The sequence below is a fragment of the Sorex araneus genome, chromosome 3 (genome assembly GCF_027595985.1).
Source record: "Sorex araneus isolate mSorAra2 chromosome 3, mSorAra2.pri, whole genome shotgun sequence".
Classification (NCBI taxonomy): domain Eukaryota; kingdom Metazoa; phylum Chordata; class Mammalia; order Eulipotyphla; family Soricidae; genus Sorex; species Sorex araneus.
Window position 1 is genome coordinate 102692997 of NC_073304.1, and position 68764 is coordinate 102761760.

The 68764-nt window shown below is 59.0% G+C and overlaps 1 protein-coding gene across 18 annotated transcripts; it reads left to right on the plus strand.

Annotated features, from left to right (window-relative positions):
- Positions 1-15450: 15450 nt before the first annotated feature.
- Positions 15451-47494, plus strand: TLE3 (TLE family member 3, transcriptional corepressor). Of its 18 annotated transcripts, none has more exons than XM_055130676.1 (21): positions 15451-15604; positions 15880-15980; positions 16209-16272; positions 16710-16754; positions 29436-29498; positions 30568-30672; positions 36244-36448; positions 37744-37760; positions 38644-38760; positions 40474-40593; positions 40905-40955; positions 41239-41391; positions 41786-41927; positions 42256-42452; positions 42863-42963; positions 43368-43617; positions 43741-43988; positions 44198-44345; positions 44758-44908; positions 45063-45139; positions 46107-47494. In XM_055130676.1, the coding sequence occupies exons 1-21, from the start codon at positions 15581-15583 to the stop codon at positions 46212-46214; spliced, it is 2487 nt and encodes an 828-aa protein (XP_054986651.1). In that variant the 5' UTR covers positions 15451-15580; the 3' UTR covers positions 46215-47494. The 18 variants fall into 18 exon arrangements, with proteins under 18 accessions (XP_054986651.1, XP_054986653.1, XP_054986657.1 ...); XM_055130678.1 differs by having other exon boundaries at positions 42887-42963; XM_055130682.1 differs by having other exon boundaries at positions 42256-42437; positions 42887-42963.
- The last annotated feature ends 21270 nt before the right edge of the window (positions 47495-68764 follow it).

Sequence of the window (68764 nt, forward strand, 5' to 3'; positions counted from 1 at the left end):
CTGCCTCCCTCTGCAGATCCTGACTCCCATGGGACCCCCCAGGGGTTCTGGGGTTCTTTTCCACACTCTCTGAGCAGCTTGGGTGCTCCTGGAAGGCCAAAAAAGCCCCCCAAAACAAACAACACAACACGACAGAACACAGCTGTCGCTCGTCCCCGCCTGTCCTCTGGCCTAGGCGTCTTCTCAGGCTCTGGATGAGAGAGACGCGCCAGTCAACCCTCTCCATCACTCAGACTCCCCAGGACCCTGCGAGTCCCGTACCACCTGATGCTCTGCAGCCAAGAGCATTTATCATAAACAGAGCCCAGCGAGAAGGAAACTCCCTGCCCCTCCCGCCCCCTCCCCCGGCCTCAACCCTGCCCCTTGCCGGCATCTGACTCTGGCTTTGAGTTCCCAAACGCTGGAGGAGGGGTGAGAGGCAGCCATGGGCTGCTCAGATGTGGCTGGTCTCCCTGGCCTCGGCCCAGCCCCTGTCCACACACCCTTGACAGTCCCTTTTCAACAAGCCAGGCCTTACTCAAGGGTGGCCGTCCTCTCGCTCACCAATGCCCAGGAGTCCCCGTCAGTTAGTCTGCGCCCCAGCCCAGGGGAAGACGGAGACTGGGGAATCAGGTGGGGGACAAGGCCAGGCCTCTGACCCCTGGTCCCACTCTCAGAAAGGGTGGCCACTGCCAGGAGGGCGGGAGGGAGGGTCTTTGTCCCTTTATTTCTTTCATCTTCTGAACCTCTGTTTTTTTTAATATTAGAAACATAAGGAACTTTGGGGGGCTTCGGCTGGCCCAAGGCTAAGGCTTCCAAACATTAGATTTGGTTGCAGCTCAGTGATAGGGGGTCTTTCCCTCTGACTGAGAATCGGGGACCATTCCCTTCAGGCACGGCTCAGTGATGGGGGACCGTTCCCCCCGGGCAGGGCTCAGTGATGGGGGACTGTTCCCCCCGGGCAGGGCTCAGTGATGGGGGGACCGTTTCCCCCGGGCAGGGCTCAGTGATGGGGGACCGTTCCCCCTGGGCAGGGCTCAGTGATGGGGGACCGTTCCCCCTGGGCAGGGCTCAGTGATGGGGGACCGTTCCCCCTGGGCACGGCTCAGTGATGGGGGACCATTCCCTTCACAGATCCCACTACAGTCAGCCCACATGTGGGGCCAGAGAGACAGTGCAGCAGGGAGAGCACTTAACTTACACGTCGCTGACCCGGGTTTGTTTGATCCCTGGCATCACACCTGGTTACTCGAACCCTACCAGGAGTGAACCCTGAGTAGGGAGCCAGGAGTAAGCCCTGAGCACTGCTGGGCGTGGCCCTGAAGCACAAGTACTGAGAGCACAGCAGACACCAGGCTCTGCTTGAGGGAGCCAGTGAGTCGGGCAGTCCCTGGCAACGGGGTGGACATTGCAGGATGCAGCAGCGAGGCAGGCACGCAGGGGACAGGCGATGGTGGTGCGGTGGGAGATGGAGTACAGGGGTCAAGGCGCAAGGCTCACATGCGGCTGACCTGGGTTTCAAGTCCTGCGTGTGGCTGACCCACGTTGCATCCATATGGTCGCAAGCACCACCAGGCAGCCCACGTCAAACCCCCACACCACAAGTCCCCAGTAGCCCACACCCACTCAGCTGAACATTGGTAGGAGGGTCTCCTGTGCTTAGCTTAGGAGCTTAGGAGCTAAGGAACAACTCCCCCCTCCCCACCGCCACTGAAGGGTGGTAGCAAGAAGGAAAATTGGGTTAGGGGAAGAGACATGTGTGGGAGCAGGCTGGGGCCGGCCCCAGGGCAGGGCCGGGGGTGCTGAGAGGTTGGGGTTCCCATGGCACCGGGGGCCTGCTGGGCCTGGGCCTTCCAGGCGTCTGGCACAAGGAAGCGGGTCAGAGAGCCAGGCAGAGGCTCTGGGGGGCGGGCAGCCACACGGCCGGGGTGTTCTGAACTGTGGCGTGGTCACGGGTCACGGGTCACTGGGCACTGGGGGGAGGACGCTGGGAGGTGACGTGGCCATCAGGGCTGCTGCAGGGTCCCGGTGGGTGTGGTGGAGGCAGGAGGGGCCCTGAAAGCACAACCGGGAAAGCACTGGACGTCCACTTGGAAGGTGGGTGTCTCCAGGGAAACTGAGGCTCCCTTGGAAGGTCTGGGAGAGGCTGGCCCGGTCCTCCAGAGCGGGGCTTTCCCAGTGGGCCGTGACGCCGGGGGTCCCCAGCAGCGGAAAGCACCCCCGCCTGCCTCCCCGTTCCCACTCCGGTGCAGGCCCCTCTCCCAGTTCCCCTTGGGGTTACCCTCGACGGCACCACGAGTGCCTCCTCCTGCAGGGTGGCCTCCCTGTCACCCGCCCACACAGCAGCTCTGTCAGAGGAAGCAGGCAGCACGGGAAGTGGGACCCCGGGGCCTGCAGCGCTCCCCACCCGCCCCTCGAGAGGCTGCCTGCAGAGGTGGGCTTCCCATGTTTGCCACCCCGCCAGGTCGTGCTGGAGTCACGAGCAAGCCACACAGCAGTGGCAGGACACAGTTCCGAGTTTGGCACAGGGACTGGACAGCCTTGAGCACCCTGACCCTAGGCACACCTAGGTCCCTTGCAGGCCTCTATCGTGTCATCTTTAAAATGGGGCCAGTACCAAAACCAAAAGAAAAAAAAGTCGGGGTGGGGGGTGAGGCTGGAGAGACAGCAGCTGACCCTGGGTCCGTCCTGACACCCCTACCAAGAGTGACCCTGGAGCCCAGAGTCGGGAGGAAGCACCAGTGCGGCCCCAAACCAAAAGAACTAAATTTGTACATCAGGGACCGCGCTGTCCAGGTGGGAGTCACCACCCACCCCCTGAGAACGTGCGTGACTCCAGGGCCTGGGAGAGGAGGCCTGGAGGTGTGGGAGGGACGGCACCCACACAGCCCAGACTAGCGGGGGCCACCAGAAGTGGGGGGGGGCCTGGAAGAGCTGGGGACTCAGAGAGCCAGAGGGTCCAGCTGCGCTCAGGCCAAGTGTGGCGTCCAGCGCGTGGCCACAGGGAGCACCGGCAGGATTCGGGCAGGGGCCTGGCAGGCCGGGCTTGCCCTAGGAGGTCGCGGCAGCTCCTAAGCAGGGGGAGAGTGGAGGAGTGGAGGGTGGGGCGCAGCTGAGCCAGGGCCGCAGCCAGCTGCTCCCCCGCAGAGGAGAGGCGGGAGGGGGCCGCGCCCCCCAGCCCCTGGGAGCCTGGAGGCGGGTTTGTTTTCCTTGCGAAGGGGAGCCCTACCCTTTCAGCGGGGCTGCCGGTGAGGCCGCCTGGATTTCCAGCTATTGACACAGACTCTGACAATGAAAGCAAAGGCCAAGAGTGGCAGAGAGGAGGTGGCTGATTAAAATGTTCTTCCCTGGGGTGGCTCAGCCCTGCCCCGGAAGGCTGGCTGGAAAACCCGGGGCGGCTGTGGGCCAGGCGGGGAGAAAGGCCAGGAGTGGCCAGAGAAAGTCCAGCAGGGCGGTGCTTGCCATGCTCTCAGCAGCCAACCCGGCCCCAGCCCTGGTGCCCTGAGCATTGCCCGGCGTGGCTCCAAGCCACAAAATAAAGCAGAGAATAAAAAGCAAAAAATAAAAGGAAGAAAAAGAAGAAGAGAAAATGGTCGCAGGAATTTCTGCTCCCTATAAGCTTCAATAACCTCCCCACCTCTCCACCCCCCAAATTAAAACAAACAAAGCAGCAGCTCCCCCTCCTCCTGGGTAACCGGGCACTGGCAGAACTGCCTTGAAGCTCACTTATGCTTTGAAAAGCAAGGAAAGAGCAAGTGGTCCCCGTGTGGAGGGGTGTTGGAGCAGGCAGGGGGAATTCAGCCAATGGCCAGAGTCCTGGTCCCCAGCAGGGGCCCATGTCCCAAGAGAGAGACCCGCTTGTAGACAATCACCTGCTGTTATTCTGAAAGTCACACTGGAGTTTATTTGCTGAGTCTGACAGCCATGGGCTGGTCCATACACAGCCGGGTGGGACAGGAGAAGGGGCTGGGGGGAGGCACTGGAAGGCCTGGCAGGGCCTGGAGCTGGCCTGCCTGTGACCCAATGGGCCCTTTCCGTGCTGATGTCCCCTCCCTGCCCCCTGCACACACACCCTAGCACTGGGTTCTGACCTGCCCTCAGGGGCGTGAGCTGGAGAAAGGGGGTTCTCCTAAGGCAGGGTGATTCCAGAAAGGGGGACCCCACTTAGCCCCTGCCCTTCCTCGTCTGCCATGGGGCGACCCCACTGAGCCCCCCTCCCCCTCTCCACGCGGCCAGGCCAAAGGGGAGGGCGTGGAGCGGGCTGTTCTGTCAACAGCCCTGCGGGAGCCCGGCCCCACTTTCAGAGACTGAAGCCCTTCCCCTCCCCCAGCTCGGTGAACAATAGGTCACTGAACCTTCCAGGCCATAAACCACGGGTCCCAGTGAGCCGCTCCTGCTGGGTGATTTGGGCAGTCAAGGGTTTAGCACCTGGAGGGGGGGCGGTGGCCGCAGTCGCAGCTGGGCTGTGTCCTGTGGACTCCCCGTGCATGTGGGGCAGAGCAGGCACCCCTGTGGCCTGTGGGGTTACAATCCCCCGCAGAATGGGGGGCTGTGTGGAGGCCTCTCTCCAGGCCGCTCACCCCACCTTACTCTGGGGTCTGCTCGGGCAGTTGCAGGGGCCGGACATGCTCCCCGGTCGCTGAGGGCGGCAGCCTGGCTCTGACGCCTGAGTCTCTGGGTTCACCCTCCGGGAGAAGCCGAGGGCGCTGGCAGCTGGGAAGTCCAGGGCAGGTTCCTGCTGGCTCTGCAGGCAAGGGCCCCCCTGCGCCCCTCCTAGCACTCTCCCTTCTCAGAGGCCCCCACGGCCCTGTCCAGACGATCCACATTCACCGCTGGCATGTGGGCCGCTGATCTTCCATTTCCTTTGGCAACATGTCCAGGGGCAGAGTCTGAAGGTGAAGGGGGCTGAACGCGGGGAGACATAGGCGTTGATGTCACTCCTCCCCCCCACCCCCTCCCTCCCAGTGCAGGTCTGCTGCTAGCCCGAGCTCCCATCAAGTCTCAGAAGGCAAGAATGGTGTCTCCATTTTACAGATGAACAAACTGAGGCTTAGCCACACACAAAAGGGGGTGGCAGGAGAATCAGAATCCCCCTGCCAACATCTGTCCCGCCAACAGCGCATGGGCACCGGATGTGAAGGCATGCGCCCCCGACGTCCGAGGGGTAAGGATTTGTCTGCTTCTGCTCTGCCTTCATGGCAGTGAGTTGTTGTGTTTTCAATACCACTCTTCTGAGACAGGCAAGCAGGACGGAGAGAGCAGCCTCCCGAAAAGCTCGCGTCAGGCTGCGCTGTGCTGGAAGAAGTGGGGTGAACGGGGCTACAGAGGGGTGCAGAGAGCGGCAGCCGTTGGCTGTGGTGGGGGAGAGGAGAGGAGCACAGGACCCCTGCCTGGCACTCGGAGGGCCCCTCTCACAGCCTGAAACTCTCAGTGCCTGGTTCACTGTGTTCATGCCGCTCACACAGCAAAAGGACCTTGCCAACATTTGCATCTTGCAAAACCCAGAGCCAGAGCCATTGAGCACCACTGACCTCTCGTTTCCCCTCCTGGGGCCCTGGCACCCTCTCCGCCTTCTGTTCCCCACCCTGACCGTGTTCCTCTCCTCCCCCTCCCATCAGGGGAAGCCACAGTTCCTGACCCACTCAGCAAATGTCCTCAAGGTGCCACAGTCCTTCCTTCCTTCCTTCCTTCCTTCCTTCCTTCCTTCCTTCCTTCCTTCCTTCCTTCCTTCCTTCCTTCCTTCCTTCCTTCCTTCCTTCCTTCCTTCCTTCCTTCCTTCCTTCCTTCCTTCCTTCCTTCCTTCCTTCCTTCCCCTCCCTCCACCTCCCTCCCTCCCCCCTTCCCTCCCTCCATTCCATCCTTCCTTTCCAAAGTTTCTGGGTCAGACCCAGTGATGCTCAGGGCTTACTCCTGACTCTGCACTCAGGAATTTCTTGCATTGTTGCTTAGGGAATATACAGAGTGTCAGGGAGTGACCCGAGTCCAGCCCCCATAAGGTAAGTGCCTTACCTGCCGTGCAATCTCTCCAGCTCCTACCTGTCCTTCTCTTTGTGCATAAACATTAGACTTTCTTAGCTCTTGGCAGTGAGAAGAGATTTGGGCAGCCTCTACCCCGCTTTGGGGGAGCAATAAACACTCTGGGAAAGTGTAATCATGCAATGAGGTTGCAACTAACATGCAAAGTATAAGCAATCAACATGCAACCAACTCCAGACTCCTGTCTCCACCTTTAGGAGGCTCTAGCTGGAGGGGAAGGGCAGGACCTCTCAGAATCCTGTTAACCTTGGGGGAAGCACCTGCCCTCAGTATTTTATGAGTGGACACACCACTCTGTTCTTCTGCAGCGCTGGACGCTGGACGGCCCTTGCTCCCTCACAGCCTAAGGGTGGGTTCCCTTCCTTCCTTTCTCTTTTTCATTTGTGACCATCTGAATGGGCAGGAGGTGACGCCTCCCTGCAGCCTGAGGGCCGCTCTGGATGGCGAGCATCTTGTGTGTGTTTGTTGATCGAAGGCTCTTAGAAGACAGGAGATTCTGTGTCCAGTCAAGTGTCCAGTCAAGTCCTTAGTTTCCTTAGTCCCTTATTCAAGCCAGTTATTTGCTTTTCTGGGGTGGAGTTAGAGGTATTCTTCATACGCCCTCGCTATTAATCCACATCCCCCCCTACACACACACACACACACACACACACACACACACAAATTTGATTTGCAAATATTTTCTTGACTCTCTCGGTGGCCATTTTCACTCCGTTGTTGGGTTCCGCTGACATGCCTTCAGAGTCGGAGGCAGTAGGTCATTCCAAGGCCCATAGCATGCAGCTCTCCCCCTCTTTTCTGTTGGGAGGGTTGGGGAGAGGTTGCCTCTGGGGCACACACTCGATGATGGGGGTACAGTCACCTCTAGACTCTCCAACTTCCTGCCTGCGATCACTGAGGTCCAGGAATTGCACTGCCTACCCCGCATCCTGACTCTGGCCTGGCATCAAGCTGGTGATGAGACCCTAGAACACGGGCGCAGACGCCCACCCACTCCCCAACCACGTCTCCCACTGGCACGCTCTGGAGTCCTCCCGGGAGGGACCTGGGGCACTGCTGTTTCGGTCTTGCCTGCCGGCCTCTGACTGGGAGCTGCATTTCCACCCAGGGCTCCTCTGCCAGGGAACAAGTTGGTGCTATTTCAGAAAGTGCCAGGCCCCTGCTCCGCAGTGTTACCCACAGGGCGACTTGCCAGGCCTGGAGGCGGGTGGGCGAGCAGAGCGGCCCTGGAGAACCTGGCGCAAGGGCTCAGGCGCACCCTTTGCCCCTGGACGGGGCTGGAGCCCAACCTCTCTGGGCGTGAGTGGTATTGCCCTGAGGTTTCCCTCTGCTCCCGTGTCCTGGGGGGCCGGGTGTCGGTGCCAGGTGTCAGACAGATCAATTTTCTTGGAGGTGAGGGGGTCCCTGTTCTCTTCTCCCAGGGATGTCTCATCAGCAACCGGGACGGTGAATGAGAAGGAAGGGTCCCGCTTCCCCGCCCTGGCCTCGCCTGTGGATACCGGCCGCTCTTCTAAACGGAACTTCCAGGGTGGCGCCTAGGAATGCCTTGTCCAGAGCCTGGTGGGCCTGTGTTTCACACTTCTGCAGCCCAGGGTCACCGCCCGACAGGCCCAGATGAAGTCCTTTGTGGAGCCGATGAGCGTGGAGCTGCTCCTGTGAAGGGGCCCCTCTCTGCGTCCGCCCTCTCAGCCCTGCTCAGCACCCCTCTCGAGACCCACAAAGCCCCTAGAGCACAGTGGAAGCCCCTGACCGCCTTCCAGGAAGCCTGAATTCCAGTGCCAGAACGTCTCATGATGACCGGAGATGCCATCATTGTCGTGGGCGGCAGGGCACTAACCACTGCTCTCTCTTTTGGGCCCTCAGTGTTGTTATCTGCCCACTGTTCTCTCTCTCTTAGGCCCTCATTGTCATTCTCTGCTGGCCCTCTGTGCCTGGCCCATGAATCCAGAGAGAGATTTGAGGTGACGCTGAGAGGACAGGTGGGAGGTGGTCTTGGCTCAGGAGGCTCTGGGCTTCCTTCTCCAGATGTTTCGGAGAGTCGGGGGTCAAATAAAGAGTCGCATCTCCTGACTTTCAAAATTAGTCTTTTCCTTTTTAAAATATATTTTTATTTTATTTTCCTTTTGGGTCACACCCGGCAATGCACAGGGGTTACTCCTGGCTCTGCACTCAGGAATTACTCCTGGAGGTACTTGGGGGATCATATGGGATGCTGGGAATCGAACCCGGGTCAGCCGAATGCAAGGCAAACGCCCTACCTGCTGTGCTATAGCTCCAGCCCCCAAATTAGTCTTTTCTGCACTCCCAGGGGGCACGCACTGGAGCTAACCCTTGGGGCTGGCCTGTGGATTTTATTTCCTCTTTCCTTACTAAAGGTCCCTCCCCTTTGCCCACGTTCCTGGAATCCCATGATCTCCTGCACCCCCAAGCCCCTCTTGTCTCTGCCCCCCTCCTACCTTCCAGCCACTCTCCTCTGGGTGGGTGTTCTGAGGGATCAGCAGAACCTTGGCTCCAGAAAGGGCCCCCAAAATAAGGCAAAATATGCCACAATCCTGGACGAAACACCAGGCAACCTTGTTTTATTCCAACGTGTAAACTGTCTTGAGGTGTCTTTCAGAGCCCAATAGAAAGTACTTTTGTGATTATTTTCCAGTATATCCCAGGCTCCTTATGGGGTGCCGGTGTGTGTGAGGGGGAAAGGCCTGGCATTCTGGCTTGCAGGAGCACCCTTGGAACCCCAGGACCTTGACTAGTGCCAGCACTTCAAAGAAAATCTTCATCAAAACGCGCCATTATGGTCAATCCATAGGACAAGCTCTGAAATGGCTTCAGTTCTACCCAATGTGGGCCCAGAGGCGGCCAGCCCCGGTTGTTCTGTGGAGGAGTGGTGAGAATAGTTGTAGGGGTGGAACAGAGGGCAAAGTTCAAGTCCTTTTCTTCCACCAGCTTGTTTTCTTCGTGCCTCAGTTTGTCCATCTGCCCAAGGGGGAACCTAGTGAAAGGTCAGGCTGCTAAGGGTGAAAGCAAACCTGCCCCCCACCCCAACCCCCGCAGGCTGCCTCTTGTCAGGTGCCAGATAATTCCATTCTCGGGATGATTCTGAGACCTCCCGGGCTTGTGCCTGCTCAATGCCAGCTGCACCCTTCATCCTGAGTTGGGGCATCGAAAACTATCTGGCAAACTGAGGTGAGAAGAGGAGCTGTGGGGGCAGGAGAGCAGGGAGAAAAGGTTTGAACTCGAGTCTCTGCTCAAAAATAGCCCCAGAAATTGTTCACGCTCCCCTTGGGAGCCCGAATCATTTCCAGCTGAGAGCCATGCTCGTGTATGGTCACGGGGAACCAGCAGACACTTCGTGAGGTTCCTGAGTGTGACACACGCCTTTCCTAGCTTGGTGGCCGAGAGAGAACAGAACTAGGAGCGACCTGGGAGTGAAAACCAAAGCTGTCAGGCAAACAAACACCTGCTTTGCTTGCTCCTCCCTCCCCCCTCCCCCCCAGACCAGGTGTGCGGGCCTGAGCCCCCAGCCCTCACCACCTGGACACCTCCCACAGCCCCACTGCCCGCCCTGGGCCTGGATAATTCTTGCAGCATGGGGCCTCACCCTTGTGAAGTCGGATGCATTAATACCAGCAAAATATTTCTTAATCTCCTAAGCCTCCGCTTTGAATCCTTAAAATGGAAAGAAAGAAATGGCACAAATCTCTTAATTAGGACGCCCAATCACTTCAATAAATATTTACCCGGTTCCGGCATGCGGCATGGAAACCCGGCGCCACTAGTCAATAGAGGTCAGCCAAAACAGCGGGGCGCGGGCAGCCGCTGCTTCTGCTGCAGACAGGTGAGAAAACAGACGCTGTGGGCAGTGCCCGTCCTGGTGGGACAACACTGACCTGCAGGGCTTGAGGCAAATCACAGCAAAGGCGCCGTGGCTTTCTGGAGAGAGATGGGGATGTCCTCTGCCTACTGGCCACCAAGCAAACCACAGCATCCCAGGCGTTATCTGCTAGAGGGTCCTGGCTGGACACCTGGCCTCTGTCTGGAGCTCTGTCAATCTCCCCCTGAGACTCCACCCCCCGCAAGATACAGCTCCTGGGGCCCGAGAGGAAGTGCTGTCTGGCTCTGTGCACTGTCCGGATGACAGAAGGACCTCCCTGAGGTCTGGGTTCTGCGGAAAGGGCCTGGCGTCCACTAGGGTTTTGTAAACTAACACCACTAAGCACCAGGAGCCACTCGACCCTTTTACCAGTGTGGGAACAAGAGAGCTTGAGAGTTTCAGGAACTTGTACAGGATCTTGTAAAAGCAAAACAAAGGATTCAAGGCATCAGAAAGCACCCAGGTGGGTGAGCATGCGTGCGTGTGTGTGTGTGTGTGTGTGTGTGTGTGTGTGTGTGTGGTAGGGGTGTTCTCTTAGAAACAGGAGTTTACAACGCTCCTTGTCTGCCCTGCAGCAAGTTCTGGCCCCCCCTTCTCGGGACTCAGCCCCCTCAGAACCACATGTTTCCTCTCCAAGCAGACACATCTTGCTCCTGTCTTCTTAGAGGAGCTGTGAGGGTCACCTCACCTGCCCCCATCTGACCTGAAGCCCCTCCCTTTCCTGCTTCAAGTGGCCTGGGTGGCCTGGGGTGGTGAAGAGGTCTAAGGTCATGTGAGGACCTCGGTGAAGGATGGAAACTCCCAGGAGGAAGGGGAAGACCCCATGAGCCCTGGAGGCTGCTGGCTGCTCCCCGGAGAGGGTCTCGCCATGGGGGCTGGGCAGCGACAGGCACTGGGATGCCTTGCAGGCTTCCTCCCCGGGGCTTGGGGCACGGGGACCTTCCTCTTCTGTGCAGGCTCCCAGGTAATATTGGAGGCGTCGAATCCGCCCTGGGTACTACATCATCATCAGGGCCGCCATGGCTAACTGTTATTGATCACTTAATGTGTCAGGCTCCGTACTGAGGACATGGCGTGCATTATCCCCATCGATCCTCGGAACAATCCTGGAAGGAGTCTGGGTGACTGGAGGGAAAGGGGGCTCGGGAAGATGGAACTAGCTGCAGAGTGGGGAGAAGGGTGGGAGGCAGTGGGAAGTCCCTTGGCCTCCCAGAACTCAGTCCTTTTCCCTGAAATGGGGTGACCTTCGGAGGCCCTCTGGGGCACTGGGACTCCGTCTGGGACTTCCAAAGCTGTTCCCTGTGACTTTTATTTTTTTTTTTCCAGCTCAGGTTTGTCTGGTGGGCATTCCCAGGAAAGCCGAACATGTAGTTGGGGTGTGGTTGGCAAGAATCTGGAGTCGATGTTTCTGGAGGTTCAAGTTCATCAGTCAGCGGAGTGACCTTGGGCAAATCATTGTGCCACTGTGTGCCAAGCACACCCTCTGTAAAACTGGGTGATACTGATAGCACCCACTCCTCTCATTGGAAGGGCACCGTGTGTTAATATTTACCCAACGTTTAGAACTATGGCACAGAGGAAGCGCGGTGTCAGTTTGTTCAATAAATAACAGTTCTCTTTCCCTTAGCTCCATGCGGGGTTCTGACTTGCCGGAAGAAGGCCTGGGATGACTGGGAAGGTGGGGAGTGGTGGGACAGCCTTGTCCCCTGTCTAGAGTCAAAGGCCTTCCAGAATTGAGTCCAGAAGGCAGAAAACCCCAAATGGCAGAGGATGTTGGGGAAAGGCATGACAGGGACAGGCCTGGGTCAGTTCCTCAAACCGGGGTCACAGCCAGCACTGTCCTCTGAGAGCCAGCTCTTTCGGTTCCTAGGAAAGGGAGAAAACATACACCGGCACTCTGAAACATAAACAAACACTCTAAAACATGCACCGACACTCTGAAGCATATACTGGCATTCTACAGTCTTGGGCAATCTTAAACAACAGAGGCACAACTCTTGCCTTTAGCAAAGGAACCACAAAATACCCCCAAATGAGGGGCTGGGGGAGCTGCCACCCTGTAAATCCGGGCCGGGCTTTCTGTCTCACCCGAATGACTTTTTTTTTTTTTAAATGTGCCAGGAATTCCTCTCCCACGTGGGGTGGACTCCGAGGTACTCAATTAAGCATCCAATGAAAAGTCAGCTCTCCGGTAGCTAATGACCCTGACACTTTTTGTAACATAAACAGTTGAAACGTTTCCAATTAGAACTGGAGACAGCGACGTTTGAACTCTTTCTCTCCACTCCCCTCCTTCTGTAAAAATAATTGTCAAGCGCTTTGGACTGGGTGTTGTATACATGTTTTTTAATTTTATTTTCTCTTTCTGGAGCATAAAAGAAATTTCTTTTTTTTCCCTCCTTGCTTTTTCTAATTGGTGGGGTGGCAAGGAGAAAGGGAGTAGAGCAGGAATGAGTTTAACAGGGTGCTGGCCAGGCCACTCACCTCCCCGCCCCTCTAACTGGGTCCAGGTTTCCCAGGAAAACTGGAAGGGGTGCTCACCTCGTGCAAAGGGCAGGGTGCCTGGGGCCAGCCAGCCGGGCCTGTGGCCCTGCAGCCAGAGCCTCAAAAAGAGTTGGGAAGGAAGGACGGAAGGAACGAATGACTGAATGAATGAATGCCTTCGCTGGAACAAAAGCTAGCAGGCAACCCGCGGGGCAAGCAAAGGCAGCGCTGAGCGGGGCTGGCCGGCCAGCTGCCCTTGCTCCTCCGCTCTGCTAGGGCCAACTCGCTGGACATTGCGCGGGGGTGGCCAGCCCCGTCGCTGCGCCCCGCCGGCCCCTTCTCGCAGGCCCCGCGACGGGCTCCGGGTGCGATCGGCGCGGCGCCCCGGGGCCGCTGGGACCCCACCGGGGCGGGCGGCGGCCGCGCGGGCCCGAGCGGGCCTGGGGGCGGGCCAGACTCGGCGCCGCGTCCCGGGCATCTTGAAGGCATTGTGTTTAATAAACGCAGGCGAGACGCGCACCCGCCTCCCCCCGCGCCGCGCAGCGCCCAAATCGAGACCTGCTGTGGGATCCCCAGTTTATGGGGTCTTAAACTTCCCTCTACTTTGATTAGCAGCTTCAAAGCGATCCCTTCAAAGTTCGCCCCCCCCTCGGGGTCCCCTTCCCTCTACAGACCACCCCTCCCCCCTCACTCCTAGACTTCTGGACGTCAACAACAAAACACTTAATGCGGGTTTAAAGGGAACGGAGTGGGCTGGGGGAAGCTTGAGGCTTCCTCGCGAACGTGGGCCTTAGGAAGGACCCGGCGAGCACAGGAATAGCAGAGACGCGGAGTTTGAGGTTCTTTATTTTTTTCTTTTCTTTTTTCCTTTCTTTTTCCTTTTCTAGTTTTTTTATTTTTTAATTTTTTTGGTTTGTGTGTGTGTGTTTTTACCTTTTATTATTTAAATTGATACGTTTCATTACTAGGGAGAAAAATAAAATATTCCTTTGATACACAAAATCAAATTGATATTTAGCCTCTGCTTACTTTTTTATGCATGGCTCCTTTATACCACATGGTAGTGACAGATTGTTTGAGCTGGAAGGAAAAGCCATTCAAAGCTAATTAAGCAGCCATTCCAAGCACTATTTGCAAGCGGGAGGCTCAGAAGCCTCGGCATTTGTCAGCGCTCCCCCAGCCCGCGTGGTTTTGACTGACAGGTCTGGCCGCCGACTGACAGCGCTCGGCGCTTCCGCCAATCGGGAGCGGGAAGCCGCCTCGGCGAGCGCTGATTGGCTCCTCCGGCCCGGCCCGGGGGCGTGGCCGCCGCGCCCCACGTGGGGCCGGGAGCGCGAGCGGGGGGGCGGCGCGCGGGCCGTGACGTCAGGGGGCGCGGCGGCGGGGCGGGGCGCCGGCTCCGGAGAGGAGCCATTTTGTGGCTAATGGATGCTGCGGCCAGATGCTCGCATCTGTCGCGCGGCTCCTCCCGGGCCGCGCCGCGCGGTTCATGGCCTTAGTCAGGGGCTAAGTCACGGCGGGCGGCGGCGGCCGCTCCTTAAGGGGCCCGCGCCGGCCCGGCCCCCGGTGAGGGGCACGGCGCCCCGAGCGAGCGCAACGAGCCCGCGGCACCCGCGCCGAGCCCCCACCCCGCCGCGCCCCGCGCCCCCACGGCCCCGCCGGCCGCCGCAGCTCGCCCCTCGCGCCCGGGGCCGGGGTCCGAGGCAGACCCCTCTGCCGCGGCCGCCGGTCGGTGGAGACGGGCCCCTGGGCGCGGGGAGAAGGCGGGCCGGGGCGCAGTCCGGGGCAGGGACACGTCCGGGACACGTCTAGGGGGAGCCTCCATCTTCCCGGCCTTAAATCTGGGGAACCGAAAACAGTCAAGTGACAGAGTGGCTCTGTTTGTTTTATGGTATCTAATTGGGCTGCTTTGCAGACCTAATGAGATTAGGGGAAGGAACCGTTCGCCACCACTGCAGGGAAAAAATGATACGTTACAGCCAGCCACAGGTTTGAGGACTGTGCAGCCTGCCCCCCCTTTGTTGTTATTCCGTCTTCTCTCCCTCCTCCCGCCAAATAGTTATTTGCTAGTAGATCGTGGGAAAAAAGGGAGGGGCCCCCTCGCAGCCCGGGACTATAATATATATCTATTTATTATATGTCTTTCGGTTAATTCCCGATCTGAGGAGCGCTGTTTTTCACTCCCATGCGAAAGCGGGCGCGGGGAGGGCCTGATTGCTACTTTTCATGCATAGTTTTAGACACAAGAGGGCATTGTGACGTCGCGGCCCGCGGCGCCCAGTGGCAGGCGGCGGGGCCCGCCCCACGTGGGGCCGCGCGCTGCCATTGGCCGGCGCCGCGCGGAGCTGCCACATTATTTTGATACTTTTCAGTCCCTATTTGGAACTGCTCTCGCGGCGGTTCGGACCTCGTGCTCGTCCCCTCGCCTGTCTGTGTGTGGTATCCGCAGGTCCGGGGCACTTTTTTTTTTTTTTTTTTGGTGTGTGTGTGCGTGTGTGCGCGCGCGTGTGTGTGCGCGCGCGCGTGTTTCGGGGTTTGCCGGGACGCCGAGAGGAGCGCCGGGCCGAGGGAAGGAAGGAAGGAAGGACGCCGCGGGCCCGCCGCGTCTCCGCCTGCGCCCGGACCGCGCGCCCAGGACCCGCGCCGGAGCCCCCCGCGCCCGCAGAGTCGCGATGCCCGGACGCGCGAGCGGCGCCCCTTGAGCGCGGACTTTCCTGCCGGCGGCCGCGGCGGGCGGAACCGGGCCCCGCTCTCGGGGGGGCGTCGAGGCGCCCGCCGGGCTCCCGCCCCGAGCGCCACCTCGGGGCCCGCCCGCCTCCGCCCGCGAGCGGACCCGCGCGCCCCCGGATGCGGGGGGAGCCCCGGCGCGCCCCCCCGCCCGGCGCCGCGCGCTGAGCCCGCCGGCCCCGGGGCCCCGCGCCCGCGCCGCCGGGGAGCCGGACGATGAGCGCGCGGCCCCCGGCCCTGACGCGCGGCGCGCAGCCGGGGGAGGGCGGCCGGCCCTAGGCGCACAAAGCCCGCCCGGCCCTTTGTCTGCGCGGGGGGCGAGCGCCCGCCCTGGGCTTGCGCGGCGAGGGCGCGCCGGGGGCGCCGGGGGCCCGCTCGGCCGGCCGCCCCCCGCTCGGGCTCGGCTCCCCGCTCGCCCGCCGCTCGCCGGCCCGGGCCCTGGGCGCGTGCCCGCCCGCCGAGCCCCGCCCGCTCCCTGCCATGTATCCGCAGGGCCGCCATCCGGTGAGTACCGCGCCGCCCGCACCTCCATCTTGCGGGCCGCCGCGGGCGCGCGCGTGTGCGCGCTCACACAAAGGGCGGCGGGGGGCGCGGGCCGGGGGCGGCGGGGCCGGGGCCGCTCCCCCGCGCCCCCCCGCCCGCGCGCGCGCCCGCGGGGACCGGGCGCCCCCTCTCCGCGCCCGGGACGCGGAAACTTGCTGGGGAGGCGCGGGCGGGGGGCGCCGGCGGCCGCGCTGACGCCGCCGCCCCCTCCCCCGTCTCGCCCCCGCGCGCTGCAGGCTCCCCATCAGCCCGGGCAGCCGGGGTTTAAATTCACGGTGGCCGAGTCCTGCGACCGCATCAAAGACGAGTTCCAGTTCCTGCAAGCGCAGTATCACAGGTGAGGCGGGGCGGGGGGCGGCCGGGCCGGGCCGGGGCCGCCGCCTTTTGTTCCCCCTTCGCAGAGCTGCGCCTTAACCCCTGGCTGCCCGCGGCCCCGGCGGCCAGGCCCGGGGTGCCCGGGGGAGGCGGGCGGGGCAGGGGCGCGAGCGGCCCCGAGCGGCCCGGAGCAGCGCCCGCCGGCGGCCGACCGGTTCCCCGGGGCCTGAGCCGCGTCCTGCCCCCGCAGCCTCAAAGTGGAGTACGACAAGCTGGCCAACGAGAAGACGGAGATGCAGCGCCACTACGTGATGGTGAGCCACGGGCATCCCCAGGGCGCCCCCCAGCCCGGACCCGCGCGCCCTGCCCCTCCGCGCCCCCCGCGCAGGCCTGGGCAGGGCCTCCGAGGTCTCCCGGGAGTGTCCGGAAACTTTGCTGCCTTGCGGCTGGGCGCCGGCGGGGTGGGCAGCCCGCGCAGCCCCCACTCGCGCCGTCGGAGGCGCCCCGCGCGCTCCGCACGAGAGGCCTGCCTTCACGCGCCCGGAGAGCTCTCGGGACAGAGGGGCTGCACGCGGGAGGGCTGCGGCAGGTGGGGGGCCGCCCCTCCCCCAGCCCCCTCCGCCTGGGGATTCCCGGAGGAAACAGCTTTGGCGAAGTGGGCTGATCTGGTCCAACCTCCCCGAACGTTACTAGCTGATTTTGGAAAGTGAAGACCTTCTGTTAATGGTGGCTCCTTTTAATTTCTGTTTAGTACTATGAAATGTCCTACGGCTTGAACATTGAGATGCACAAGCAGGTAAGTGCTTTTCTTTTTTAAGAAAAAAGAACAAGTGATTTAATCTTAAGAAAACGGTGGACGCAGATTTGTCACGGCTCCAGCTGTGAGAGGAGCCCGCGTTCGGAGTGGAAGGGTGGGCCTGGAGGTGCAGGCGCTGTCTGACGCCGGGTGCGTTTCTAGGACAGGTCTGGCCTTTAGCATCCGAGCTGGTCAAATTAGTCCTGAGCTCGGGTCTTGGTGGGAGATAGAAAGGCTCGAAGGGAATCGTGTACCTCAGACTCCTGAGACCTGGAAGGGCGGCCTGCTTTGATCTGCTTCCATGTAAAATTCCCTAGAGGAGAGGGGAGGAGAGGGTATGTGAATGAGAGCAAGAGCTGGTGTGCGCGTGCGTGTGAGAGAGAGAGAAAGAGAGAGTGGCGTTCCTGCCGCACAAAAATATGATGTTCTGCCTTGATAAGATTAAACTTGGAGTCTTAAAAGCCACACTGAGCTGTCAGAATGTAAGGGAACAAGCCACTAACTGCTTAAAAATATAAAGCCAGAATGAACTGCAAGTTGAGTGCTGTGCCTTTTTTCACGGCAGCTTTCCGAACTCAATCTTAGTTTGAAGGCAAGCCCTGGTCCCATTTTCTGGAGGAGGAAGCTGAGCTGAGGTGAAGTAACTCACCAGCCTGGCCAGGACTTTTGAGATGATTGGGAGTTGAGCTCAGCTTTGAAATCTTGAAGTCAAACCAGTTTAGCTAGTGTGGTGGCCTTTGATGGATCTGTAAACTACCCCTCTAATAACAGTATACCTCAAACCCAGCAAATACAAACACCCTTTATCTCGGTGCATATCAGTAACCAGTCGGGGTGCTAGGCCCGCTGTGGGAGAGGCCTGTTTGTGTATTTGTGTTCCAAGGAGAGGCCGCCTATAATTTGGCTTGGCCAACGATTAGAGCTGACTTGGCACGTATGTATGAATGGTGCAGGCCGTTGTTCTTTTTAACAATTGGTGTTCTTGAAATCTCGGAAGGCTGTTGACTCATTCTAGCCTCTGGTGACCGTGACTTGAATGGATTTTCTGCTCTAAATTAACAGTCATTTACAAGGTTTAAAATTTGCTCTGGGGGGGGGTAGGGCAGGGCAGGTGACCCTGGAATGCCAGCCCTGGAGTTTCTCCCCCTCTGGTGGCTTCCTCCAGAGACTTTTTCTTTCTCTACGTCGAGGGAGCCACATTGGGTGGAAGGAAGCCAGCAAGGGGGCCTGTGGTTATTGAGCAATGTGGAACCAGTTTGTGACTTCCTGAAGGATTATCCCCCATGGAGGATGCATAAAGCCTCCTGGCTTCCCCTTCTAGCGCCCCCCAGAAGGGCCAGGAGCACCCCTCCACGCCGTGTGGCCGCTGTGTTTCTGAGACAGTTTCTGCCCAACTTCAGGCCTGGGTCACGGGCTCCCAGGTGGGCAGGGCCGCAGAGGTGTTCTGCAAGGTGACTTTTTCCCCCTCCCCCCTTTCTCATCGCGTGGTATCTTGGGTGTGTTTAAAGAGGGTAATTGCACCCAGGTTTAAAATTTATAGCAGCAGTTATTCTAAGAGCTTCGTAATTAAGGTGCTCTGTGTCGTTGCATGCCGAGGGCTGCCTGGGTGGTGTTCCCCGGGCCCGGGAGTGGATGGCTCCTTGGCATGCAGAAGCCGCGGGGCTGGCAGAGCCAAGGGGTTGGTGGAGTCTCGGGGACAGTGTGACCTGCATGTGTGGTGGTGGCATGAAACTCCCTTACCCGCTTTACCGATGCGTTTGGGACTTCCCCAGGCGGGAGGAGTTGGAGAATGCCTGAGGCCTGCCAGTTAAGAGAGGAGGCTTGCACCCCTTTTATGGATGTGGCCACTGAGGGGAAGAGGGCAGGAGGTTGTGCCCGAGTTCAGGCCAGGCCTCTGTTTCTGGGCCTCTCTGGGCTAGTGAAGTGGCCTGGGGCTGTGTAGGAACAAAGAGAGAGGCTAGGAGGTGAAGAAACTTAGCCAGCTGTGAAGCCGTCCTGACCTAATGGGGCGGGCCACTCCCTGGCCTGCGAAGAAAGCCCTGCCACTAATTGTAGTGTGGGTCTTGGGTGCATTTGGCGATGGTGGTTAGGCCTGAGCAAACAAGTTTATCAGCTGACCTGTTTAGCGGTTGACTGGTGTTTTATCTGCACACACAATCAAGTGACTGGAGTGCTTGAATTATTCATGCTCTGTCCCGCCCTCCAGACTTGACTGTTCGTGTGATTACATCTGCCTGGAACAAACAGGCTGGATTCTTCATCTTTAAGCGCCGGGTGGGGGCAGGACTGTCTGTGCTTTTATGTAACAGACTACAGAGCCAGCACCTAGGGGAATGTGGGGATCCAGTTCCTCCTGCCCCCCACCCCCACACCGCCCTCCTTACTGCCCTCCTTGCACGTTTTTTTTCCCCCTTTAAAAGCACTGCTTTGTGGGTGCGCTGGGAAACACCTATAGTCAGGAAGCTCTGCTGTGCCAGCCAGCCGGGCCCGAGGGCGGACAGAGGGCAGCTGCAAGGCGCCTCCTGCCCGTTTGTCCCGCCACCATCCTTAGCTTTCTGTGGCTGGCCCCCTTCCTGCCCGGTTCTTGCTCTCTCTCTCTGCTCCTAAGCTGCCACATCCAGAGAAATAAATGGCTTCTCCTCCTGCGCCTCCTAATTATGGAAAGCAGAAATCACAGTCACAGGCCTGGCCTGGACACCAGGTCACTCACCTCCCAAGCCCCAGTTCCTGGACCCGGGCCGACGAGGGCAAGTGGGGGGCAGGGGGTGCCCCTGGTGCCAGACACAGGCCAGGTGTGGGTCCCCTGAGCGGAGGGCTCTGGTCCTGCTTGGTTGGGAAACTTGGGGTTCCGGTTTTTGGGGTTGGCGGCGTCTTGCCAGCGCTTCACAGCCTTCTCAGATGATCATTTTTTCCCTCATTTCTTTTGACTTACTGGAACTGGGAAGCTCTTTGACTACCTGTCCAACCTCTCAGAGGAGCAGGGTACTGAGGTCAGCGGGGGGTGCTGGGGGTCAGGCAGACAGCCCCGGGCCCCAGTCATGGGAACTCAGCAGAGCACAGGACCGCAGACCCCACAGGCACACCTGCTTTCCGCCCTAGGGCCTGAAGAAGCCGGAGCCATAGTACAAGGGCTGGCCTTGCACGCTGCCAGCCTGGGTTTGATCCCCGGCACCCCGTTTGGTTCCCCAGGGCACCGCCCGGAGTGACTCGAGTGCAGAGTGGAGTAACCCCTGTGCATCGCTGGGTGTGGCCCAAAGCCAAACCAAACCCCAAAGAATCTGAAGAAGCAGGGAGCCTGGCGAGGCCAGAGTCCACAGTGCCCCTTGCAGGTTGTATTGACACTGGCCAGTCCTCCAGAAACCACTTGCCAGCTATTTGCACAGCAGATGAATTGGCCTGAGAGGACAATAAGCAGTGCAACCCCCAGCCCCTAGGTGAAGTGCAGAGACCTGGGAACTTTGGCTCTGAGGACCCTGGGGGGCTGGAGAGACTTGTGGGGATCCCTGAGGGTTCCCACCCTCCCCTGGCGTTGGGGGGCGGGGGCTCCTCCCTGGCCACTGTGGAAGCAGGGCCTAACTGGCTCCCCATTTCTTTAGCTGTAAAGCTGGGGGTGAGGGGCCCTTTCTGGGCCTTCTCCTCATTTGACCCTAGGAGGGGGATGGGGGGGAGACAGGTCCTCGTGCTGACTGACGGGCTGAGGCTGCCTGGAGCCTGTTTGAGGCGCGGGTGTCCCCTTCCTCCCAGGCCCCCTCGCCGCCTAGCACCGACAGGGTCCGGGCAGGGCTCCCCTTCGAGCCCACCCGGACCCGTCCTTTTACTCTTCCCTTTTCCCGTGTTGCTGTGGGGGGGGGCGCTCTGGGGGGGCCTGTGAGCGTGTTGATGGTCGCCCCTGCCCCCCTTGCTGGCCAGCTCAGAACCCCCTTTCTTCATCTGACCCGGAGCTGGGAGAAGGGCCGCCTTCATTCCCACAGTGGTGCAGTGGTCCTCAGGGGCCTGGGGCAGGCTGGGTGTGGGCAGGTGACACTGACTACTGGACACCTCCCCGCCCCCAGGGGAGGGGCATGTAAATAAGTCATGGCCCCACAGTGAGGTAAGTGCTGATATGGCCCAGTGTCACCCTGCGCTTCCCCCTCCTCCCTCAGGGAGGGGGTAGGTGTGTGGAGTTCCCAGGGCGGGACACGTGGTGACAGCCTGCAGGGAAGTGATCGCCAGGCTCTCAGCCTCTCCACTCTGTCGCTCTGTCCCCAGAGGCTCTCCAGGGCTGGCCCCGTGCCCGGCCGGGGTGGGCCCGCTGTGATCTCCACTGCCCACCCCCTGACCCCCGCCCCAGGGAGGGGCCCTGCTTGGCCCGGGTCTCCCCTCTCCTGCGGGTAATTCCGTAATGACGGGCTCTGACCCACCCCTCCCCCATATTTAATTCCCATCAGCCCAGCTCTCCACTTTGCTATTAATGATAGCAGCCAGCAAAATAGCTTTCAACATGCCATTGACAGTCTGGTTTAAGAGCGCACTTGAGGCAGTGCTAGACAGCTGGAAGCACCCATAATTGTGTACCAGAGTGAGAACCGAGCGCTCAAGGACCGTGTTTTTATATGCTTAAAGGGACAATCTCCTGTTTTCAACACAGGGCTCTTGGCCACTCCCGTCGGGGCAGCTGCCTACCACCGGGCGGGGGGTCTCCGCCGGAGGGGTCTGGGTGCACTTGTCGCTTAGGGAGGCAGGGGGAGGCTGCAGCCGCCCAGAGCAGACAGGGTGAGCTGCCTTCCGGCTAGCTGGTGGGCCCTAGTGTCCAGCAGCTGGAGGTGGGCCGGGCGGGGGCAGGGGTGTTCCGGAGGCAGCCACCCCCCGGGGAGCACCCCCTCCGCACCTGTAGCTCAGCGGGCAGAGACTCTCCCGGAAATCGTGAGGGGGCAGGCAGGGACTCACGGAGGCTCATCCTGGGCTTCGGGGGAGCCCCCACCTACTCCCAAGAGCAAGAACAAATGCTTCTCACCTCCCCACCCTGCCAGCTTCAGTGCAACCTTTGGGCCGAGGCCGCCTTCCCCAGAGCCTCCCTCCTCGGGCCGGGAGAGCCGGGGCTGCGTCTGGTCTGCGGTCTCTCCTCCAGATGCTGCTGCCCTTGGCAGAGGCGGCCGCTGGGCCACGCTGGTGTGTGCCAGGCGGTGTGTAGTATTCCCCTGCGGGGATGGCCGAGATGGGGCCGAGGGGGGCCCTGGGGAGGCCTTCACAGAGGATGGAGTTTGCCAGTTTTGAGTCTCCGGATGCTGTTGATCATGCTAGCCCTTTGCCTTTCTGGAGCCCTCGGTAGTTGCAAAGCAAATCAGACATTTTCACCCTAGCGGCTGAGAAGATCCATTTGTGTCCGGGTCAGATGCCAGCGGAGAACCGCAGAGCTGAGCAGGGGTGCCGGTGTGGCGTCCGACTCTCCCGCCAGCATCCATGGCAGTGGAGAGTTCCTGGACGCCGCTCTCCTGGGGTGCTCTGGGAGGGATGCAAGGCGGAGCCGCCTGCAGGCGTGTAAAAAGTTGGATTGGAAAAGAAGAGAAGTGTGCATGCACAGACTTAGGAGGCGGCCCGCAGCCTCGGTGCTCCCCTCGGGGTGTGGCAGCGTTGAGCCTGCAGCCCTGCACGCACTCCAGTCCTTTATTTCCAAGTGTCCTCCTGTGGCTTAAGCACCTTTTCTTTTTTTGTCTCTGGACACTTTAGATGTGAAGGGGGAGGGGAGAGGCGGCTGGGAAGAGAGATGAGCCTGAAGAGACGCGGGGAGGTTTGAGTGGGGGGGAGGCTCTGGGTGTGGAGGAAGTGCCCTGCAGGATGTCTGGGCCCGCAGCCCTGCCTGGCGCCCACCTCGTACGCAGTGCCCAGTGCAGAGACCTTCTCTCACTCTCCGTCCCTGACATCCTTGGTCGGCGCGGCCCGTGCTCTGCTCTGTTTGCAGTTCTGGAAGGAGGCGAGCCCAGTCTGGCGCAGGGACTCAGGGACTCGCCCGTCACTAAAGGCTGGGGTTGCTGGGGCCGGGGTGGGGACTGACTCCTGATCCAGGATGGCACTGAGGGTGCAGGCATGGCCTGGCCCTGCGCCCCAGCTCCCCACCGCAGCAGGCCCTGCTTGGCCGAGTCAGTGGGGACTCTGCTCCGGGCTCAGTGGCAGCCCCTGGCGGACGAGGAGCCCTGGGTAGGACACTGGAAGAGTGGGCGAGGTTGGTCATGCCCACCCTGGCATGCCTGCCCTGGCATCTCCTGTGGCACTGTGGGGAAACGGCTCCCCAAGAACCCGGGACCCAGAGGGACCCCGAAGGGTGGGGGGGTCTTTGCCTCGATGCCGACCAGGAGCAGGAGCGGTCCACCCAGGGACCTCGGCCACAACAGGAGCCCTCTGGGCCTGTACAAGTTGGGGCTCACCGTGATGTGGTTTGAGTGGGAGACTGTTACACTTGTTTGACTCATCGTGAGGCTTTGACCTCTTAAAAGGGCTCCTCTGCTGCCATCCTGGTCTGGAGAAAGGACCAGTGGGCCGGTCCAGGGAATGGGGGATGTGCTCTTTGCTGGGGAACCCCGGGTAGCTGGAAGGAAGGGGCTGTTCCTGCCCTCTGTTCCCCCACAGAGCCCCTGACCTTGCCTCTCTTTGTCCCAGGCCTCTGGGGACATTCCCCAAATGGAATCAGCCGCCTCTGCAGGGGTGCCGGAGGCTCACAGCCCAGCATCCCGGGAGGGAGGGGCCAGGGGAGATTTCTAGGGGATCAGGTGGGGGCGTTACCATGACAACCCTTCCTCCAGGCCTGAGTTGGCTGAGGAGTCTGGGGAGGTGGGGGCAGGGCTGCATTGGGGGTGGGCAGGACGGTGTGTTCCTGTCTGGCCACACCACCCTCGAGGGCCCCGTGGGGTGGGTAGGCAGTCAGCAGACTCTGATGTATTTGGGAACCAAGAAATTAAAGGGAGCAAATATGGAAAGATTATTGGCTCTTGTTAACAGGAAGCTGGCGGAGGGAAACACGGAGCCATGAGCAATGCAGGCGAGCCCGAGGGGGCTTCCTGTGGGTCCTCACGGAGCACTCGGGGAGCACTCTTGTGCATTTGCGGGCTCATGTCACAGCTCTTTCTTGCACCTCGCTCTGCCTCCTTGGAGCAAAAGCTGAGGTCAAGGCCTGAGCAGACCCAGAGGGGATCGACTGGGCCTAGCTCCCCCGGGGTCAGGCTTAAGTCTGGGTCCCCAAGGTGGCTGTCCTGCCCTGGGTGGCAGACCAAAGAAGCTTGGGAGCCTCTGGCCTGGACACTCCCTAATCGGGTCCAAACCACCCCTCCCCTCCCGACTCTGCTCCCATTCCCAGTTTCCTTTCTGCCTGGACTCTACCAAGCATAGCCTGAGTTTTCTACTGGGGAAGGGCCAGAAGCCTTGAAGGGTTAGGCCAGCCCTCAGCACCCTGGCTTTCCCCTGTCCTGGCTGGGATGCACAGCCCCCCCCCCCACCTCTCCCCACCCCCAGACAGACCCTCAGGGTCACGGCAGGGCTAGGCCCTTTTCTTGTTCCCAGCCCTCCGGCATAAAGAATTCAGCAGGCTTCCTCGGAAGCCATAAATATTTAATGGCGTTGTAGTTATATATAATTTGATCAATATGTCAGTGCTAAAAGGGCTTTAAGGAGGCCCACCTATCACTGAGTGGTCTGAGGGACACTCCCGCCCTCCCGAGCTGGAGCGTTATCTCTGCCTGCTAAGTGGGTCATTTATTTGCTCTCTCCTTTAAAGACAAGCAGCTGTGACGGGGTGGGGGGGACACGGGGTGGGGGGGACACGGGGCTTTGGGGCCTTCACTGGAGGGGGTGACGCCCCAGGGACTGGAGTGGTAACAAACAACTCACTGGCTCTCCAGCTTCAGGCCGTCCTGGCAGGGACATCTCTCGCAGTCCTGTAATTGAGGGCCTTTCAATTTGGAATCACCCAGGCAACGCGGTGTGGAGGGGGCTGTCTAGTTAAACGGGCCCAGGCACATGGTTCTGGGCCTTCCAAGACCTGATCACGAGGGTGTGCTGCCTCCCGGGGCTGGAGTATTCCATCCGCACAGCAGTCCCCAGCTCCTGCCAGGGCCCCTGGGCCTTTAGCTGGGGTGGCACAGACTCGACATGGCTGTGGTTGATGCCAGGACCTGAAGTTGAGAACCGGAGCCATGAAATCTGCAGTGGACCAGCCCCTCCCTTCAGCTTAGCTTGACCTGGGTGTGTGTCCACTCAGTGTCCTCTCCCCCACACGGCCGTGCCCGGCATCCAGAGCCCCTTTCCCCCAAAGCTCGTTGCAGCAGGACACAGTCCTGCTCCCTGCAGGGAGTGAAAGCAGGGCCTGGAAGCCTCAGGGCCCCTCACTGGTCCCACCTGTCTGGGGCCCCCTTCAGCTCGGGGCCTGTCTGTCTATGGGAGTCCCCACGCCTGCCTGAGTGCAGGGTGTGACCTGCCTGTGTGGGACCGTCCACCTGTGCTGAGGAGGCCTGGCCAGCAGGCCACACCGTGGCTGGCCTGGCCTGGCCTGGCGTGCCTGTTGCATGGCGACCCGGAGCCTTCTGGAGGGAGCCTGTGTTCCAGCTTCCAGACGTGATGGGCCCAGGATCAGCCCCGGCACCTGGTTTGTCTCGTTGTGTGCCAGGCCATAGCGCCGACACCAGACCCAGCGCTGTAGTGTCAAACCTCTGCGACGAGAGGCGGGAAGAGTCGGGGGCAGAGCCAGATAGCCCTGCGTGGCCGCGGCCCCCCGCACTGCCAGCCGCGGCTTTTGTGCCTGTTTCCACTAGGGCCGAGGTTCAGGTGAAGTGTGTGCTAGGTGGGGCAGATAATCAGGTTGTCATTTTAGTTTGGGGTCACACCTAGCGATTCAGGGGACCTTCTGGGGTGCTGGGGAGGAAGCCCAGGTCAGCCACATGTAAGGCCAGTGCTGTACCCACTGTCCGGTCGCTCTGGCCCCAGTAACCAGACGCGTTCAAGCTGAGAGGTACCAGGAGATGTGGCTGTTGTGTCCTGAGCCGCCTACTGAACGACACCTGCCCCCACGCCCCGTGTTCCAAGCCCAGGACCAGAGGGCCAAGGGAAGAGGCTGCCTGGGTGAGAGCACGGGCCATTCACGGCCCTTGGTCCGTAGGCCTGGGTCCCAGCCTCGCTCCCTCGGGCCCTGCCCTGCACTGCTCCTGTGGATGCTGGAGTTAGGGCAGTGGGCTGTGGGGATGATCACGGACCCTCAGTTCACAGCTCTGTGCCTAGAGGTTCCGCATGAGAGATGATCCTGATCCTGCAGGCGGGAGCTCTTTGGGAAATTCCCCCCCACCCCCACCCCCCGTCCCTTCCTCCCCTTCCCATCATTTATTTGCCTAACAGTCTCGATGGAGACACGGGCCAGATGTCTGTCCCAGCAGCCTCCGGTTGGGGAGGCAGATTCTGGATTTCGCCGGGAAATTCCGCACAGCTCCTGCCTCTGCCCGGCCACGGCGCTTGCCGGCGAGGGCCTCGTGCTCCTTGCTTCTGAGGAACGCTGTCTTTTTCCACCAGCAAAGCCCCCGTCTTTGAAGTACACTTGAAAAGCAGCGTTCAAAAGCCACAGCGGCCTCCCCAAACACTCCCCGCTCCCGGCAGCCCTCCTGAGGTCCGGGCTGCAGCTCAAAGGTGGCAGCGGCTTGGGGACCCCGCAGAGGCGTGGATGGGGGGGCTCGCCAGCCACGCACGGCTGCCGCAGGGCAACACACGGCCCCAGGCTGCTCCCAGGCACTGCTGCCTCTGATCTGGTTCCAGGTGGGGACGGACTAGTGACCTGTCCCCATCTTGTCCCACGTGGTCCCACCTTCCCCCTTCCATTCTTGCCACTGATGTTTAGAGCCTGTTTGAATTGGATCAGATGCTGTTTTCACAGCTGTTCTAATCGGAAATGCTGTCAATGATTAACCTCGGCAGTAGTTTTTCATTTAAAAATGCTTCTCGGCGCTCTCAAAATGTCTGGGTTCGGCTTCTTGGGAGGAGGTTTGGTGCAGGTTGTTCCCTGTGGGGCCTGAAAGGGGGGTGCTGGTGTGGTGGGGAGCGGCCGGCGGAGAGTGCTGGCAAGCGTGAACCTCGACCACGGGGACCTTGTCACCATGAAGATGGGCTGGAGAGCGGGCATGGCAGGTGGGCACTTGCCTGGCATGTGGCTCATCTAGGTTTGAACCTCAGCACCCTCGAGGGCTCCCCAGGCACCCCCAGGAGTGAGCCCTGAGCCTGCTAGGCGTCTCCCCCTCCCCCAGGAAGAGTGTTTCTGTCTGGCCTGCCTTGTTTCCAGCAGTTTCCCCTACAACACCCCACCTGCCAGGAAAAGAAAAAACTTAAGGAATGGATCTGTTGACAATTTTCCTCTTGGTTTTGGGGCACCCCTGGCTGTGCTCGGTGATCACTCCTGGAGGGGCGTGGGGCACCCTTGGGGGTGCTGGGGTTAGACCCTGGGTGGGGCAGGTGCTCCCGGCTGCTCCTGTGGTCCTCACCAGCACCCCATGCTTCTCCCGCCGCCTGCAGCCTGGCCCTCTAGAGAGGCCGGACTCACCCCCTCGTCCGCTCTGGGGGAGACCCCTGGGGTTGGAGTTGCTGAACCACAGGAAACCCTGACACCTGGGCAGGGAGCATGGGTTTGGGATGAGCAAACTTTCCTCTGTGTCGCACCTCTGACCCTGGCCCCTGTGCAGCCGGGGCTGGGGGCTGCCACACGCCTTCCTGCACCCCGGGAAGAGGGTCGTGCCCCTCCCTAGGAGGGCAGAGTGCCTGGGGCAGCCCCTGCCTTGGTTGGGGGGTGAGGGGGGCCTGACAGCTGGGAGGCTGTGGGCACAGCCTTGCCAAGGGTGAGGGGAGGGAAGGGGTTCAGCCTCCGGCAGCCTGCACAGTCAGGGTCCTGGGGCCTGCTGCACGCCCTTCAGTGACCGGCCGCCCGAGGTGGGCTGGGGAGCTGCTGGCAAGTGCAGAGCCGCCGCCTCCCCAGTGCCGGGGCAGGGACAGTGGGCAGAGTCCCCGTGTAGGACGAGGCTGGTGGCGGGTCTGACTTGCCCACTCTGGGCGAAGGGCTGGGACTGTCTCTACCCGCGAGTCACCCCAGGTCCACGGCCCCCCAGGGGCTGGCTGTCCTGTGGGGTCTGGGCGGGCTCGTCTCGGGGTCAGCTTAAAGAAGAGCCCTCGGCACCTGGTGAGTGTCCTGCACGCCGAGCCTGCGCCCCCAGCCTCGAGCCCGTCTTGGCGGTGCTGGTTTCTGCTGTGGCTGTCACACAGTCACGTGTGACTGATGTGCTCGGGGCCCGCTGGCACTGCAGTGAGGGTTGTTGCTGTTGCTGTTTCTGTTTTTGGTTTTGGGACCACATCTGGTGGTACTCCCGATACTCCTGGCTCTGCACTCAGGAGTCACTCCCAGCTGAGTTCGGGGGACCACATGGGATGCCAGAGATTGAACTTAGGTCGCCGGCATGTCAGGCAAACACCCCCCTGCTGCACTGTCGCTCCAGCCCCTCGTGTTGTTTCCGGCGTTCCCACCACACCGCCCGGTGCTCAGGTTTCCTCTTCCCCACTGTCGCTGTGTGGGAGGACGGGTGGGCACAGCCCGTGCCCCGGAGCGTGGCTTCTCGGCTTCCCGCATGAGTCCGAGCATGGAGGCTGCAGAGGGTGAGGGCCATGCCATGTCCCTGCTAGCTTGTGCCCGGGGCCTGCAGATTCGGGGTGAGGCCCTTCCTGCCCGTGCTAGGTGTTTGAAGCAGGCACTGGCGAACACTCGGGCTGTGAAACAGCCTGCAGAGCATGGACGGGCCCTCCCAGCCTTTCCCAGCTGTGCCTGCTGGGGGTCGAGAGGGCCAGGTTGTTGGGAACCCTGGTGGGGTGAGCAGGAGTCCCTGAGGTCTCTGCAGCCCCTCCTGTCCTTGCCAGTGGCCTGAGACCGAGACCTTGGGGGTATAGGTGGTTGGAGGGCATGGGGCTGGGGCGTGCAGGTGCCCCCTCCTGATTCCTGCTGCCCCCCCGAGTCTGTGAGTGAGGCTTCCGACAGCGTTGCTTTTGTTTCAAGTTTATCTCTCTCTCTCTCTAGCATCATATGACATGCAGATGATCAGAGATTTTTTAAAGGCTGTTGTCATGGTTTTGTCTCTGAAAGATTGCTGTGGGCTGATGCAGGCTTTGAAGCCAGCTTGGGGACCTCCGCACGGCGGCCTGGGGGATTGGGAAGGAGATGAGAAAAGCAGTTCTGAGCCGAGTCTCCCGTTGGTCCTGACTTCCCTCTCTCCACTCCTGGAACCACTTAGCACCGTTCTTTCTTTCCCTTTTGTCCCAGCCCCTCGCCTGAAATCTGGGGGTTCATGTTGCAGCTTTTCTGTGGTCTGAGGGGGCTGAGCAGAGGTGGCTCTGCCTTTCTGGCAACGCAGGTGAAAGGTCAGGGACATAGTTTCTCCCTCAGCTGCTTCTACCAGGAGGTCGTGTTTCACCCCCTGAAGTCGGTGGAGCTATAGTGGGGTGCACAGCGTGGAGTGACAGTCTGGGGGAGTGTCCCTGACCCCAGGTTGCCATGCCCTCCGTCCCTTGAGGGGACCGGCTACAGGGCTGCTGCCTGTCTTCAGGCCCCGTGGTTGGGGGGTAGGGGGCGGGCTGCCCATCCGTCCAACGTCCTGGCGTCTTTGTATTCGCCTGGGCCTCACACAGTCTCTCCTTTCACAGACGGAGATTGCAAAGCGGCTGAACACAATTCTAGCCCAGATCATGCCTTTTCTGTCTCAAGAGGTAAGAGCTGCTGTGCTGGTCGCTGCTTTTCTCTTTCGAATCAGCCGGTGGCTGGTGGGTCTCTTCAGGAGCTGGTGTGGGGCAGTGAGGAGTGTTTCCTCTGGAGGCCTGAGACTGGCCAGCCAGGGACAGGAGGTGCCCGTGGTCTGCCAGCCCCGGGAACAGCCAGGAGCGAGGAGGCCTGGCTGTTGGCAAGGGCCAAGCCTGGAGGGGGAACTGGTGCCCAGAGGGGCTGGTGCATCCTGGCACCACCTGCCCCTGTGTCCCTGGTAAGACTTGGGGTCCCTGAGCTCTGCCTGAGTGCCCAGCAGACCCCAGCACCACATCCTCAGGCCCCTGGTCGAAGTGCCTGCGGGTTGGCTGGGAATCACCAGCTGAGGCCTCCGAGACTCCTGAGCACTGCAGCAACAAGCCTTCTGGAGTCATAATTGAAAGAGAGGAACAGGACTGTGATGGGCCCAGATGCTCAGTGCAGTCGGCAGACAGCCGCTGTGGGGCGGGGGCCCCAGCTGGAGGGAGCAGGCGCTGAGTGGAAGGTTGGAGGGTTCCCAGGCCTGCCCGCTCTCCATGCTCCCCACGGCGTGTGCTGAGTGGGCAGCTGGCTCGAGGCTCCACCCAGGGTTCTTACGTGGCACTCGTGCTGCCTCTTTTAGAGGGGCCTGTGTGGGTGTTTGTGTGTCTGGGCGCCACACCTGGGGGTGCTGGCGTGACCCAGCGTGTGCTGTCACTCTGGCTTGCTCTTTATTTCCACTCACATGACACCTCCTTCTCGGGGGCTCTTGTTGGCAGCTGTGCTGCTTTGAAAACCGTGGTGTGATTTCAGGTCAGACCGCAGTTTTCTCCAGGCCTGCGTGTAGCCCCCACCCCACAGACAGTTAGTCAGAGTCAGGGTCTAAAGGTGGGACAGGGCCGGCTCTGCTGATTCTGACCTAAAACCACGCAAGCAATTTGAGCCACCAGAATCTCACATGCGTCTTGGAAAAGGCTGAAGGAAGAAAGGGAGAGTCCCCGCGCCAGTCCCTCCCCTTCTGCTGGGGCCCTGACCTCTGACCTCTGATCCCTCCTGCAGCACCAGCAGCAGGTGGCACAGGCCGTGGAGCGTGCCAAGCAGGTCACCATGACGGAGCTGAACGCCATCATCGGGGTACGTGGACTCCCCAATCTGCCTCTCACCGTGTGTATAGCCCTTTTATTCCTCTCCTTTGCCACGGCAGAGACGGCCCTGACCTCAGCCGGCCTCCAAGAGGGGCGGGCCCAGGCTTCCGGGGACCCCTGGCCCCCGGGCTCAGACCCCTCCCCCCCCAGCTCCCTGTCGCCCCAAGGGCGCCGGCCCCTCCATCCACCCCAGGCCCAGCAGCCCCTGCTCACCCAGCTGCTGGCACTAAGCAGCATTGCCCCAGTCGGTGGGCACAGGACTGGCTCTCGACCGGTCCCCCTCCCGCCTACCCCGGCCCCCCGGGGGAAGGTCTGCCCCTCTTCGGCCGCTGGGCTCAGAACTGTCTCTGCTGTGCTGTGGGCATGGAGCGTGCAGGGTGGGGGTGGATTCTGGGGGAATTCTGCTCGGAGCCCCACACAGTGAGAAGTGGGTGCTTGGGGGGCCCCCGGGCTCTCCCTGGCTTGCTCTATGTCCCTCTGTCTGGCCAGTGCAAGCCGTGGGGCGGGTGCTGAGGAGGCCGTGGGCAGTGTCCCCGTGTGCAGGTCTCCCTTGGGGGGGGCCCTGGGAATCTGGTGTCTTTCCGCGTCCTCCCAAGGGCTGGGGCTGGGAGCAGGGCACTGCTCGGCTGAGGCATCCCTGCCCCTCTTGTTCTCACGCAGGGCTCCTGTCTGAGGTGGGACTGGGAGTGTGGCGTGTTCTTGCAGCTGTTGTGGTTGGCCGCCATGGCCTGGGGCTCATTCCCCTCGTCCTGCTCTGCGCCTGTGGCAGAGGTGCAGGCGGGCTCTGTCTTGCTGTCGGGCAGCCCTACGGTGGTTCTGTGCCCAAGCCCGGGGCAGCTTGCTGACTGCTGAGTGGCGTTAGGGGTGGGCTAGCAGCAGGCGCACAGAAGGGTCTGGGAGTGGGTTCCTGACTGCCTGAGGGCGTGGGGACTGAGCCGAGGAAAGTGGCGTCTCCTCAGGTCCTGTAGTCCACGGCTTTGGCCAGTGTGTAGCTAGTGGGGTCTTCGCCGGGGACTGCCCGTGAAGGGGGCGCTCCAGCCATGGCTGCACGGTCTTCAGGGGCCGGGGGCCTGGTGGGGCTGGTTCTGGTTCTGCAGAGGGACCCTGTCACAGCCGTGCAGGGAGAGAGGCCGCTGGGGTCGGGGCCTCAGTCTCAGCCCCGAGCCCTGGCCTGGCAGCCCTGCTGCGGGGCGGGGTGGGCAGCTGTCTTCCAGACCTGCTCTCGTGGATTCAGGAACTTGGACGGGAGGAGCGTTCGGGGCCTTCTGAGGGAAGGGCAGCCTGCGCCGTTGGGATTAGCTCACTCCTGTAAGTCGTGTTTGGGAAGCTACATGTTAGGTCAAGGCAGCTCGAGGCAGATATTGGAATTCAATTACAGTCAACGAGTGGGGCCTGTGACCCCCATTTTCAAGGTAATTGCTTCTCGGGCTCTGAGTGAGCGCCACCCTCGCCCTGTCATTAAGTAGGCAGCTGCCTAATCGCCTGATCCTGTGTCTGACAGCGCCCGCTCCCTGGCGTGCCCAGCCTGAGCACTCTGCAGGAAGTGTGTGTGTTGCACGGACAGCAGTGTTCCCCGGTGTGGGGACCACATGGACAGACATGTTCTCTTGCATGGGGGTCACCTGTACAGGCGTGTTTCCTGGTATGGGGATCCATGTACAGGAATGTTTCCTGGCATGGAGGTGGTATGGACAGCCGTGTTCCTGGCATGCAGATTACATGGGCAGGCATGTTCCCTCGGTGTGGAGATGGTGTGGACAGGCATGTTCCCTGGTGTGGGGATGTTGTGAACAGCTGTGTTCCCTGGTGTGGGGATGGCATGGATAGCCATGTTCCCCGGTGTGGAGATGGAGTGGACAGCCGTGTTCCCCGGCATGGGGATGGCATGAACAGGTGTGTTCCCTGGTGTGGAGGTTGCTTGGACAGGCATGTTCCCTGCCATGGGGGTCATGTGGGCAGGCCTGTTCCTGGTGTGATGGTGTGGGCAGGCGTTCCCCAGCATGGGCATGGTCTGGGCAGGCATGTTCTCTGGGTGGTGTTGTTCCGGCTGGAAGGTCAGGAGGCCCCACGAGGTCGCTCCCCACCCATGGCCTTGGAGCGAGGCCCCAGCTCTGGGAGTTGGGGGCGTCACCCCTGCCCCTCTGTTGGCAGGAGGAACTGGGAAAGAGCAGGTACCCCTGAGGGTGCCCACGGCACGGGGCGGGGAACAGAGGGTGTGTCTTGGTTGCAGGAGAGGACTTGGGTGCCCCTCGCGTCCCGTTCCTCTAGGTAAGGAGCAGCAGGGGCGTGGGGCAGAGGTAGGGTTCCCTCCTTTCCCATTGCTCTGGGTTGGCCCTGGGTCCGAGGACCGGCAAGGGAATGGTGGTGCCCATGAAGCCCTGGTGTTCCGTGGGGCTGCAGGAGTCCCGGACTCGGCCTGGGTTGTCGGGCCAGAGGAGCTCCTGCTGCTGCACAGGCAGCTGGGGGGACGGGGGGGGGGGGGGGGGGCGGGGCGGGCCATGTCTGCGAGCAGCAGTTTGTGGGCCTTGGGAGAGAATCGCGTGCATGCGGGAGCCAGTGAGCCGGGCGGGGCAGAGTCCCAGCGAGAGGTCTGGCCCCCAGTGTCCCCGAGCCTGTCCCCATCCCTGAGTGGGGACTGCAGGGGATGGAGCTCAGAGGAGGGGAGGCAGGCGGTGGGACCCCGCTGTGCTGTCAGCAGCCAGCACCAGGCCCCTCGCGTTCTCGCCCGCGTGGGACAGGCACCTGCCCAGCGGAACTCGGGCTGTGAGCATAGGACCCGAGTCGCTTCTCTGTCGTCACCCACCCCTCACGAGGTCAGGGACTGTCCCAGGACTGGAACTCTGGCCTGTGCTGGCCAGGCCCTGCCTGCGGGTCTGGACTGGGGCTGGGGGCTGGGGCGGACAGGGAGGCATGACTGCAGGGGGGCAACTGAGGTGTCCCATGAGCAGCTCAGGCCTTGGGGGGAAACTGAGGTTTCCCGTGGGCAGTCCCGGCCTTGGGGCTGGTTGCTGCCTCCCTCCGGCTCCTGGGGTCATTTCTGGCTCTGTGTGTGTTTGGGGGGAGTCCGCACTGACGCTTAAAGACAGTCACTGCAAGTTTAATTTCTTCTCTCAAGCGAGAAGCCCTGGTCCTAGGCATGCTCTGGGCTCGTCTCGGCAGTGTAGTGGCTCTGACAGCCAGTGTCGCCCAGATCCTGAATTGGACTGGGTCACTGGGTGCCCTTGAGAGGACTCCCTGTTGCAGCCGCTGTCGTGACCAGAGGCCTGGGGCTCGGGGCTGGCCGCCCGCCTTTTCCTCCCCGGGTAGACCTTGGCAGAGCTTGACTTGACTGCAGAGGCGCCCCAAGCCCATGGCGGACCCCGCTCACCCTGGCCTGCTGGGAGGCTGGCGTTGCCCGGCGTCTTCGCTCCGAGCACTGCCGTGCCCGTGGCTCCGGCTGCTGCCCTTCCCTGAGGGGCGCCCCCAGAGAGACGGACTGCTAGACCCCCCTGTGTAGACGGGAACTCGGAGACTGGGTGGTGATCTGGCTCCCCGGGGTCCTGATGACCTTGCCGCGAGCTGACCCTGACGGACGAGGGAATGGCCTCGGCTGTGGGCGCCAGGGTAAGCGCCTCCGTGCCGAGGTCAGGCTCAGGTGTGGGCCCTGTGGGCTGTGTCTCTCCCGGCACTGTCTAGTAAGCACTTTCTCGGAAGGAGTCGCCCCCCCCTACAGCGGAGAAAACCCACGCCTCCCCTTTGTCCGTCCCTCAGCTCCTTGGGGCCGAGCACTGTGAGACGCAGACAGGGAGCCGGGGACCCGGCAGGGAGCACAGGCCTGTGAGTTCCATCCCCAGCCCAGGAGCAGGTGGTTGAAAAGTCATTTGTCATTTCCGGCTTTCTGACTTCTCTGTTTGGGGGTCACACCTGGTGGTACTCGGGGGCTCCGTGCCTGGATGGTGTTCCTGGCAGGGAGAACCCCCAGTGCTGCGATTTAACTCCCGCCTCCTGCATGCAAGGCATGTGCTCCTGCGTGTTGGACTCTTGGCCCGCCTTCTGCGTTTCCCCGGTGGAGGCTGGGTGGACCGGCCCCACCTGAGACTGCTGTGAAGCCTGAGAGAGGACGAGGGTGGCCGCCGAGGGATGAGGACAGGCCTCAAGGCACTTGCCTTGCCCCTGGCCAGCGCTGCTTCAGTCCCGGGCACCACGGGGTGATTCAGACACCAGAATTGATCAGAATACCCCTTTGATTTCCGGAGCACTGTTAGAGCAGGGCTTGGTTGGATAGCAGCGGGGTACAGGGCCCGTCTGCACTGACGTACGTTTGAAAGTGTAACCTAGGCAGGTTATCGGTTGCCTCTGCTAGGGGGAGGGCTGAGGAGCGGTTGGCCTAGAGAAACGGCGCACTGTTTTCCTGACATGAGCGCGGGTTGTTCCTTGCTCTCCATGTCATTTTCTAGTCGGAGGGCTTGGAGAGCTTGGTGCCCGAGCGCAGCCTTGGCGTTTGGCACCTGGACACCGCATGGTCCCCCAACGCTGCCAGATCGTGGCTCCAGACATTGGGGGAAACCTCCCAGAAAACAGGAAGGGAAAAAGCGGTGATCATGGTGTGGGAGGGCTCTGAGCGCGCCGGGCTGGGGCGCTGCGTCGGTCTCTGGAACCTCCAGTACCTCTAGGGTGACGGCCCCGTGGCGTCCAGCGCCCGGCAGTGCTCCTAGGAGCACGTGGTGACTGATGTTCGCGGCTGGGGCACTGACCGTTGTCCAGAGCTGTGGTGCTGAGCTGGGCCAGCTGCGGCTGAGTTGGAGGAGGGGAGCAGGGTCCACCCCAGTCTCGACACCACCTCGTGGAGCCTCACTTCGGCCAGTGCTGAGTCCTTGCCCAGCCTCTCGCTTTGGGGCTTCCCGGTGCGACGTCTTTGAGTGGCTCCGGGTGCGGCCTACCGGTGGAGGAGCTCACCTGCTGGCGGCTGCCGACCCCTCCGTGCCAGGCCCTTTGTGAACCGGCTGCACTGCTGGGCGGCTGAAGCGCCCTCAGATGCTCGGTGGCTGGGGTCCCCTCTCCCGCGCAGGCTGAGCTGCCTACACGGTCGCTGTGTGCTGCCCGTCCTGGAGCCCACGGCTCTCGGCTATGTCCTAAGAGCGACAGAGGACTGGTCCGAACCCAGGCTGCCCGGACCAGCCTCCTTGGGAGGCAGGTGTGGGGAGGCCTGGAGGCGGGCAGTGTTCTTGGCAGCTGGGGCACTGTCTGGGCTGTGGGCAGACTGTCTCCCAAGAGGCCCGGGTGGTCACCGTGACCTGCCCCAGGTCACACGGCTAGTCCCTGCTTCCAGAGCCCCGCCCCGATCCTCTCGCTCTCGGGGGCCTTCCCGCTGTGCCCGCGGCTCTGGGGTGGGCATCTTCCTCAGGGGACGGGTGGTCGCTTGTGCTGGTGGCACGCGAACACGAGGCACACGTGACTGCTTGGAGCTCTCCCAGGGGCGGGCGCTGGTGGCGGGGGCCCAGGGTCCGGGGTGGGGCTGGGGGGAGCGGAGGGGGCTGGAGACAACACCGTCTGTGAACAGCTTTGAGCCGGGAGCCCGCCCCAGCTCAGCTCTGCCCCCGCTTCATTGCAGCAGCAGCAGCTCCAGGCCCAGCACCTCTCCCACGCCACGCACGGCCCCCCGGTCCAGCTGCCACCCCACCCTTCAGGCCTGCAGCCGCCGGGGATCCCCCCTGTGGCCGGGAGTAGCTCGGGGCTGCTGGCGCTCGGTGCCCTGGGCAGTCAGGCCCACCTGACGGTGAAGGATGAGAAGAACCACCACGAGCTGGACCATCGAGGTGGGGCCCGGAGCTGGGGCGGCGGTGGGCGGCGTGGGGGAGGAGGCTGAGGGGCCCAGACCCAGCCCGCCCGCAGCTCTGCATGGCCCGGGAGCACCCCTCCCGAGCCTAGCCTGCCCCCGCCCCCAGGGTAGTCCGGGGGGTGCCTCCCTGGCCGGCCGGGGTCTCGAGGGACGTCTGCCCTCCTGGACGCGGCTGTGCTTCCCCAGCTCATGAGTCCTCTGAGCACAGCCAGGAGCCCGGGGACCTGCCGCAGGCCAGACACCTTCCCCCCAGAAGCAGCGGGCTGCGAGTCCGCACATTCCAGCCCCTGGGTGTGATGGGTCGGTGTTTGGGAGGCTCCAGGGGACAGTGGCAGTTAGATGTGCAAGTAGGTGCCCCGTACCCCCCGGTGTAGGCCCCCTGCTGCTGACAGGATAGGGACAGTTGGATCCAACAGACCAGCTTCTAAGGATGGTAGTTGTTTGCTTTTTTTTTTTTTTTAATTTTTTATTTGGCATAGAGACAGAACAGTATAATTAAGAAACAACAGCATCCTCCAAAATTCTCCAGCGGTCCATTGATCCATTTAGAAAAGAAAAAGCCTGTGTGTCCTCAGCTCTCGGAGCTGCGGTTCTGTCTGGCGCTGCCCTGCCCAGCCCGCAGCGCTCAGGCCTGCTCTGTGGGGGTGGCGAGCCGCGCGGGCGGGCTGGGCACATGCGTGGCGCGCAGGAGGCCTGGGGTTGGCCCCTGGCACACAGCTCCCAGAAGCAGCCCCTGAGCACGGGCTGGAGGAGCCCCTGAACGCTGCTGGTCTTGGCCCCAGACTGAGCTGGGGCCGGAGTGACAGGACAGCAGGGAGGCACTTGCCTGGCACGTGGCCGACCCGGGTTCAGTCCCCGAGCACGCCAGAAGCAGTCTCTGAGCATTACCAAGTGCGACCCCAAACAGAAGTCCTGCTGAGCAGGGTCTGCCCACCCCGCCTGGCCCCTCAGGACCCTGCCTGGCCAGCTCAGAGCTGCGGCTTTGTTTCTAAGCTGAGAAGTGTCCTGCCAGCCCACGGGCCCTTCCCAGCCCGGGACGCAGGCTTGTGTGGGACCCCCATCGGCAGGCGTAGCCCTGGTGGTCTCCAGCACGCTGCAGCCCGAGAGGCCCCCGGACGCTGTGTGGGAGACCCCTTTCACCCCCCCCCCCAAACCCTGAGCTTAACAAGGAGGAAATGCACCAGATGAAACTGATCTTTCTCCCTTTTTGTCTTTTTATCTTGGGGGGGTCTCACCCCTGCCCTCTCCTGTCCTGGCCTCCTGAATCCAAAGAGAGAGAGTCGAGCACGGTAAGTCAGACCCCTGTGCGGGCGGGTGTCTGGAGGTGCTGGGAGGAGGAAGAGCCATAGACGGTGGCTTGGGCTGCGGGGAGTTGCTGTCGTCCAGAGAGGGTCCTTGCTGGGGAAGCCCTTCTGGCCCCGGCCCTTTTCTCTGAAAGATGAGCCCCAAGGCCGGGAGGCTCCTGGGCTGACCCCAGTGCTTGGGACTTGGGTGTCCGCACCCTGGGCCAGGGGTCCTCTGTAGCCCCCATGCTGCTGCCCGTGTGCGATCCAGATGCACCCTGCCCCTGCACACAGGCACTCGTGCACACACTCTCACTCCTCCCCCTCCCCCATCTGCCCGTGTGGGCAGCGCTGAGATTTGTTCTCAGCCTTTCTGATCACACTGAGGCTCAGAGGTTCCGTTAAGTGACTGAGACTCTGAGTGAGCGCGTGGTGTCTGGAGGAGGGCAGGGAAAGAAATGCCCCAGCGGCGAGAGGCAGCCGCCTCTGTCCGAGGATGTCTCTGCTGATTGCGCATGTGAAGCAGGATGTGGAAGGTCGGGCAGTCAACTGACCATTGAGACGGCAGCTTCCTTGGCTGCCCCCCGCCCACCTCTGCCTCCTCAAGCCCCCTGGCCGGTGTTAAATCTGTCACCCCCGCTCTCCTGTCTGTCCCCTCCCAGCCTGCCTGCGTGCCCAGAAATCCAGGCCCACTTTGAGGCCCTGGAATGAAAGAGAAATCGGAGCTGGACGCCCCGTGTGGACACTGTAGTGGGAGGGGCTGCGCCCACCTGGGAGAGTGCGCTGGGGCACCCCACAGCCTTGGGCCGTCGTCACTGGTCCCTGAGCCTCCTCTTCCGTGGCTTCCTCCAGCCTCAGTTTCTTTCTTTTTTTTTTTTTCTCCTTTTAGCCACACCCGGCTGTGCTCAGGGCTTACTCCTGGCTCTGTGCTCAGGGATCACCCCTGGCGGTGCTCGGGGGACCATATGAGATGCTGGGGATCAAACCGGGGTCGGCCGTGTGCAAGGCAAGCACCCTTCCCGCTGTCCTGTCGCTCCGGCCCCTCGAGCTGGTTCTTTACCCGTGGCAGGAGCATCAGGCCCCTCCAGCCCGGCCTGGGGCTCTTCCCCGGCTCTCTCGCCCACTCTCCCTGTGGCCACCCTCCTTCCTCTTCGGGCTGGGGTACCCCACACCGTCCACACTCGTCAGACTCTCCCGAGGGGCTGCAGACCGGGGAGGGAGGTGCAGGAGGGCGGCGTGGACCCTGCAGCACCCGGGCCACGCGGTGCAGACGCCACCCTGCAGCCCTCGAGGAACCGGTTGTCAACAGATGTGGCCTCGGGCAGGAAGGACAGGCGGAGGGGAGGAGAGGGGAGGGGGCGGGCGGGCGGCTGTCCCCGGGCGCCGTCTGCAGTCCAATTAGAACAGCTCCATTCATATTTCCTTGCCTCGCCGAAGCAATAAAAAATACTTAGCTTCTTGGCAGTCTGCCAGCCAGAGGCGGGCTGGATCGATGGCGCTAAATGCCTGACATGACTCCGGGAGCGGGGAGGGCGTTCAGCCCGGCTGCAGGAGAAGAAAGAGCTCGTGTGCGCGAGCCGCAGGCTGGCCGCCCCGAGCCCCCCTCTGCCGCCCGCAGGGGCGAGGGCCGCGGCTCCCGGGGCTTCAGCTGGGCTGCTTAGCGCGGGGGGCCGGTGTCGGGGGAAATGCAATGAAATGACGGTGATTTTTCTGCTGGTGGGCGCTTGCAGCAGCTAATTGAATTGCGGCCGCGTGGAAGGCCAGCCGGCGCTTCCTTCCCAGTGCTGACCCCGCCTGAGAATCTGCCATTTTAATTCGCTGCAGGCAGACTTGGCAGGGAGGGGCACCCAGACGCGGGCGTTGTGGCTCCCCACCGCCCCCCAGTTGTTTCCTTCCAGTGCGCCCGCCCGCCGCAGCCTTGGTGGGGTGTCAGGTGCCCCCCCCCCTGGCTTAACGCCCTTCATGTCTGCAGATGTCCCTTGCGTGCCCTTGGTGGGGCCCGACTGGCCGTGGGCAGTGCAGGGGTCCCCTTAGTTTCCCATCCCAGGCCTCTGAGCCCCCGCCAACTGCAGGCGCTTGGAACGGAGCCCTTCAGAAGAGCCACCGCTCCCAGTGCCCCTTGGGGTGCCGACGGCCTCGGGCATGAGCTCCCCCAGCCTCAGTCCCTGCCCGCCCCACGGGCCGACGCAGGTGCTGCTGACCGGCACTGTGGGCCCTGTGTCCTCTTGTTCCAGCCCCTCGCCCCTGCTTACTCTTGCCGGGAAGGGGAGCTCAGAGGCACCCCAGATGAGGGGGTTTCTAGAGATGGTTCAAAGGCCCAGGGTTGGCCTCCTAGGGGCCCAGGGTCAGCACTGCCGTGGGGGTCTCGCAGGGGCTTGAGAAGCACTGCCCAGCCCCGGCCCTCCGTCTCCATCCCCGCCCCTGGACACCTGGCCTCAGACCAGGCGCTTTATACCTGTTCGTGGCTGCCGTCAGCTCCTGCTGGGCCACGGACCCGCTGAGCCCGCATACCCCCAGCTCTGGCTGAGGCTCATTGAGAGTCCAGCCTTGCCCCTGGGCGCAGATGTGTGGCGGGCAGAGGGGTGGTGTGCCCCCACGTGGTGCCGCCCACACTCCCGGCAGGCACAGCTCTGAGGGGGCTGGGCCCAGGTCTGTCCTGACACTCGGCGCTGTGGGGCCGGTGTGCAGGGACGGCTCACCCCACGTCTTCCGCCTCCAGAATAACTCCGTGTCGCCCTCGGAGAGCCTGCGGGCCAGCGAGAAGCACCGCGGCTCCGCCGACTACAGCATGGAGGCCAAGAAGCGGAAGGCCGAGGAGAAGGACAGTCTGGGCCGATACGTACGTCAGGGCCTCGCCTACCCAGGAGCCCACAGGCCAGTCCCGAGAGGACTGAGCTCGTCCCAGAGTCCCCGGGTCTGCCCCCGGCACAGTCCAGGGTGCCTGTTCTCTGTGCCCGAAGTGTTGAGGGGGCCTCGGGGTCCAGGCTCACACTTCCTGAGCTGACAGGAGAGGCCAGAAGCAGGCGCTGGTTTCCACGGGCCAGTACTGGGGGGCCTGAACCGTGGCTGCCTGTGGGCTGGGCTCGGGGCACGGGGAGGGAGGCGGGCTTGGGGGGGCCTTGGGACTCACTGGCTGCTTCTGCCCTGCAGGACAGTGATGGGGACAAGAGTGACGACCTGGTGGTGGATGTTTCCAACGAGGTGAGGGCTGGTCAGGACTGTGGGGCGAGGCTGTTCGTAGCTGGCCGGGCTCAGGCCTGGGCATCCCTGCCTGGTGCCAGGCACCGAGAGCTCCCTGACTGGGTCCCTGAGAGAGACCCGCCCCTGCCCCCTGCGCCCAAGATGCTAGTGTCCCCAGGAGCTCTCTGCCTTTCTTTGAGCTGGCAAGAGGTCAGCCCCAGCAGCCGGGAACTCAGCTCGGGGGACTGTCCTGCAGACGCCCCCCCGGAAGCTCATAGCGTCTCTGTGCCCTTGTGCCTCGCAGGACCCCACGACACCCCGGGTCAGCCCCGCACACTCCCCCCCTGAAAACGGGCTGGACAAGGCCCGGGGGCTGAAGAAGGACGCCCCCACCAGCCCTGCCTCCGTGGCCTCATCCAGCAGCACACCCTCCTCCAAGACCAAAGACCTGGGCCACGTACGTGGGGACGGGCTGAGCACAGCAGAGGGAGGGGAGGTACGGGATGGGCCGCGGCTGCTCTCTGACCCGGCTTGTATCGGGGCCCCATGCAGACTAGTCAGCACTGGATGATGGGTACTCGCTTGTCCGGGGCCACTCCTGTGTGCTCGCACCACAGTGTGGGGGGCTGGGCTTCACAGGGCAGATCCTCCGGCTGCTCTTGGCTTTTGGTTGGGGGGTTCACACCCAGGGGACGCTGCGGGGCAGGGGTGGGGACCATGCCGTGACTGCGGCTCTGTGGAGGGGGGTGGGGACCTTCCCCTTCACTAATCAGAGCCGGGCAGGGCCTGGCCTGTGAACCGGGCCAGTGCCGATGCTTCACGGCACCTGGCCTCCCCGTCTCCCCTTTCAGAACGACAAATCGTCCACCCCCGGGCTCAAGTCCAACACGCCAACCCCCAGGAATGACGCCCCGACTCCGGGTACCAGCACGACCCCAGGGCTGCGGTCAGTGCCGGGTAAAGCTGCAGGCATGGACCCGATGGGTATAATGGGTAGGCGCACAGCGGGGCCCTGCGTGCTGGAGGGAGCGGACGGCTCAGAGGCAGGCTTTCTGGGGGTGCGCGTGGGACAGGCAGGCCGCTGGCCACGGGGACTGCCCTTGCCCTGACAGTGACTTGGCACCTGCTCCCTGAAAGGGGGGCACGTCTTAGCTCACACCTTGTCGGGCTGTGAAGACAGTGGGGAGCCCACTTAGGTAGGTGTCACCCTAGAGGACTGCCTGGAGGAGGCAGCCCGGTATGAGGCAGCTTTGATCCAGGAGAGGGCTGGGGTGCCCTGCCCCTGCCGGCCGCCTCCGTGCTGACTCCGCTGTCCTTGCAGCCTCAGCCCTGCGCACCCCCATCTCCATCACCAGCTCCTACGCGACTCCCTTCGCCATGATGAGCCACCACGAGATGAATGGCTCCCTGACCAGCCCGAGCGCCTACGCAGGGCTGCACAACCTCCCGCCCCAGATGACCGCGGCCGCGGCAGCTGCCGCCGCCTACAGCCGGTCGCCAATGGTGAGCTTTGGAGCTGTACGTAGACCTTTTGGCTCCTTTTCGGGGGTGGGGCTAGAGGGACTGGGGCCCTGCCTGCTGAGCAGATGGGCAGCTGCCCTCACAGGGTGGGCAGTGGTGAGCGGTCAGTGGGCTCCCCACGTGTGCCCCACCCAGAGGCGCCTGTTTGCACGTGGGCGGGGGCACCCTTGTGTTCCCGGCTCTGGGCTGGGGGCCCAGGGTGAGCGCCCACGGTGCCCGGCTCTGTCCCCGCCTGGGCACAGCCGTGAGGAGTGCCCGCGCCACACAGGCCAGGCCAGCGAGGGGCCCACGGGGCTGAGTGCCCGGCTCTGAGGCCGCCTGTCGCTGTGTCTGCGCAGCCGTGGGGGTCCCGGAAGTGGTGGGAGGAAGCGGGTGGGGGGGGGACGCAGGTGGCATTTCTCGCTAAGGGCTGGCCCTGTCTTGCCGTGCAGGTCGGCTTCGACCCTCACCCCCCCATGCGGGCCACGGGCCTGCCCTCCAGCCTCGCCTCCATTCCTGGCGGAAAGCCGTAAGCATTCCCTCGACGTGGTGTGCTCGGGGTGGGGGAGGCCTCCAGGGCCCCGACAACCCTCAGGAGGTGCTCACTGAGCCAGCCCACCCTGGGCTCCACTTGGCCCTGCAGGGAGGGGACATCGGGTCCTGGGGCCTCAGACGCGAGTGGCACGGCGCTGCCCAGCTGTGGGCCCCACTGGCTCCTGCCGCAGTGCCTCAGCCCGACTGCTGTGTGCCTGGCCCCTCCTGGGCACCACCTGCACGTCCCTCCCTGTCACACCACGGAGGCAGGCGTCAGGGACGGTTTCTTCCCGGGCCCAGAGCGTGTGTGGGGTGCGTGCCAGGGCAGGGGTCGCGATGGGGGGTTTCCCGAAGGGGAGGGCGCTGCGCGGACGCCGGAGGGATGCCTCTTTTCTCCAGAGCCTACTCCTTCCACGTGAGCGCCGACGGGCAGATGCAGCCCGTGCCCTTCCCCCACGACGCCCTGGCGGGCCCTGGCATCCCCAGGCACGCCCGGCAGATCAACACGCTGAGCCACGGGGAGGTGGTGTGCGCCGTGACCATCAGCAACCCCACGCGGCACGTGTACACGGGCGGCAAGGGCTGCGTGAAGATCTGGGACATCAGCCAGCCGGGCAGCAAGAGCCCCATCTCCCAGCTGGACTGCCTGGTGAGGGCGCGGCGTCTCCCCCAGGCCCGAGCGGCTGGCCGGTCCCTCTGCACTCGGGGTGCTGGGGACGGGAGTGGGTGCCGGGCCCCGGGAGGAGACTCAGCCTGGCCCGTGCCCCTCCAGAACAGGGACAACTACATCCGCTCCTGCAAGCTGCTGCCCGACGGACGGACGCTCATCGTGGGCGGCGAGGCCAGCACGCTCACCATCTGGGACCTGGCCTCGCCCACGCCCCGCATCAAGGCCGAGCTCACCTCCTCGGCGCCCGCCTGCTACGCCCTGGCCATCAGCCCTGACGCCAAAGTCTGCTTCTCCTGCTGCAGTGATGGCAACATCGCCGTGTGGGACCTGCACAACCAGACGCTGGTCAGGTGAGGCGGGACGGACAGATGGGCACCAGATACTGGTCAGGTGAGGTGGGGGGGACGGACAGACAGACACCAGGCGCTGGTCAGGTGAGGTGATGGTGGATGGACGGACAGGCCCTGCAGGTGAGGTGGGGGATCGGGCACTGCAAGGTGCATCCTGGGGCCTGGACCTGCAGGCAGGGCAGCTCAGCTGCCGCCTCCTGGCCCCACAGGCAGTTCCAGGGCCACACGGACGGGGCCAGCTGCATAGACATCTCCCACGATGGCACCAAGCTGTGGACCGGCGGCCTGGACAACACCGTGCGCTCCTGGGACCTGCGGGAGGGCCGGCAGCTGCAGCAGCACGACTTCACCTCGCAGGTGCGCGTCCGCACCAACCCCCCTGGCTCCTACACCCTCAGAGGTGGCGCTCCCAAGGGATTGCAGCCTGGCCGAGTCATCAGGCTTCCTGGAGGCAGTGGCAAGGCCATCGTGTGGGCCAGGCTGAGGGTCAGAGAAAGCGTTCTGCAATGCCTGTCTCTACCTGTCCAGGTCGAGTTTTGAGTATAAAGTTAAGCTTTCACTTCCTGTCAACCTGAGAAAGGTCAGCGTCTGCAGAGAGCACCTTCGGCCCCCGGGTCCCCCCCGAAAGTTGGGGCTTAGCCCGTGGTGCACTTGGCTGGCCTCTGACTTGCTTTCAGGCTGGAGAGTACAGTGGTTAGAGCTCTGGGGAAGTCTGGGGGAGGGTCTCTGCCTCCCCCCCACCCCCCGTTCACCCTGCCTTGTCCCGCAGATCTTCTCGCTGGGCTACTGCCCCACGGGGGAGTGGCTGGCCGTGGGCATGGAGAGCAGCAACGTGGAGGTGCTGCACCACACCAAGCCCGACAAGTACCAGCTGCACCTGCACGAGAGCTGTGTGCTCTCCCTCAAGTTCGCCTACTGCGGTGAGGGCGGGGACACCCGCGGGCGCCCCCAGGGGCGGGGGGTCCCCGGGACCGAGGGTGAGGGGACAGCCCTGTGGGCCTTGCCCCCGCGCTGACTCGCCAGACGGGCCTGCTGGGCTCGGGGCAGCACCTGACGGCGCCCCGCTCTGTACAGGCAAGTGGTTTGTGAGCACGGGGAAGGACAACCTCCTCAACGCCTGGAGGACGCCCTACGGGGCCAGCATATTCCAGGTACGGGCGGGGCGGGGGCCAGGGCACCCTCACAGAGACACGTGGGGGGCAGCCGCTGCACACACTCGCTGCGCACACTGTGCACACGGCACACGTGGCACACTGTACACACTCACTGCACAAACTAGACGCACTCATTGCACACACTACATGCTGCGCATTCCGTGCCCACACTCACTATGTACACACCATACACACATTGCATACTATACACACTGCACACATTCCCTATACACACTATGCATTCACTGTACACAATGCACGCCTACTGTACACACTTATACTCCCTCTACACACTACACACAGTGTACACATAGAACACCCCCATTATGCACACACTCACTGCACACACCCTCAGCCTTTGGCTCATGGCCCTCACGTACACACATGCTCTATGGACACTTATGTGGACTCAGGCCCACAAACCACTTCTTGGATCCAGACTGGGCAGCTGTCTGGCCTTTCTGCTGAGACTGGGCACCCTGAACTCACGCAGGCCTTTCCCAGCTGACCAGACTGGGGCCAGGCCTGGGCCACCTCTTCTTGGCACTTGGTCACTTGAACTTAGTCACATACCCCCCCCCCCCCCAACACACACACTCTGCTCTGGGCTGATCCTTCAGACTTCCTCTAGGGCTGGGGAGACAGAACCGCAGGAAGGGGCTGGGCGTGCACGGTGGCTGGCCCCTTGAGCCCACCAGGACTCATACCTCGGCGCAGAGCCGGGAGTGTCCCGGGGTGCCTCGCCCAGCGTGGCTTGCATCAGAGACTCGTCTTCAGAGTCTGGGAACCCCCGGGGCTGTGAGCTTCCCCTGTGGCCGTGGGCAGGGCCCCTCTCTCGCCCTGCGCGAACCCTCAGGACCTGCTGGCCGTGCGGGGTGGGCGGGTGCGGGTGCAGTGCCAGGCGCGGAGGCCCTGGGCGTGAAACCTGCTCTTCTCTCCCCCACTGCTGGCCTGGCCGCTGCAGTCGAAGGAGTCCTCGTCCGTCTTGAGTTGTGACATTTCAGCGGATGACAAATACATTGTAACAGGCTCTGGTGACAAGAAGGCCACGGTGTATGAGGTCATCTACTAAACCAGGACTCGACAGGGCTGTCGACTCCCAGAGACAGACTCCGCTGGGACAGGCGGCCGGCCAGTGCCCAGGACGGCGGGGGCTGGGCTGCTCTGCGGGCTGAGCCGGTCCGTCCCACGGGACCCCAGCCCTCACCCCTCCCTGTCTCTCCTGCCCCTTCCTTCCGACCTGTCCCCCTGCCCGGTCGGGGACACTGGAGCGGACCCCGTCTGCGCTGGGGGAGGGGCTCCCGCACCCTGTCTGTGAAACGTGTACATACAGAAACTCCTATGGACCGTGGGCGGGGAGGGCCCGCCGGAACGCTCGCTGTGTATCTCGCCTGCTGTATCGCGGCCCACGCGTGGGCGGCTTTCTTGTTTTCTCTCAAACGAGTTCCAAGCTGGGGAGGGGTTGAACGCGGAGAAGGGGCTGGGGGCACCGGGGCAGGCGCATGTGACCCTGGACGGTGCCGCTGCCCGGCCCCGCCCTGCTCAGGTGCTGAGCGCCCCTGTCCCCACCTCTGCTGCACTCGCCCCTCCCCGGGAGACGTGCAAGCAAGGACACGCCCCGTCCGCCCGTCCCGGCTCGGACACGACCTACAGTGGACAAAGTTAGAGGCAAGCATGGCAGCTCAGCTCAGGGAGCCCAGAGACAAGGAGCAGCTGATGTGGGTGTGTTTTTTTTTTTTTTTAATTGGAATAAAAAGAATTAGAAGTGGTTTTTTTTTTTTTTTTTTTTTTTTTTTTAATTAAAGTGAACGCTTTCCTCCCCTGCCCCAGCCTCTTCCTCTGCCCCGAGTGGGGAGAGCGTGCGGCGGGCCGGGACCAGGTGAGGCTGCAGCCCCACCCGCAGCAGGGGACACAGCTGCCTGCAGGGGCCACGCGGCCTTCCCAGGTGTCCTGAGACACTGGGACTTGGGCTGTTTGTTTTTTCCTTCGGGCTGTCTTCCTTTTGTTCCTCGCCCCCTGGTGAAGGAAGAGTGAAGCCGCTGCGGGCCTGGCGGGGGCTCTGGATGGCGCCTCGGAGGAGGGTTTTTATACTGTGTTCCTGTGGCTGTGACGCATGGTTCCACCTGGAGAGAAGGCCCTGCTCCCCTGTGCTGGGCTCGCTGCGGGGGGGGGGGGGCAGCCCGGACGCCCCCGTCTCTGAGCACACGTCTGCCCCTCCCCCCACTCCACGTTGAAGCTCGAGCCGAAAGGGAGGGCAGGACGAGAAGAAGCCAATTCCTGAAGAAAACAGAAAATGAAAAGTCGTTGTAATGAGCTGTTTTTATATTTTTAAAAGTTACTATTTAAAGGTTGGCTTGATCGTTGCGTTTTGATTCTCTCCCAGTCTCCCGGCGAGGGAGCTGAGGTCCTGGCGCCCGAGACGCACGTGTCCGACCTTCCGTGCTGCGGTGGGACCCAAGAGGACAGCCCCAGGGTCTCTGCAGGGAGACGTGCCCGTCTGCATCGGGCTGTGGAGGGCGGGCCTGGAGCCGGCCCTGGCCGCGGGCTGATGCCAGAGTGCACCGCAGGGCCGGGGTGTGGTACCCGGGACACTGCGAAGGGCCTGAGCGTCTGGACCCTGGGGACCGGCATTGTCGCCTCTAATGTCATGGTGGGGTGGGGTGATAGTCTTCAGCTCGGTCAGGCCCTGGGATACCCCAGGCTCCCAGGACCCGCAGACCCACTGGGCGTACACCTGGCCAGACCCCCTGCTTTGTCGTCGCAATTCACACCTCTTCCTGCAGGATGGCAGGAAGAGCCTCCTTTAGAAAAGCTCATGGCCCCGTGCTCGCCTGAGGCAGGTCCTGGGTTCAGCTCCTGGTGATACCAGAAAAAAGACCAAGACCAGTCCGAGCACCTCCAGAGAGCACACAGAGAGGCAGTTCTGGGCTCCCACGTGCTCAGGGGTCTTGGGCTGGGGGCAGGGGGTGGGGCGCCCTCAGCAGGCAGCAAAATCCAGTCCAGCTTGCTGCTGTCCTCCCGGGGTTTTTGGGAAGTATCGCCTATATCCCAGTCCCCATTTCCCACGGCCCTGCACCACAGCGCGCCCGGGCACACAGTAGGACTGCCCGGGTGCCTGGCACTGAGGCTGGGCTCGGGGCTGGCAGGGGTCACCGACCGTGTAGTCTGTGTAGTCTCCACCACGGTGAGTAGCCAGCATGGAGACAGCCGGGCTCGCGCAGTGCCCTCCAGGGGGGAGGAGGGAGGAGCAGCCCCTCATGCGGGACTCAGCTTTGCAGCCCCGAGAGCCCGGCCCCACTGCTGCTTTGCACCAGCCTCCAGACACCGACTCCAGGCAGCCTTCCCCTCCACCTCCAGGACCCACCAGCCCTGCTCCCCACTCCGCTTGAGCACAGCTCCCCCCCGGCCTGTTCACGCCTAGTCTGCCAGCCACAGTGCTGGGGTCAGCCCTGGGAACAGCCACCCTAGCCCAGATCTGCATGCACACGGCACGTGAGGCCCAGGGTGACTCCCTAGGCTGAAGGGAGGCCTCTTCTCTGGAGCGCCGTCTGAGGGCTCACGCCCACCCTCATACCCCCACTCCTGCCCACTTTTTCGCCCGGAGGAGGCAAGACGCTTTCGTAGTTCATTTTCGGCCTTTTTAAAAAGTGGCTCCTGTTAAGTCCTTGTAAAACATCCAAGCTCCTACCCATCATTTGTGCCATTTCTCACCTGTCTGCCCAGCTAGTCTGGTTTCCCTGGAGGGCCGCGTGCAGTCAGCCAGGACTGCTCTGGCCGGCCCTGCCCAGTGGCCACAGCCCAGAGAGCAGAGCTGTCCCCTGGAGTTCTGCTCAAGTAAGGAGATGGCTCGTGGCCATCGGAGGGCAGAGGGTGTGGCTGAGGACCAGCTCCCGGGATTCTGTTTCAAATGGACGAGGGACAAGTTCAGGTCCTTGCTGGCAACACCTGGCGGGGCCCTGTGCCCGGCCCTGAGCTGCTGCCCTGGCCCGTTGTGTCCCCAGCCCCGTCCCGGGCAGAGTCTGTCCTGACCTGCGAGATCTCCAGGTGAACCACCAGATGCAGCGGCCGGCTGGACAGGTCCATAGCAAGCCGGCTGAGGGCTCAGCCTGACCATGTGACCCTGCCACGTGCAAGCGGAAACTTTACACCCAAGAACAGTGTTTGAAAGCCTTGTTTTTCATGTGACTAGCCAATTTTTCTACCTTTCCTGCCATCCCTACTACCTTCTCCCCCTCCCCTCCTTTTTTCCCCTTTTTTGCAGTACTCGGTGCCTCATACATGTGAGGCAGGTATGTCATCACCGAGCCTCATCTCCGTCCCTCTAACCACCTCAGCTTATTTGCATCTGATGTTTTCTGTGTACTAAGAAAATGTGTCCGATTCTGGCTCTTCCAGAAAGCTTTATTTCTGGGCCACAGCAGTGGTGCTAGGGTTTGATCCTGGGGGTGCCCAAGAGACGGTTAAACCTAGCATGCAAGGCAGATGCCCAGCCTGGGGCTCCAGCGCCCGCAAAGCTTTTAAAGTTTGTGCTGGGGAACCACACCCAGCTACGCTCAGGGCTTTCTCCCGGCTCTGTGCTCCGGGGTCACTCCTCGTGGGCCTTGGGGACCATATCGCATGTTGCAGATTAAACCCAGGTCGGCTAAGTGCAAGGCAAATCTTCCCTGATGTACGAGTGCTCCGGCCCCTAAATTTAGTTTTAGTTTGGTTTGGGGAGGAGGCTGCGACAGGACTCGGGTGACCCCGAGCAGTGCTCGGCGGATCATCCAGTGTTCTGGATGACAAGTACACTAACACCTATGACTGTCTCTGGCCTTGATTCTTTTAAAAAATACTACCTGCAGGTTTAGAGACGGAACTCACCGGTGGATACTGCGCTTCGCACATAGACATCAGGTTCCATCAGGACGAAAAAAATGCACTTTAAAAAAAATACACCAAAGTTATATCTTTCATATTAGAAGGTGACTCTGTCCTGCCCCTGGTCTCGTGAATGAAAGATCTTAGCTAATGAGTCAGAGCCCGGGCTGGGGCTGGACTCGGGCCTCTCCTACTGCTAACTCCTAGTGCACACGCAGGACAAGAAGCTGGACAGTGTCCTCTGGGGAGATTAGTCCGGGGGATGAAGTCTGCCCTTTCTCCAACGGATTGCCTTCAGCCGTGTGGCTTGCAAATATTTGGGATGAAATGAAGTGAAGGTGGTTTGACTAGCCTACCTTGAAAGAAAGGAAAGGGATCCTTTAATGTCATAAATAAAAGACTTTCAAAGCTCCCAAGCTCAGGACAGGACCTGAAATGACACAGAGCAAAGATGAGAGTGGGCTGGGAGGCTGTGGCATGCCGTTAAAGGAAGCTGGTAGGTCACGCGGAGAGAAACGTGTCAGGACACAGATTTGAGCATCATAATTTGCAGGATCAAAGGCCCACACAGCTGGTTCTTGAAGAGGCCAAATTATTTTCCAGCCCTCTTGGAAGACTTAGATTTCCTGATCAAAAGACAGATGAGGCATTTCACGAAATTCAATACCCACTCATGGCATTTCTTTTCTCCCCCCCCCTTTATGTTTTGTGGGGTCCACACGCAGTGATGCTTAAGGCTGACCTCTGGCTCTGCACTCGGGGATCACTCCAGTCAGGCTTGGAGGACACACTGGGGTGTTGGGAGTCAACCTGGACCAGCTGCCATCTCACAATGGAGGCTCGAGCAAATCTATGAACAACGGGATAGCAGTGCTACAGTGCTAGCCACTATAGAACTTAAAGAAGACACCTTTAATCAGACAGTGGAGAGTGAAGCCAGAACAGCAGTTGCCAAATAGATAAAAACTAGATTTTAGAAGCATTCTTTAAGTCAGCGACAACAAAATGCTTATTATTACCTTTTCTAAGGAGCACGGTGGTGGAGACACTAGTCAGTGCTATCAGACAAGTTGATAAAATAGGACGATTGAAGTAAGGGGGAAAGTGATTATTTGCAGATAATAGGACTGTATTTTATATAATATATATATGTATATATATATATATGTGAACTATACAAGCAAAGAGTTTAGTAAACAGTGTTTAGAGTTCCTGGCTCCAAGATTAACATTCATAAGTCAATGCCATTCCAAATCAAAAGCAGTACCCAATTAGAAAGCATGATCACAATCCAATCACAATATCCTGTTTATCACCGATTTCTCTGGCAGGCTCAGTAACGTCTCATTTTGTTCTTTCCCTGAGATCTTAGAAGTCTATTTCGACTTGGCCCTCCTAACGATGTTGCACTGGGGGTTCTTCAGGGTCAGGGGAATGAGATCCAGCTTGTCACTGGATTTTGCATATGAATACACCATGGGGAGCTTGCAAGGCTGTCCCATGGGGGCAGGAAACTCTCAGAAGATTGCCAGTTTCTCCTAGAGGGAGAGGTAGGCTAAAGATATCAAGTGGCCGCTTGTGGCTGCGCACTTCTGAGAGCTTGCATTTAAGTCTCTGGGTGCTGTTGATGGGATTACACACACCTGGGTTCCTCTGCCGATACCTTCATGCATGAGGCCTGTTCGAACGTGTAGAGAGGAGCCTTCAGCATGGCTGCAGCTAGGTTCTGGTGGTCTTCGGCCGCCAGGAGCTCTGCTTGGGGTGGGGAGGGAAGCTGGAGCCCATCCCCTCTGAGGGGCCCCGAGAAAGCATGATATAATGAAAAATTAATTTACAATGACAACAAAAACTTGCTATGAATAAATCTAAGTAAAACTACATAAGACCTTTGTGAAGCAAAACATAGCATTTTATTGAAGGAAATATTAATAAAAGGCCTATCTAGACCATAAGCTATACCATATTCATTGATGGGAAAATTCAGTTTCATGTTAAAAGCTGTATTTCCCAGAAATCTCTAATGCAAGGCAAGCAAAGTCAAGTCGGTTTCATCTAAGTGACTGCTAGATAAGCTGATACTAAAGTGTATCTAAAGAGTAAAGAACTAGGACTCGCACACTAAAAGTGAAATACTACATTTTGAAGAGGTACCAGGTGGGCTGGAGAGCAAGTGCAGGAAGAAGGCACTTACCTTGCTTGCCGCCAACCGTGGCTCGAACCCTAAACCACAACTAGTCAGCAGAGCCCTGTCAGGAGTAATCTCTGGGCATGAAGCCAGGTGAGGCCTCAAATCCAAGAGAAATAAAAATAGATTTTTAAATGAAGAATAAAAAAGGAAGATTTGTCCACCAGATATGAAATGCTGTGTGTTAGATTCAGCGGGGACATGAGCTCTTTTTTTTAATTTTTTATTAGTGAATCATCGTGAGATAAAGTTACAGACTTACAAACTTTCATGCTTGCGTTTCAGTCATACAATGATCGAGTACCCATCCCTCCACCAGTGCCCATTCTCCACCACCAATGGTCCCAGCATCCCTCCTACCACCCTTAACCCATCCCCACCACCCCACTCTGCCTCTGTGGCAGGGCATTCCCTTTTGCTCTCTCTCTCTCCTTTTGAGTATTGTGATTTGCAATAGACGTATTAAGTAGGCATCATGTTCAGTCTATAGTCTATTTTCAGCCCGTATCTCCCGTCCCTAGGTGGCCCATCTAGCACCCTTTGTTTTATGGTCTCTTCTCTATTTGAGCTGCTTTTCCCCCCAGCATGTGAGGCCAGCTTCTAAGCTGTGGAGTGATCCTTCTGGTCCTTATCTCTGCTATTCTTGGGTGTTAGTCTCCCATTCTGTTACTTTATAATCCACAAATGAGTGCAATCTTTCTACGTCTGTCCCTCTCTTTCTGACTCATTTCACTTAACATGATACTTTCCACATTGATCCACCTATATGCAAATTTCATGACTTCATCTTTTCTAACAGCTGCATAGTTTTCCATTGTGTAGATGTACCACAGTTGCTTTAACCACTCATCTGTTCTCAGGGACTCAGGTTTTTTCTAGATTCTGGCTATTGTAAACAGTGCTGCAATGAATATATAGGTGCAGATGTCACTTTTACTGTACTTTTTTGAGTCTCCGGGATATATTCCCAGAAGTGGTATTGATCTGCATCTCCCTGATGATTAATGATGAGGAGCATTTTTTTATGTGTCTTTTAGCCATTTGTATTTCTTCCTTGAAAAAGTTTCTGTTCATTTCATTGCCCCATTTTCTGATGGGATTGGATGTTTTCTTCTTGTGGAGTTTAACCAGTGCCTTGTATATCCTTGATATCAAACCTTTATCAGCTGGGTATTGGGTGAATATCATTTCCCATTCTGTAGACTTTGTATTCTGGTCACTGTATCTTTTGAGGTACAGAAACTTCTCAGTTTAAGATAGTCCCATTTGTTAATCTCTGTTCCCACTTGCCTGGTCAGTGGCGAGTCATCTTTGAAGTTACCTTTAGCTTCAATGCTGTGGGGAGTTTTGCTGACCTCATCTTCAATGTGCCATATGGATTCTGGTCTGATGTTGAGGTCTTTCATCCATTTTGATCTGACTTTTGTGCATGGTGTTAGGTAGAGATCTGAGCCCATTTTTTTACATGTAGCTGTCCAGTGTTGTCAGCACCAATTGCTAAAGAAGCTTTCCTTGCTCCATTTCACATTTCTCGATCCCTTATCAAAGATTAGATGATCACATATTTGAGGGTGCGTGTCAGGATATTCCACCCTGTTCCATTGGTCTGGGGCTCTGCCTTTGTTCCAGTACCTTGCAGTTTCAATTATTACCGCTTTGTAGTAGAGTTTCAGGTTGGGGAAGGTGATGCCTCCCATCTTCTTTTTCCCCAAAATTGCTTCAGCTATTCGTGGGAGTTTGTCGTTCCATATGAATTTCAGGAGTGTTTGGTCCACTTCCTTGAAGAATGTCATGGGTATCATACCTTCTAGGGATCGTATTGAATCTGTATAATGCTTTGGGGAGTATTGCCACTTTGACAATGTTAATTCTCCCAATCCATGAACAGGGGATATGTTTCCATTTCCTTATGTCCTCTTTTATTTTGTGAAGTAATGTTTTCTAATTTTCTTTGTACAGGTCCGTCACCTCCTTAGTTAAGCTGATTCTGAGGTACTTGATTTTCTGAGGCATAATTGTGAACAGGATTGCTTTTTTCATATCATTTTCTTCTCATTATTTGTGTATAGGAAAACCATGGACTTTTGGGTATTGATTTTATAGCCTGTGACTTTGCTATACAAGTCTATTGTTTCTAGGAGTTTCTTGGTAGAGGCTTTGGGGTTCTCTAAATATAATATCATATCATCTGCGAATAGTGAGAGCTTGATTTCTTCCTTTCCTATCTGGATGCCCTTAATATCTTTTTCTTGCCTAATTGCTATTGCAAGTACTTTCTGTACTATATTGAACAGAAGTGGTGAGAGTGAGCATATTGTCTCAAAGGACGTGAACTCTTTTTTTTAATTTTATTTTTTCTTTTTTGGGGGAACATGAACTCTTGATGTATGTATATGCAAATAGACTAATGGAATGAACAGCAGCCATGTAGACTGCCGTCCCTAGGACTGGGCGCCTTTATCTATATCACTGGAGAAAATACCTTATTCAGCAAAAGAGTTCCACGACAATAGGCTGTTTTTGGTTTGGTTTGTTTAGGGCCACACCTGTTGGTTCCCAGGGGTTCCTCCTGGCTCTGCACTCAGGAATTACTCCTGGTAGTGCTCTGGGCAACACACATGGGATGCCGGGGATCGACTCTGGTTGGCCGCATGAAAGGCAAGTGCCCTACGCTCTGTACGATCTCTCTAGCCCAACAGCCATTTTTTTTTCCAACCATTACTTTATTTATATTACTATGCTTAAGTTACATGGAAAAGACAACCAAGCAATTCTGCCCCACCTCAGGAAAAGTTTCCAATCAACACCAAGTACGTGGTGACAATTAACTAGGAATGGTGACATCTTTGGGTCAAGATTGACAAGAAGAATGGGCTCCGGTGCTGCGGTTCTTCTCCCACAAGAATATGGCACACGGGCCAGCATAAGCCATACTAACACTGGACCTTTAGCGCTCGTCACAAATTCGGATCTCGTCTCTGAAACTAGCAAATCAAGTGAAATAACTGGGTTTTGAAACAAGTTTTAAAATGAAGCCCAAGTACGTTTTTAAAAACCATGCTCTTCACACCTTTTCCTTTCCAAATTTACATAAAACACACCTTTTCACACGAAGGCCCAGATTTTTTCCCTTAGCCCACCGTATAGCTGCCAATACACTATTCTGCCTCAAGATGTAAATGGGGGGGGGGGGAATTAACGGCATCTGCATAATATTCTCTCTACACACTGCTGTTGGATGGAAAATAGAAAACTTAAAAAAAAAAAGGAAGGAAGGAAGGAAGGAAGGAAGGAAGGTTCCATCTTAGATTCTCACAACATCTTGTTCCGCAGTTCATGAATCCAACTCTGATGCTAAGGTGACAGCGTATGTAAGTAGATTTTTGTTTCAGTGAAGGAGACCTGGGAAAAGATGGAGTTCTCTGTTTTTCTTCAAGAGTTATCAGACGGTACATGCTCCTCAAAGCCCTCGCTCTCTCGAACCAGAGCCCGTTCCAGGATCACGCGGCCCTCTTTGTAATGCTGGCTGTCTTCGGTGGCAAACTCATAGATCCATCCCAGTTTGCTATTGCAGTTTTTGCAGCTCACATCTCGAACCATGCCAACAGCCATTTTTATACGAGGAAAATGATCTCTGTCTCACAGATAAAGGTCTTGAAACACTTAGGACGAAATACTGGAGAACAACGTTCAGACTCTAGGGAGAGACAGAATCAGGGAGCAAGACTCAGAAGACAAAAGATCAGTAGGACTCCCTTAAGATCGAAAACCTATACAAGAGATCCCATAAAGTGAGAATGCATGGAAAAAAAAAACAACAGTATAAGTTGTTTTAAATGATAGTTCTTCCAAATCAGAACATTAAAGCAGACAAATCAGAGATACTGGGTGGAGCACCGAGGTGGGCAGGAATGGCCACCGCTATATAAGGATGCCCATCTCTCTGGTCCTCCAGGAGGTGCATACCAAACGCAGACGTCAGAGAGAACAGCCCCTCCCCTCTCCTGCACTGGAGAGTTTGCTTGGTGAAGGGCTGGAAGGTGTTTGTGACCCGGCCGTGACTAGCAGCATCAAACGTCCATGGAAGCCTTACTGGGTCACCCGCTTGGTACACTATTTGGCAATTGTTTGTAGAGGCAGCACAGCCTTTGACCTATTGAACTCTTAGGTCCGTATACGCCCATCCATCCTTCCCTGGCGCAGCACAGTACCCGAGGGAAACACCCACGTGGTCCCAGGGAGGCCTGCGGGCCCGGGGTTGCGTGCTGAGTGGAACATCCCAAATAACCTGTCCTGCATGGAGGGGTGGGTGGAGGAAACTCTGCCTTTTCATATAATGAAATTGTGGCGAGGCATTAAAATGCATCAGCTAGAGCTTTATGTATCAACTTGGCTCAAGCTCAAAAACACAATATTGTGTAAAAAGAGGAAAAGAGCAAGTTGCAAAGGAAATGTATGATATGATACTATTTATGTCAAAGATAAACCCACACAAAACAATTCTAAATTTAAGTGTATGTGTGTCAAAAGATAAAAATCATGAAAGAAAACGCCCCTGGGATAATGCTGCTTGGGAGGGCAGAGAGAGAGCTGAGGTCGGGGGGTCAGTGATGCCTTCTAGCACATTCTAGCACCTTTGGGAATGTGCATGGAAAAATGTTCATTTTTTAGATCTGTGCGGTGGTTTTAGCGGCATCATATATATACATATATGTATATATATACATACATACATACATGATTCTATACATGCATATGATAACACTCATATACACATGATAACATATGTATATGTGCTCTTATCTAAATGCTTGAACTATTTTATAATTGGGCTGGAGTGATAGTGCAGCAGGGAGGGCATTCGCCTTGCACGGGGCCGACCCAGGTTCGATTTCTCCTTCCTTCTCGGAGAGCCCGGCAAGCTACCAAGAGTATCCTGCCCGCACGGAGAGCCTGGCAAGCTCCCTGTGGTGTATTCGATATGCCAAAAACAGTAACAACAAGTCTCACAACAGAGACGTTACTGGTGCCCACTCGAGCAAATCGATGAGCAATGGGATACAGTGACAGTGATTTTATAATGAAAGAAATAAGCCAGCCCTCGGGCCGACTGGCTGAAATGTCTGCTTTGTAACCGTGAGGTCGTGGCCTGTTCCTGGTGCCCCAGGCATGGCCCTGGTGGCTGTAGTTTCTGGGTCACCACATGGCGTGAGCTCTGCAGGGCACAGCCAGAGGTTCATGTGTGAGCCAACCAAAGTGTGTGACCGTGGCGAACACTGCGGCCAAAATATACCTGAACATCAGGCCCCGCAAGTGCCCGTGGCACGCCATGATCCCCAGGGGCACCAGCACCGAGGAGCAGCTCAAAGAAGCCCAGGGCTCGGTCAGCACCTCCCACTGCGCCCGGGGCCCTGTCGGTGCTCAGAGTGCGGCCTGAGGAGCTGAGGGGGCAGGACTGCAGGCCCGGCGTGCCTTTCCACGGGCTCGAGGCCAGTCCATGCCGAGTCCCGCCAGGCTGCAGTTCCGTGGCTCTGCTCTCGTGGGGGCAGGCGCCGCAGAGGCCTCGTGGACCCAATTTGTTTAGCCTTCCGAGGTGAGAGACGGCCGCCCGATGCAGAAGTGGGCGAGCGGCACAATGAATTCTCCTCCGCTCGCCATCCAGACTCAACAGAGAGCCACTCGGGGCTCGTCTGGTGTTTAGCTCCACCCCTTTATTTCCAGCCAGCCACCATCCGGGAAGCACTATGCAGCCTTTTGGATAGCGCACTGTTAAATTAGCACAGGCCCCAGTATATCCAGAAAAGCAAGCTCCTTAAAAAAAATAGAATCGTAATTCCACTTGCCCCAAACATTGATAAATCAAATTACCCAAACATTGAATTTTCAAATTTCCCCAATTGTCTACTTCTTTTTGGGTGGGTGCGGGAATCACACCTGGTGGTCCTCGGGGCCTTTGCCCAGCTTGATACTCCAGGATCTCTACAGGTGGGACGCCGGGGACCATGTGGTGCTGGGAGCCACACACAGGTCTCCTGCTTGTGACGCCTGGCTCCAGCCCCTGATCTCCCTCTCTGATACGTTACTCCATCTGTTTTTTTATTTAAAGTTTATTTTAGGGGCTGGCTCAGTAGTACAACGATCAGGGCACTTGCCTTGAACGTGACCAACTTGGGTTCAATCCCCAAGACCCCAGATGGTCCCTCAAACCTTGTCATGAATAATCCCTGAGCACAGAGCCAGGAGTAAGTCCTGAGCACAGCTGGGAATGACCCCAAGACAAACAAAAAGAGAAAGTTTGTTTATTTAATTGGTATCTGACTCGCCATTTTGTCAGTAAAGATGTGTACAGCACCCGGTCCAGACAAGGTCAGACCCGAACACCTGAAGAATCTGCCACCAGTACTCGTCAATACACTGGCTTGGCTCTTCACACACTACGTGTCTGTATGCAAGGTTCCATCCCGATGGAAAACCAGCAGGACCGTTTTGTTATACAAGAAGGGAGATATCCATGACATCGGCACCTATCACTCAATCTGCCTAATTGTCTGTTGTCTACAAGTTGTTCATTCGAATCATCCTGAATAGAATAGGCAGAACACTAGATGAAGGACAACATTGCGAGCAAGCTGGGTTCTGAAAAGGATTCAGCACGATCGACCATATCCACATGGTGACCAAACTCATTGAGGTTTCTCGAGAGTTCAAGATGCCGCTCTGTCTAACATTCATCGACTTAAAGAAGGCCTTCGATTCTGTTGAGACTGAAGCAGTCATGGAAGCCCTGGCCAAACGGGGCATTCAAACTCAGTATATCAAAATCCTCTGCGAGCTGTATTGTGGATTCACCACCAGGATATCACCATTCTACAAGGAAGTGATCATTGATGTAAAGAGAGGGGTGTGGCAGGGTGATACCATTTCACCGAAACTCTTCAGTGCCACCCTCGAGAACGTCATGCGACTACTGGAATGACAATGAATGGGAGTGAAGATAGATGGTCTTAACTATACAGGTGGGACTCTGGGGACCATGTGGTGCTGGGAGTCACACGCAGGCCTCCTGCTGGCGAAGCCTGGCTTGCTTCACTCAAGTGAAGAGAAGGAATTCGGAGTTCTGACCTCTGTTGATGGTCAAGAATCAGGGACTCTGCCTCGTTTGCCAAGGCATCAAAAATCAGATGGGCCAGACATGTAATGCGATTCAGAGACGACTGCTGGACTGGAGCTGTTACCGACTGGATTCCACGGGACATCAGAAGACCTCGTGTCCGCCCACCAACGAGATGGTCAGACTTCTTCGTCAAAACTCTGAATGAACAGTTTGAGGCTCTTCCTGTTCCTGGAGCGAGCAGATATCATTGGGCTACACGAGCACGCGACAGGGACGAATGGAGACGTTACTGGAGCCCACTCGAGCAACTCGAAGATCAATGGGATGACAAGTGATACAAGTGATCCTTTTTTAGCGTAGTACCTACCGTACTATCTTTGTAGCCCAATGCCTCTGGATTAATTTACTCAGCATGATACTCTCCAGTTCCAGCCAAGCTGCCACAAACTGCACGAGTTTATGCTTTTTTTTTTTTTTTTTGTGGCTGCAGACATTCCCGTTGAGGATCCACGTGCCAGCCCTTCTCTCCATTTACCTGCTGCTGCCGTTTGGGCTGTACTGCAGGCCAGTGTCCCTTGTGACTCATGCTTTTGTATTTGGGGGCCAATGCCTCGAAGTGGAGTAAGCCAAGTTTTATGGGAACTCCAGCTTTGCTTTCTTTTTTTAATCTCCATATTGCTTTTCATAGAGGCTAGACAGGTGACATTCCTGCCGCAGTGAGTGAGGCCTTGTTTGCCACATCCTCGCCAGAACTCGTTGCTTCCATTTCTTTTTTAAAGCATATGCCACTCTCACTGGTGTGAAACTTGTTTTGGTTTGTTCCCTGATGCTAAGGGATTATGAGCTTTTTCTCTCTCTTTCTTGTTTGTCTTGGGGCCACACCTGGTGATGCTCGGGACTTACTCCTGGTTCTGTGCTCAGGGATCACCCCTGCTGGGCCCTGGGTATTGTATGGGATGTCAGGGATCAAACCCAAGTTGGCCGTGATCAGGCAAATGCCCTATCTTCTGTGCTATCACTCCAGCCCAGTAATAAACACTTTTATTGTTGTTTTTTTGGCGGGACTACACCCAGCAATTATTCTTGTGGGTGCTCTGGGAACCTTCTGGGATACAGAGATCGAACCTGGGTTGGCTGCGTGCAAGGCAAGCACCCTACCCACTGTACTATCTCTCTGGCCCCTAATCAACACTTTTAGTTTGCTTATTGGCTATCCGTTTGTCCTCTTCATGAAAGTGTTATTATTTTTAATAGAGTAAGGTGTGTGGTGTGTGTGTGTGTGTGTGTGTATGTGTGTGTGTGTGTGTGTGTGTATAAGTATGTATTACTCAGGGTCCAGAAGCATTGTGAAATCCACTGATTCTTCTAATTCAGGCTTGCAGACTTTTACTTTATTGACCTTCTACCTGAATCTTCTTTCTTTTTTTTTTTTTTTTTGCTTTTTGGGTCACACCCAGCAGCGCACAGGGGTTACTCCTGGCTCTGCACTCAGGAATTACTCCTGGCAGTGCTGGGGGACCATATGGGATGCTGGGAATCGAACCTGGGTTGGCCGCGTGCAAGGCAAACTCCCTACCCGCTGTGCTATCGCTCCAGCCCCTACCTGAATCTTCTTTCGCAGTAAACTTAACTGGGGAGTGATTTATTTTATTTTATTTTATTTTTTTATTTTTTTTTCTTTTTGGGTCACACCTGGCGATGCACAGGGGTTACTCCTGGCTCTGCACTCAGGAATCACCCCTGGCCGTGCTCAGGGGACCATATGGGATGCTGGGATTCGAACCCGGGTCGGCCGCATGCAAGGCAAACGCCCTACCCGCTGTGCTATCGCTCCAGCCCCCTGGGGAGTGATTTATATTTAAATGAACTGAACTTCAAATCCTTCCCTCGACATTTTCCATTTGCTGCTAGCCAAGCTGCCATTGGACTTGCTGTGGACAGGCATCAGGGTCCAGCTATTCTGCATCTCTGGGTCCTAATGCAGTACCTGTCACATACTAGGTGCTCAGTAATACATGTTGAATGTCGGAAGGAATGAAATTCCTTTCCTCTCCATAAGTGGAGAAGTAGAGTGAGTGGAATGTGAAAACCAATGCAGAGCATGAAGCTCACCTTCCCATCCACCTGTCTACCAGGAATCCAATAGGTAGAGACCAGTGTTTCCCAAAGTGGATCATACCCCCCAGGGGGGACACTGGAGGGACCCAGGCAGGCAGTCAGAGACAGGGTTTCTGTTAGGGTCTGCTTAAAGGAAGAAGTATATTTCTAGCAGGGGACTGAGTGTCCCCCCAGCCCCTCTAGGCCGCAAATGCAACAAAGACAATTCTAACTACAACCGTAATTCCTTCTACTTTTTCTCTGTTTAGGAAAGCAAGGTGTGGGGGGGACTTTATTTATTTATTTATTCATTCATTCATTTTTAAGTCTTTGACAGGTTTGACTAGGCTGGTGCGAGAGGGCAGCAGGTAGGGCATTTGCCTTGCACGAGGCCAACCTGTGTTCAATTCCAGAAGCCGCCGTGGTCTCCAGAGCCCCACCAGGAGTGATTCCTGAGCTCAGAGCCAGGAGTGAGCCCTGGACACAGTTGGGTGTGGCCCATGGTCCAAAACTAAAAAAAAAAAGTATACATCCTCTGTCTGAAAATTAGGAGGCAATGTTTTGAGAAGCGTTGAGGATCCGCCAACACCCCAGGGAAACTCTGTCCTTGGTGGAATCGGAATGATGGAGAAACGGGCCCCAACAATAGTTCAAAGCCTGGAGCATGCGCTCTGTGAGCCCACAGCTCAGACCACGTGGCCCATCCAGGCTCCACTTCCGTCTTGGCAGCCCCGGCACGGCAGGACCCAATCCACACGTCATCGCGGGGCCTGAGCACTGGACTGTCAGGCTGTACCAGATGCAGCATCCCCAGGAAGGTCCCTGGGCCCCGGAGCCCCCCTGGGGAGTCCCCATCCAAACGCAAAACAGTGAAACCATGAGAACCGGAACAAGAGGGAGGAACTTTTTTGCTCTGTAAGTCAATGATATTCTCTGCTTCCTCAGTTTACTTGAAAACCCTTCCCGAAGCCCAGAGGGCTGGTGCTCAGCCTCTGCACGCCGGAGGGCCACCAGTGTCCCCCTGAACATGCCAACTGTGGCCCCTAAACCAAGGGGTAAAAAATTCTTCACCTAGGGACTGGGGTGGTTGCTCAGGGGTGGGGCGAGGACCTGAGTTCGATTCCTGGCACCAGCTGGGCCCAGCCTCACCGGGAAAGGGCCCTGGCATGTGACCCTCTCTCTTGGTCAGCCATGTATGGCCAGGACTGACCCCCCGAGCTTCCTGACCACTGCCTAGAAGGGCCTCCCAATTGAATTAATATCAAATATTAATTAACCGATATAGTAATTATTACACTTAGTAATCATCAATATTAATTCACATTTGATATCAATTAACAATAATAATCCTCCCCATACCACATTGTGGGAAACTAAATCTAGTCCTTGTTACAGTTAGGTAAACTGAGGCCTAGAGAGCCCAAAACAACCCGGCTTGGGAATTGCATGGGGACACTGCCGGCCTTGGGGGCATGTCCCCAGCTGCTTGCCAGCCTAGAGGAGGGCGGAAGCTAAAACTCAGCTCTCCGGGCTCCTGGGTTATTTTGCATCGCAAACTCCCCGAAGAGTCCCCAGCGCCCAACCCCGTTCCTCAGTTTCGTCTTTCAGTTCTTCTGGGGGAATTCCAGGTGCCCAAGGGGGTGGGGTGGAGCCTGGGTCTCTCTGATCCAGGTTGCACCCCCTTGATGGCAGCCCTGTCCCCATGAGCCCCTCCCGTCTCCTGACTGTGTGTCTGTAGGAGAGAAGTCCCAGCCGGTCTGCTCTGTGCCTCAGTTTCCCTCCCTGACCTCAGTGGGCTTGCTCCAGAAGAGGTGTGCGGGGCTGCTCCTGAGACCGCCCCACTCGCTGGGCTGTTAGGGGCCGAGGGGACAGCAGGGTGGGGTGGCTCTCCTGAGTGCGCCCCCCCTTGTACACAGCACCGAAGCCCCCTGGGGTCCCGCGCGGGCAGATGGTGGGGGAGAGGCGCCGTCAGCTGCTGCTGTCTGTGGCTGATGACACGGAGAGTGGATTTTGTTGGCAACACTCGCTCCTGCCTCTGCGTGCCACCAGCTCTAATCACTGTAATTGAGTTATAATGAATGATTGTGTGCGCGCATTGTCTGAGCGGGCCCTGCCTTAGCATGGTGCGGGGGCGGGGGGCTGCCCTGCCCAGTGGGGGTCCCCCTGTCAGGAAAGGAGCCTCCCCCAGTGCCAGCTTGGGCTCAGGCCCCTCCCACCTCACAGAGGCGGCCCCTCACTGCAGTGGGGCAACCGTTTCTGCTTGATTCTCTCCCTTTTTTTTCCTTTTACTGGTTTTTGCTCAGGGGCCACAGCTGGCGATGCTCAGGGCTACCCTGGCTCTGCACTCAGGAGTCACTCCTGGCAGTTACTCCTATGCGTTCCTGAGCTAGAATCTGGGTGGGTCGTCTGCAAGGCAAGTGCCCTCCCTGCTGCACTGTCACTCGGCCTGGTTCTCATTCCGAATGTCAGTGACTTCAGGAAGGAAAGAGAAAGGGAAGGAGTTGGGGTCCGGAAAGTCCTGCCTGTAGGTGACAGCCAGCCCCGTCCTCCTTACATCTTGGGAAATAGGCGGTCAGACTTCTCACAGAGCAGTGTGGCCCAGCTGCAGGCCCCCTCACACCTTCCCCGTGTCCCCACCAGCCACTGGTCATATGCCTCCCAGTCTGTGCAGAGCTGGCTGCATTCACCTCCAGAGCATATTCTGCTCATCCCCATTGTACAGACAGGAAGACTGAGCCCAGGGCCCTCCAGAACTCCCTGGTAAACAACCCCTCAGCAGGAGGCCCATCCCAATGCCTCCTCATGTCTGAGTCTGTTGCCCAGGCTCACCCCACTGAGTTCTGCAAATCTAAGGGCTAGATTTTGAGTACCCCTCTCTCTCTAGACCTCCCCTGCTTCCCAGAGTTCCCGATTCCCCAGACAAAGTTGTTCCCAGAGCTTGAAGGGTTTCCTTATGCCCGGGCAGGGCCAGGGCTACTGGCCTCCAGGAAAGAGTGCTTCAGAGTGCTTCCTCGGGGAAGCCACGCCCAGCCTCCTGGGGTCTGTGGGGGCAGGGAGGGGGCCCAGGGCCTCTCCATGATAAGTCACTGACCCCAGCAGTAAATCAGGGGTGAAGTGGGACTTTTTTGGGGGGAATTCTTCCTGTTTGGGACTTTTTAGTCCCTCCTGGCAGGGTGGGGGCTGCCGGGCTGCCCAGAGTCAGCGCACGGGGGTCCCGCAGCTCCCGCTGTGGGGTGGGCTGGAGGGTGATGTTGCCCTGGCCACACGCCCCTCTCCCAGGGAGCCCCTGGTCTCTGGCCCAAAGGGTGAGCTTCTAGGTGGACAGAAGTGGGGGCAGGGGCGGGGTGTCGGGGGTATGGGGTGGGACACCCACATGTCCAAACCAGAGTCAACAGCACCGAGGGCAGGAGACTCAACCCGCAGCAAGCGAACTTTCAAACGTGCCTGTAAGGATACGGGTGCTGGCCACTGCCGGGCACTGTGCACCCGAAACTCAGCCGTGAGTAGCGCTGTAAATCCTGGCGCCTGAATGAAAGGACTAAAGGAGAAAAGGAGTGAGGGTCTCTTCACTAATCGGGCTGCATTCTTGGTTGTTACAGATTCTTCCTGTTTCCATCAAGTCGTGTGCTTTTTGTTTGACTTGGGGTCCCTCCTGACAGTTCTTGGGGCCACTCGGGCTCAGGGCTCAAGGGACCATGCTCTGTGGGGTCTCAAACCCAGCTCCTGCGCGAGGAGCCCGCCCGCCCGCCCAGCTGCCATTCTGCCCTTACCCGTGCTGTCAATGGGCTGCTCCCCAGGACTTCCCGCTGGCTCTTGAAGAAGTGATCATGGGGCGAGTAAGTGGAGAGGAAGGGTGGGAGCACGGGCAGATTCTGACGTTTCTCTGAGCGGCTGATGCCGGCGGGGCTGCAGCCTGTGCCCTGACTCGGAGCCTCGGGTGCTTTAAAACAAAAATTGTTTTTGTTGTGGGCTACACCCCAGCAATGCTCAGGGGTTACTCCTGGCTCTGTGCTGAGAAATTACCCCTGGTGGTGCTCAGGGAACCATATGGGATGCCAGGAATCAAACCCAGATAGGCTGTATTACAAGGCAGGTGCCCTACCCACTGTGCTCTCTCTCTGGCCCCCAGGTCGCCCGCCGTCCCCCTTTTGTGAGGATGTGGCTCTTTTATAATTGACCAACAAAGAGATGTGGGGCGTGGAGGAGAGGAGGAGGAGGAGCAGGAGCACCGTCTTACACTACCCCCATCCCTAACCACCCCTCCACCGTACCCCCAAGTCCTGGGGTTTGCGCTGGTTGGAGCATTTCTCACTCAGACACTTCAGGTGTCCTTCAGAGACTGCTTCTCAGAAACAGCGATTAAACAACATTACCCAGCATTCAGGTTTTTCCAGTGCTTTTAACTTTCTCCTTTGATGGTCGTTCTGGTTTCCAGGATCAAAATCCCCTTCTCCCGATGACTGGAGAGCCAGGGCACCCCAGGGGCTGGCCTGCGCCTTTTCAGGAGACCTGGGGTCACCGGTGCCCCCTCGGACAACATCCTGAGTCCATTCACCACCTCTGGAGTCTGCCCGTAGCCCCTCCCTTCCCTTCCTTTCTCTACACGGGGAAGTACAGAGAGGGTGAGCTCCCCCCCCAACCCAGGGCCCCAGTGCCCACAGCCTCCGTGCTCCAGAATCAAGCACGGACCCAGACTGCAGACACACCTCCGGGGTCACCCTGCACGGCGGAGCTCCCGCATGCACCGCGCCACCTGGCCGCTGCCCGAGGCTGGGCTGCAGTTCCCGCGTCAGGAGGGGGTCCCCGGGGCTCCCAGGATGAGTGCTCTCCAGAGAGAGATGCTAGAGGGCCAGGGCAGGCAGCAGAGGGACGGGCTACCTTCAGAGCTGGTGGACAGACTGTCCCTTCCTACAGCCGGGTGGACGTGTGCACAGGGCGGCCAGGTGCCTGCTCTGCACCCCTCCCCCTGCTGTTGTGCTGTGCGGGTGTGGTCAGGCGCCCAGTGCTGGCCCCTCACTGTGCCCCTGCACTAAAGCCCTGGCCGTGCTCCAGGGTTGCCGGCCTGGACATGTCCTGGCCCCCCGGCCTTTGTCCACCACCAGAGGCAGGAGAAGGGCGTGGGCACTCAGCAGCAATGGCCGCCTGGCCCCTGCCCATGCGTGCCCGTGAGTGGGGCCGAGGCTGAGCTCGGGAGACACAACCTGGGTGCTTCTCTGCTCTTGCCCGCTGGCTGGTCCCCCAAGGCCGTCTGGCTGGGACCCCCGAGTGCAGGGCAGAAGGAGGAACCTGGTGTAGCGTGACCTTGGAAGGTCTGACCATCTCTGAAGAGCCAAGCCCCCTGTCCATCTGTAGGTGGTTTTCCAGAACCTTCTTCTGTCCCCGCTGTTTCTGCCCCTGCTGGTATGGCGGCTCGCCGGCTTCCCCGGGCTAACCCTGCTGTCCCATGCCTGGCCGGGGAGCTCAGAGTCTCGCCTGGGGAGGAGGCCACTGGCCCCTGGAGTGACCCTCATGACCCGCCTCTGTGGATGCCTGCACCTGTGCCTTGTCTGGGCGCCCGCTGGGCTTGTGCACTCTGGTGTCCGTCTATCTGTCTGAGGGGAGCTTGTGGCCACCAGTGTGACACCTCTGGGTGAGGGCTAGAGGGAGTGACTGCGTGTGTGCATGCCACGTGTGTGCCTGTGTATAGCTGTGTGTCTGCCTCTCTGTGTGCCTTTGTGTGTGTATAGCTGTGTGTCTGTGTATCTGTGTATATCTGTGGGTTTGTGTGATATGAGTGTTTGTGTAAGTCTGTGTGTGTGTCTGTGGGTCTGTGTATATGTCTATTTATGTGTGTCTGTAAGTCTGTGTGTTGTTTTTCTGTGTGTGTCTGTGTGTGCCTGTGTCTGTGTGCTGTGTGTGCCTCTGTATCTGTGTCTACATGTGTCTGTATGTGTTGTGAGTGTCTTTGTGTGTCTCTGTGTGTGCCTGTGCATGTCTCTGTGTGTCTGTATGTATTTGTGTGTGTGTCTGTATATGTCCGTGTGTCTATGTGTATCTGTATATGTCTGTGGTGTCTGTGTGCATCTGTATATGTCTGCTGTGTGTCTGTGTGTATCTATATGTCTGTGTATGTCTGTGTGTATCTGTATATGTCTATGTGTGTCTGTCTGTATCTATCTGTATACGTCTGTGTGTGTCTGTGTATATCTGTGTGTGTCTGTGTGTATCTGTATATGTCTGTGTGTATCTGTATATGTCTGTGTGTATCTGTGTGTGTCTGTGTGTATCTGTGTTTATGTATCTATATATCTCTGTGTGTGTCTGTGTGCATCTGCGTGTGTGTGTGTGTGTGTGTGTGTGTGTGTGTGTCCCTGTGCTGTGCCGTGGGCGCGTCTCTGGGTGGTGCATCCGTGTCCCGGTGCTGCAGGCCCCCGCCGCCCCGCGGCCCTTCCCGGGAAGGTGAATTCCAGGGGGAGCAAACCGAGGATTGTCCCCGAGACGGTTGGCTGGTGGCCAACTCGTCTTGTAAAAAGATCCCCGGTGCCTTTGGAGCCGAGATGAAACAATTCTTTGGAATTAAGCAAGCTAATTTTGACGAGCAAACATTTTGCTACAATGAAAGTTTTTATTGTAGCACATAAAAGTCAAAACAACACCCAGTGCCCCTGGGGGGTACATGCGGGCGAGAAGAAGAAAAACAGCCGCGCACAAGCTCTAACTAATCACGGGAAATCAAAGTGTTCAGCGCTGCCAAATTAAATGCGACTAAAAATACGCCGGGAGGGGCGCGGGGGCAGGCAGCTGGGACGCGTCCTCCGGGGACCAGGCGGGGGAGGCCAGAGGGACCCACCGCCAGCCCCACCGGGGGCCTCCCTGGAGACTCCCGCGGCCTCCTTTCCTTGCTTTTCATTTCCTCGCAGCTGGGGCTGGAGTCCCGGGCCTCGCGGGCAGCTTCCCACCGAGGTGGCGTCCCGCTCTGCCCCCTCCCTGGGGGACTGTGTGCTTTTGTTCCTGCAGGGAGCCGTGTACACGCCAGCGAGGCCAGCCTGGGGTCCACCAGCAGGCCCGCCCCACAACGGTCCTGCGGCCCCTGGGATCCTGTACAGCATAAAGAAGCTTCACTCCTGGGTGCTGGGGCTGACGTGGACTCCGCTCCTGGAGCCTGCGGCCAGCGGTGGACATCTGCGGCCTCCCAGAGAGACGGCACATGGGAACACCCAGCATGACTTCCATTCTGCTGGGTGCTGAGAACCATGCTGGTCACACCACCTGTCCCCTTCTGGGGACAACCACACATGCACACCGTCTGCAGAAAAGAAATTCTGCCCCGGATACGCCCTGGGGGCCCAGGTCTGAGCGTCTCAATCGGAGCAGACTTCCTGTAAGA

What these genes read in the sequence shown, in the direction of transcription:
- TLE3 (XM_055130676.1), top strand. Translation starts at nt 15,581, where the DNA reads ATGTATCCGCAGGGCCGCCATCCG. An exon ending in TCCCCAATCTGCCTCTCACC is followed by an intron (nt 30,673 to 36,243) that starts GTGTGTATAGCC and finishes GCTTCATTGCAG; the next exon opens with CAGCAGCAGCTCCAGGCCCA. An exon ending in CACAACCAGACGCTGGTCAG is followed by an intron (nt 43,989 to 44,197) that starts GTGAGGCGGGAC and finishes CTGGCCCCACAG; the next exon opens with GCAGTTCCAGGGCCACACGG.